The sequence below is a fragment of the Haliotis asinina genome, chromosome 3 (assembly GCF_037392515.1).
Source record: "Haliotis asinina isolate JCU_RB_2024 chromosome 3, JCU_Hal_asi_v2, whole genome shotgun sequence".
In the NCBI taxonomy this organism is placed as follows: Eukaryota; Metazoa; Mollusca; class Gastropoda; order Lepetellida; family Haliotidae; genus Haliotis; species Haliotis asinina.
In genome coordinates, this window is record NC_090282.1 from 88,168,615 (window position 1) to 88,240,703 (window position 72,089).

The 72,089-nt window shown below is 42.5% G+C and overlaps 1 protein-coding gene across 1 annotated transcript; it reads right to left on the reverse strand.

Moving 5' to 3' along the window:
• Positions 1-6,431: 6,431 nt before the first annotated feature.
• Positions 6,432-42,487, reverse strand: LOC137278708 (DDB1- and CUL4-associated factor 13-like). Its single transcript, XM_067811222.1, has 12 exons — positions 42,319-42,487; positions 38,516-38,715; positions 37,666-37,773; positions 37,429-37,515; positions 13,725-13,880; positions 12,729-12,806; positions 10,954-11,036; positions 9,437-9,504; positions 7,851-7,947; positions 7,631-7,766; positions 7,212-7,375; positions 6,432-7,028 (listed from the first exon to the last, which is right to left on the reverse strand). The coding sequence occupies exons 1-12, from the start codon at positions 42,386-42,388 to the stop codon at positions 6,941-6,943; spliced, it is 1,335 nt and encodes a 444-aa protein (XP_067667323.1). The 5' UTR covers positions 42,389-42,487; the 3' UTR covers positions 6,432-6,940.
• Between the last annotated feature and the right edge of the window lie 29,602 nt (positions 42,488-72,089).

Genomic DNA, 72,089 nt, shown 5'->3' on the forward strand with positions numbered 1-72,089 from the left:
ATCATGATTGACTGTTGTTGTAGGAATGTTTAGTAGTGTCGGAAGATAAGTATATCCATTGTGAATTCCACTATTTATTTAGATGTAAAGCATTGGCGAATGAATGTTCTTTACTTATTAGTGATTGTTTTTATAAAAGGCATAACATGTTAACATATTAACAGCTTCTTTTTTCAAGTTTTTACCTCCAAGAGATTTGTTTGCTTGGTCACTGCATGCAAAGACATTACATTTACATGAGTTGTAATGTTTTTTTACCTGACTTTGGATCTGGTGAAAGTTTTAAGGTTTAACTCCTTTTCTTCTCGTAGCATAAATATTCTTTTTCACTATCAGGCAGACAATGTTTATAGGGTTGTTATTTTTCCCTTTCAAACCAAATAATATATTTTCTAATGTTAATTCAGTTTGTCCTTTATCCAGTATCCTGCGCTATGAGGACAGTTCTGTCCACACTCCCTTTACAAAACTACACTCAAACAGTAGATGTCATGCAGACTCTCGTGCCTCTTTACAAAATGTGCAGAATGGTGATTCCCTAATTCCAATCTCATATAAATAAGTATTAATTGTTAAATATTCTGAGTAATCTTGTATTGGAAATATTTCAAATTTACACTTGTTTCATCTATTGGGCGTTAAATGTATAGATCCCAATAATTCTGGGGAAATCGTCGTCCTAATATTCCTTCTCAGTAAGACATTAAATATCATTTAATATCAATAACTAAAGTAATTTTATATGTCAGTATACCTCGTTTTCTTCTTTCGTACAGAAGAGTCCAGTTTTCAGATCATAGGGGTGATGCTCGTTTACCATTGCATAATCTGTGGTCAACAGACCTTGAAGTGTTGTTTTAAGAATGTAGGTGAATAGAGATGTAGGCGAATAGAGGGTTCATTTGCAGGAAGGCAAATTTTTTCACCTTTGTGTATAAACATTGGGTGAATTTTGTTTTCACCTTCACGCGAATAATTGTCCTTTCACAGTTAACATGACCAATAGGAGACTGAGCATTCTTCAAGCTGCCTCAACCAAGATGAAGGAATCATTTGAACAGGTTGGAAACTAAACTACTATTGAGTTATGATATTTTATTCAAGGTTACAGATCTTCATTTGTTCATATTTTGTACAAATTAAACTGCATACATATACACGCACACACTCACAGATTGCCATTTTTATAATATATCAGATATATATTATGTTATGTTACATTGATTAAAGTGAGTGAGTGAGTTTGGTTTTACGCCACACTTAGCAATGATGATCAACAACATGAGAATCGACCTGCACAATTGGGAACGATGATGTGTCAACCAAGTCAGCGAGTCTGACCACCCGATCCCATTAGTTGCCTCTTACGACAAGCATAGTCGCCTTAAATGGCAAGCATGGGTTGCTGGAGGCCTATTCTACACCGGGACCTTCGCTTGTCTACATTGATTAAAAATGGACAAAATATTCTTACTTATTAGACATACATACAGGTGACTAGATTAACCTTATAGATGGGAAATACTAAATGGACAATATTTTAGCCAACTACGCATTAACAATGTACAACTCACAATATTTAAGCATGTTTAAGGGCATATGATGCTCTGACAGAGTAGCCGAAGACAGCGAGATCTTGGGAATCCAGTCTGTTTTTCAGGTCATCCAGCTTTCTTTGCAGGCCAGATGCCGTTTCTCTGTTTGGTTGGAGGCGTTGCCCTGCCATGTACTAAACCAAGTGCACTTCTTTTGTCTTGTGTTCATCCAACATGAAGCGAATCAGCTCGAACACATTAAGATGGGCATTCCCAAAAAGTTTCTTAACTCACCCATGCCAACACTCCAAATTGTTGTTGGTTCTTGTGCCAAGGGTCAAACAATAGTTCTATGATGTCATTGGGAGACTATGTTCGATCCAGGTAGTGGTGACATGGTTGGCCAACTGGTCGTCTAGCTGTATATGATCTAGTGTTTGGAACCTTAAAGTTAAAGCTGCAAAACAACCCATTTTAGGAAATTTTAATTGCATTGTTATTATTCTATTGTTATTGTTGTGAAAAAAAGTTCACAAACATTTCACCAACTTGACAAGATGAGAACTGTTCACCAACATGTCAAGGTGGGTAAGGCGATAATCCTTCCCTAATCCGTTGTGCAAACAATGTAAAAACAACACCAATCATCAAAGACATCCTCTTTTCGTCTTTCTGTGAATAGCCGAAATTAAAATGTGAGTCTAAACTTGTGATGCGAAGTATATTTATCAGTGCCCATTTTCTTTCTTTGAGTGGAATTTATGAATTTTTTGGAAAGTATAGTATATAACAAACTTTATGGATAACCGCACCATTTATTTGTGACAGCGATGTTTCGGTACAGATTCTTGTACTGTTGTTAAGTTGTTGATCATTGGTGTGTTGCTGATACTTAGTCTGTATGATACATTACTTACTATGTTACAGCGGTACAAGTGACAGTATTAGATGACAGTGATGAACCAACTTTGATGTTGACTTGGAAACATGGTGTGTTGGGGATTACTAATTGCTTTATTCCTGTGAACAGATATGAAATTATCACGTATCCATTCTGCCAATTTCAGGGCCATGTCATGACTGAGGCTGGCTTTGTGGTGTGTTGGAGGAGTTGTTTATGGGAGTGTAAATGTGTATGTTCAGTACTTAGTAGAAGCCTATTCCACCACTAGATATGTTCAGAGCTTGTCTAAAATGTTTCTGTCAAGAAGTTCTGTTAGTGATCTTGACGTGCTGGCTTGGAAAGTCTTCTGATTCCACACTCCATAGTAAACCCAAGGCTGTCATAGATGGCATTTCACTCAAATAAATGTTAATCTTTTTCAGTCATCTGGTATTTCTTGGAGAACTGGTACTGAGTTAGAGCCCCACCGGCAGGCTCTGTACGTCTGCCATTTGTCTCTACAGAATCCAGGTTGTCACCCATCTAGGTTGATTTTTCTTTTTTAGCTGCAGTTAATGGAGGTTTTACCCTAGGGATTTCTCATTTTTTGTGAGAGGTGTATTTAGAAAAAGAACAGTGTAATCCAAAGACAAGCCATGAGACCTTAAACACATCTGACATTTTGTTTGGTTCTATTGTTCTCTAAAGGGATCTGAGATATGGCCTTATCGCTCAGCTTCTTCTGTAAGGGGTCTGGAGGGAGGGGGGTGCTCTACTTGGCCTTACACTGGGGCTCACCTTCTGTATGGGGGTCTTGAGGGAGGGGGTGCTGTACTTGGCCTTACACAGGGGCTCAGCTTCTTCTGTATAGGGGTCTGATATAGGGGTGCATCGCTGAGTGAACGTATGGGTTATATTGAGGAGAAATGCTTTTTGAAAGGGTGTGCTTATACGTGGGCACACTTCTTTCTGTACGTGTGATGCAATGATTAGAAATCTAGATATTGAATATATTACACAGATAGAAAGACTTGTTCCTGCTTTGATTGTGTGAAATATCAGAAAAAAATGTTTTCCAACATTGGAGTGACAGTATGTGTGTTACAAAAGAGGTATATTTAGAAAAAGAACAGTGTAATCCAAATACAAGCCATGAGACCTTAAACACATCTGACATTTTGTTTGGTTCTATTGTTCTCTAAAGGGATCTGAGATATGGCCTTATCGCTCAGCTTCTTCTGTAATGGGTCTGGAGGGAGGTGGGTGCTCTACTTGGCCTTACACTGGGGCTCACCTTCTGTATGGGTGTTGAGGGAGGGGGTGCTGTACTTGGCCTTACACTGGGGCTCACCTTCTGTATGGGGGTCTTGAGGGAGGGGGTGCTGTACTTGGCCTTACACAGGGGCTCAGCTTCTTCTGTATGGGGGTCTGATATAGGGGTGCAACGCTGAGTGAACGCATGGGTTATATTGAGGAGAAATGCTTTTTGAAAGGCTGTGCTTATACGTGGGCACACTTCTTTCTGTACGTGTGATGCAATGATTAGAAATGTAGATATTGAATATATTACACAGATAGAAACACTTGTTCCTGCTTTGATTGTGTAAAATATCAGAAAAAAATGTTTTCCAACATTGGAGTGACAGTATGTGTGTTACAAAAGTGAGCAATCACTCACTTTGAGTTTGTGTCTTGACCTTACACAGCTATAATAACAATATATACATTAGAAAAGCACATCACTTTATACCACTGAAATTATATTAAGAGGATACAAGCAGCCTATTGTAAGATCTGTGATTTGTTGATTTTGTCCATGATTCTGTGTCTAGATGTAGTGATACTATGTACATAACTTTGGCATCTCTATATAACCACTATTGTACATACTTATATATAATTGATTAATTATATATAATTAAAGAATGTACATGAAGTTTGTGTGTGTTATTTGTAATTTCTACTAATTGGAAGTTGGAGTGAAGGTGATGGATGGTGTGAAGGTGAGGTATAGTGTGAAGGTGATGGATGGTGTGAAGTTGATGGATGGTGTGAAGGTGAAGTATAGTGTGAAGGTGATGGATGGTGTGAAGTTGAGGTACGGAGTGAAGGTGATGGATGGTGTCAAGGTAATGGATAGTGTGAAAGTGGGGTATGGAGTGAAGGTGATTGATGGTGTGAAGGTAACTGTTGAAGCGACAGTTCGGTGAGTGAGAGATCAGGAGAGTGAGAGATTGGGTGAGGGGCTAGGTGTGGGAGCTTGACCAGGGTAAAGCTGGTATATGGGTGACTAGGTGGGCTTGGACATAGTCAGATTGACAAGGTGGGCTTGGTGAGTGAGGGAGTGAGTTTTACATGGCACTCAGCAGTATTCTAGCTATTTAGCAGCAGTCTGTAAATAATAGAGTCTTGTGATCAGTGCATTGATCTGTGCAATTGGTAACCGATGACGTGTCATCCAAGTCAGCTTGCCTGACCACCTGATCCCATTAGTTGCCTCTTACAACAAGCATGGTTGCCTTTCAGGGCAAGTATGGGTTGCTGAAGGCCCATTCTACCCAGACCTTCCCGAGTAGGGTGGGTTTGGTGGTTTGGCCAAGTTGAGTGATGGGATTGGTGGGGCTTTGGCAGGAGTGAGAGTGAGGGTGGACGAGTCGTATGGGCCAAGGTGAGTGTGAGGGATGGAGGTTGGTCAGGGTGAGAGTGAGGGTGGACGAGTCATATGGGTCCAGGTGAGTGAGGGATGGAGGTTGGTCAGGGTGAGTGTGAGGGATGGAGGTTGGTCAGGGTGAGTGTGAGCTTGGATGAGTCGTATGGGTCCAGGTGAGTGAGGGATGGAGGTTGGTCAGGGTGAGTGTGAGGGATGGAGGTTGGTCACAGTGAGAGTGAGGGATGGAGGTTGGTCAGGGTGAGTGAGTTTGGATGAATGGTATGGGTCCAGGTGAGTGAGGGATGGAGGTTGGTCAGGGTGAGAGTGACTGATGGAGGTTGGTGAGGGTGAGTGTGAGGGGATGGAGGTTGGTCAGGATGAGTGTGAGCTTGGATGAGTTGTATGGGTCCAGGTGAGTGTGAGGGATGGAGGCTGGTCAGAGTGAGTGTGAGCTTGGATGAGTTGTATGGGTCCAGGTGAGTGTGAGGGATGGAGGCTGGTCAGGGGTGAGTGTGAGGGATGGAGGTAGGTCAGGTTGAGTGTGAGGGATGGAGGTTGGTCATGGTGAGTGTGAGGGATGGAGGTTGGTCAGGATGATTGTGAGCTTGGATGAGTCGTATGGGTCCAGGTGAGTGTGAGGGATGGAGGTTGGACAGGGCGAGTGTGAGGGATGGAGGTGGGTCAGGGTGAGAGGGAGGGTGTACAAGTCGTATGGATCCAGGTGAGTGTGAGGGATGGAGGTTGGACAGGGCGAGTGTGAGGGATGGAGGTTGGTCAGGGTGAGAGGGAGGGTGTACAAGTCGTATGGGTCCAGGTGAGTGTGAGGGATGGAGGTTGGTCAGGGTGAGTGTGAGGGATGGAGGTTGGTCAGGGTGAGTGTGAGGGGATGGAGGTTGGTCAGGGTGAGAGTGAGGGATGGAGGTTTGGTCTGGGTGAATGTGGGCTTGAGTGTGGGCTTGGATGAGTCGTATAGGTCCAGGTGAGTGTGAGGGATGGAGGTTGGTCAGGGTCAATGTGAGGGATGGAGGTTGGTCAGGGTGAGAGTGAGGGATGGAGGTTGGTCAGGGTGAGAGTGAGAGTGTATGAGTCGTATGGGTCCAGGTGAGTGTGAGGGATGGAGGTTGGTCAGGGTGAGAGTGAGGGATGGTGGTTGGTCAGGGTGTTTGAGGAGCTATATAGGAAGCTGGGTTAGGTGTGGGCAAGAGGCTAACCTTGATGTGAGGGCTGGGTTTGGTGTGGGTGAGGAGTTGGATTTAGGAGCATGATGTGGGTTTGGTTTGATGAGCTGGGGCTCAACGAGAGTAAGGGTTTGGATAACACATACAAAATATCCTCATGATGAAGCAAAGACAGCTGTACAATATGAAATTATTGCATATTTATTTCTTTGAATGATTTTCATACAGCAAAGAGCATGTCAGTCAGGAGATGCCCTAACAGACAGCTTCAGATAGCTAATGCCATCACAGCATGCCCAACAACCTTGTGTGCCATCTGTAGACTGTGATCCTGAGCACACCCAACAACCTTGTGTGCCATCTGTAGACTGTGATCCTGAGCACACCCAACAACCTCTTGTGTCATCTGTAGAATGTGATCCTTGACACACCCAACATCCATGTGTGTCATCCTTTTAATGCTTTCCTGGGCACAACCATGGGATAGAATGTGACATGACACTGTACAACTATGAGTGGACACAGTCTTCTTCCTATGGTTAGTGTGTGATTGACAGTCATCCTCTCATACACATGGAAATATGCTATTTACAAAATGTCATTTCATCAAGATGTATTATCTTCCACTGCCTCAGTCCAGACCAGCACATTCAGTTCATCATAATGACATGGTCGGTGATGTTACATCCCAAGCTCACTCCACCTCCCCCACCACTTGCTTCTCCTTCTCCTTGATATCTGGGATGGCCCCTGGTTTACTGTGCGCTCGACGGTTGCTCTCTCTGAAAATACATGACAAACTTGTATACAAATGCATTAACACCCTGGGTTTGCCTTAAAAGATAAACACTTACTGCGTCCAGACTAAGAGTTGCAAAGTGATTACATAAGGCTGCATTAAAAGTGAAAAAGTACACAACAATAAGGTCACCATCAGCCTTGTCCTAATCAAATAAGCAGCTTACTTTCGCCTGTGTGAAGCTTTGATCAGTTTTATTTCCTTGGCACCATTGTAGACAAACTTCGGCACATGGCGATGCCGCGAAATCCGGCGGACTTGTGGATGGTGTCCAAACTTTTCCTTTAGCTTCCCACTGTAGTTGAAAGCAGTTTTCTCTCTTGGTTTGAGCTGTCAACAAACCAACACATGTCCAGGTGAGCTGAATACATACATATAGAGTTGAATCAGTACATGAAGGTTAATCATCTAGTGACGGCCCTAATGATCTAGTGACATACCTGATGATCTAGTGACAGACCTGATGATCTAGCGACAGCCCTGATGAGCTACTTACAGCGCTAGTGATCTAGTATTATCTCACATCATGGTCCTGATCCAGTGTCAAACACAATATTTATATCCTATGAAGAAAAGCAAACGCACCACACCCAGTTTCTCTGAAGCATTTGCTTTCCATACTCTGATGTTCATCTCGTCAGAGGCAGACAGGATGTACTTATTGTCGAACGACCATTCCACCAAACTGACACGCTGCATCCGCTTGGCATGGTAGATCTCTCTGTAACAACAAACATAAATAGACATAGGGTATGTGTCTGAGATACATGAGGTTAGAATGGAAGTACTTGACATATGGACTTACCTGCTGTGCCTTTGGTCGACAGGAAATATTCTGATACACTTGTCATAACCGGCTGACACGAACTCCCGTCCAGTAGGTGAATAGTCAACATCCATCACTAAAACAATATTCAAAGGCTTATGAACTTCAGATATTATCAGCAATGATATTAATTCTTGAAAAAAAACCCTGTAAACTTGGGTTGTCTTTCTTCCGTGTGGTTATTCCAAGTGCTATCTGTTGGAGTTGTCTGCCCTTGACATGTGCAAAGCCCTAATAATTTTTGCTGGGGTACCTTAACAGCAGCAGGGGTGAATACAGCTTTTCCAAAAAAGGAGGGGTGCACACTATTGAGAAAAGTGGGAGTGCGCACTTCATTTTCACCCAAGTTTCAACAGTCCTAGAACAAAATTTCAGCACGAAAGTGGGGTGTGCACAAAATCATATAAATGCATCATCATAATCAATGTCAGACGGAGATAGAGCTGGCATGTGATGAGTGAGGTCTACAGGGCTGAAGTCTTGGCAGCTAGGATACAGGCAGTAGATGCTACCAGCACAGGCTTAGACTTAGGCTCTGCACAAGCTTGTTTCTCTAGAATGAAAAAATTGTTGCTCCCTCCTTACTAACAATGTCTGTTTCATAGGTCTTTGATGAAAGTGCCAAAGGGTTTCAGGCTGAGCACTCAGTTTTAATGCTAAAATTGAGTCCTGCTGCATCAAGGGAAATAACTTTAAGATACCTGCTGAGTCAAGGGAAATAACTGTAACATATCTGCTGAGTCAAGGGAAAGAACTTTAACATACCTGCTGAGTCAAGGGAAATAACTTTAACATTTCTGCTGAGTCAAGGGAAAGAACTTTAACATACCTGCTGAGTCAAGGGAAATAACTGTAACATATCTGCTGAGTCAAGGGAAATAACTGTAACATACCTGCTGAGTCAAGGGAAATAACCGTAACATATCTGCTGAGTCAAGGGAAATAACTTTAACATATCTGCTGAGTCAAGGGAAATAACTGTAACATACCTGCTGAGTCAAGGGAAAGAACTGTAACACACCTGCTGAGTCAAGGGAAATAACTGTAACATACCTGCTGAGTCAAGGGAAAGAACTGTAACATATCTGCTGAGTCAAGGGAAAGAACTTTAACATACCTGCTGAGTCAAGGGAAATAACTTTAACATACCTGCTGAGTCAAGGGAAAGAACTTTAACATATCTGCTGAGTCAAGGGAAAGAACTTTAACATACCTGCTGAGTCAAGGGAAATAACTTTAACATACCTGCTGAGTCAAGGGAAAGAACTGTAACACACCTGCTGAGTCAAGGGAAAGAACTGTAACATACCTGCTGAGTCAAGGGAAAGAACTTTAACATATCTGCTGAGTCAAGGGAAAGAACTTTAACATACCTGCTGAGTCAAGGGAAATAACTGTAACATACCTGCTGAGTCAAGGGAAAGAACTGTAACATATCTGCTGAGTCAAGGGAAAGAACTTTAACATACCTGCTGAGTCAAGGGAAATAACTTTAACATACCTGCTGAGTCAAGGGAAAGAACTTTAACATACCTGCTGAGTCAAGGGAAATAACTTTAACATACCTGCTGAGATGTGGTCCATGTGAAAGTTGAGAGGCATTGAAAGTTTCCTAATATCAAATGTGTACAGGCTGCAAAACAGAGATAATACAGTCAGAACAACATACAGTTGTGTACATGTTGACACACAGGTATTATACAGTCAAAACAACACCATAAGTTGTGTACTGGTGACTATAGGCAAGTATAGTAATCATGCACACTTACAAGGATAGGGCTAGTGGTCACAGACAGTGACAAGGATGGGGCTAGTGGTCACAGACAGTGAAAAGGATGGGGCTAATGGTCACAGACAGTGACAAGGATGGGGCTAATGGTCACAGACAGTGACAAGGATGGGGCTAATGGTCACAGACAGTGACAAGGATAGGGCTAGTGGTCACAGACAGTGACAAAGATAGGGCTAATGGTCACAGACAGTGACAAGGATAGGGCCAATGGTCTCAGACAGTGACAAGGATAGGGCTAGTGGTCACAGACAGTGACAAGGATGGGGCTAGTGGTCACGGACAGTAACAAGGATAGGGCTAGTGGTCACAGACAGTGAAAAGGATGGGGTTAATGGTCTCAGACAGTGACAAGGACAGGGCTAATGGTCACAGACAGTAAGAAGGATAGGGTCAGTGGTCACAGACAGTGACAAAGATAGGGCTAATGGTCACAGACAGTGACAAGGATAGGGCCAATGGTCTCAGACAGTGGCAAGGATAGGGCTAGTGGTCACAGACAGTGACAAGGATGGGGCTAGTGGTCACAGACAATGACAAGGATAGGGCTAATGGTCACAGACAGTAAGAAGGATAGGGCTAGTGGTCACAGACAGTGACAAGGAAAGGGCTAGTGGTCACAGACAGTGGCAAGGATAGGGTTAGTGGTTACAGACAGTGACAAGGATGGGGTTAGTGGTCACAGACAGTGACAAGGATAGGGCTTGTGGTCACAGACAGTAACAAGGATAGGGTTAGTGGTCACAGACAGTAACAAGGATAGGGCTAGTGGTCACAGACAGTGGCAAGGATAGGGTTAGTGGTCACAGACAGTGACAAAGATAGGGCTAATGGTCACAGACAGTGACAAGGATAGGGCCAATGGTCTCAGACAGTGACAAGGACAGGGCTAGTGGTCACAGACAGTAACAAGGATAGGGTTAGTGGTCACAGACAGTGACAAGGATGGGGCTAGTGGTCACAGACAGTAAGAAGGATAGGGCTAATGGTCACAGACAGTAAGAAGGATAGGGCTAGTGGTCACAGACATTGACAAGGAAAGGGCTAATGGTCACAGACAGTGACAAGGATAGGGTTAGTGGCCACAGACAGTGGCAAGGATGGGACTAGTGGTCACAGACAGAGACAAGGATAGGGTTAGTGGTCACAGACAGTGATAACTATAGGGCTAATGGTCACAGACAGTGACAAGGATGGGGCTAGAGGTCACAGACAGTAACAGGGATAGGGTTAGTGGTCACAGACAGTGACAAGTAAAGAGTTTAGTGATTGGGGAATAGATTTGGGACTCACTTGTAATCCTCATTTGCCACAGTGAAGGTGAAAGCCTCCATTGGGTTCCAGGCGATGGCATTGGAACACATCTTCAGGATGACCTGTAGATAAGACGGAGGTGTACAATGGAGCTTGACTTCCCAGTACAATAAACTGTGTCACTGTCCAACCTCCCAGGACAGTGAAACATGTCAAGGCCCAACCTCCCCGTACATTAAACTGTGTCACTGCCTGACATTTCAGTAAAACAAACTATGTCACTGCCTGACTTCCCAGTACAATGGAACATATCACACCCTAAACTTCAAGAATAATGAACCATGTCACACCCTGACCTCCAGGTACAATGAATTATGACAATGCCTGACCTCCTTGTATAGTAAAGTATGTCACTTCCTGATTTCCCGGTACAATGAACTGTGTCACTGCCTGACCTTCCAATACAATGAAACATGTCACACCCTGACCTTCCAAAACAATGAAACATGTCACACCCTGACCTCCCAGAACAATGAATTATGACAATGCCTGACCTCCTTGTACAGTAACGTATGTCACTGCCTGACCTCCCGGTACAATGAACTGTGTCACTGCCTGACCTTCCAATACAATGAAACATGTCACAGCCTGACCTCCCAGAACAATGAACTATGACAATGCCTAACCTCCTCGTACAGTAAAGTATGTCACTGCCTGAACTCCCATGTACAATAAACTGTGTCACTGCCTGACCTCCCAATACAATGGAACATGTCACACCTTAAACTTCAAGAACAATGAACCATGTCACACCCTGACCTCCCAGAACAATGAACTATGACAATGCCTGACCTCCTTGTACAGTAAAGTATGTCACAGCCTGAGGTCCCGGTACAATAAACTGTGTCACTGCCTGACCTTCCAATACAATGAAACATGTCACACCCTGACCTCCCAGAACAATGAACTATGACAATGCCTGACCTCCTTGTACAGTAAAGTATGTCACTGCCTGACCTCCCATGTACAATGAACCGTGTCACAGCCTGACCTTCCAATAGAATGAAACATGTCACACCCTGACCTCCCAGAACAATGAACTATGACAATGCCTGACCTCCTTGTACAGTAAAGTATGTCACTGCCTGATCTCCCATGTACAAAAAACTGTGTCACTGCCTGACCTTCCAATACAATGGAACATGTCACACCTTTAACTTCAAGAACAATGAACCATGTCACAGTCTGATCTCCCGGTACAATGAATCATGACAATGCCTGACCTCCTTGTACAGTAAAGTATGTCACTGCCTGACCTCCCGGTACAATGAACTGTGTCACTGCCTGACCTTCCAATACAATGAAACATGTCACACCCTGACCTCCCAGAATAATGAACTATGACAATGCCTGACCTCCTTGTACAGTAAAGCATGTCACTGCCTGAATTCCCAGTACAATGAACTGTGTCACTGCCTGACCTTCCAATACAATGAAACATGTCACACCCTGACCTCCCAGAACAATGAACTATGACAATGTCTGAGCTCCTTGTACAATAAAGTATGTCACTGCTTGACCTCTCAGTACAATGAACTATGTGACATCCTGACCTTCCAATACACATGAAACCATGACCTCCCAGGATGTTGAACTATGTCAAATAGTGTCTAGGGGTATTTCAGAACTATGTTCTGAGAGGCCTCAAGTGCACTCTTAATGATCATCTTTATTATAGCACACATATCCTTTAAAGAGTGAGAAAATGCAAGATGGTCGGTACATAGCACAGAGGTTAATGTTGAAACACCCACCTTTCTGAGAGGAGATGATCCCCTCATGTCGTACAGCAAAACACTACGGTCCATGCCAGTTGCCCCCAGCAGATGGGTCTGTCAACACCAGAAATGGCACTGTTATATCATCACTGCTGGTTGTCAACACACCCACCTCTACTGACATCCACTGACACACCCACCTGAACAAAAAGAACCATTTCTACCAACAACCCACAACATATCCACCTCTGCTGACACACCAACCTCCACTAACAACCACTAACACCCAGCTCTACTGACAACCACCAACACATCCACCTCTATCAACAACTACCAATACATTCACCTTGGCTAACACAGCCACCTCAACAGACAACCACCAACACATCCACCTCAACAGACAACCACCAACACATCTCCCTTGCCTAACACAGCCACCTCTACCAACAATCACTAACACCCAGCTCTACTGACAACCACCAACACACGCACGTCAACTGACAACCACCAACACACGCACGTCAACTGACAACCACCAACACACGCACGTCAACTGACAACCACCAACACATCCACCTCTACTGACAACCACCATCACACGCACGTCAACTGACAACCACCAACACACGCACGTCAACTGACAACCACCAACACATCCAACTCTACCGACAACCATCAACACACCCACCTCAACTGACATAGTCACATCAACTGACAACCACCAACACATCCACCTCTACTGACAAGCATCAACACACGCACGTCAACTGACAACCACCAACACACGCATGTCAACTGACAACCACCAACACACGCACGTCAACTGACAACCACCAACACATCCACCTCTACTGACAACCACCAACACACGTACGTCAACTGACAACCACCAACACATCCAACTCTACCAACAACCATCAACACACCCACCTCAACTGACATAGCCACATCAACCGACAATCACCAACACACCCACCTCTACTGACAACCATCAACACACACACTTCTACTGACAACCATCCATACACCCACCTCCACTGGGTTAAACTTGACATGCTTGATGCTATCGATGCCCCAATTGAATGATCGGATAGGTTTTGACTTTGATTCATCCCAAATGTCGACCTGTTCTCCACTTGTTGCAAAAATATTTTCTGACCAGTGGTGATCCAGGCACTGGAACATTGTCTGTACAACAGGAAAATAGTCAGCATCTTAGAAAGTGTACCAGACCTGAAAGAATACAACATTTTCTCACTTCTATCTAGAATACTACATGATTTTGCTTCACAATCTTTTTGTATAGCCTGATGGACAAAAATATATGTTGCTTCAATCAAACTGTACAAATTTATGTACACATTATAGTGCCACAGTATCACTACATGTATACACTACAGATCCACTGTATCGCTACATGCCTACACTACAGATCCACTGTATCACTAAATGTATACATTACAGATCCACTGTATCCCTACATGCATACACTACAGTTTCACTGTATCACTACGTGTATACACTACAGATCCACTGTATCACTACATGCCTAAACTACAGATCCACTGTATCACTACATGTATACACTACAGATCCACTTTATCACTACATGTATACACTATAGTTCCACTGTATCACTACATGTATACACTATAGCTCCACTTTATCACTACATGCATACACTACAGATCCACTGTATCACTACGTGTATACACTACAGATCCACCTTATCACTACATGTATACACTACAGATCCACTGTATCACTACATGCATACACTACAGATCCTCTTTATCAGTACATGCATACACTATAGTTCCACTGTATCACTATATGTATACACTATAGCTCCACTGTATCACTACATGTATACACAGGTGTGCCTGTGTATGCATCCCGCACTCCCCCCGTACAACTGCCCCTTCCTATGTGCCCCCATGTCTATTGTGCCCCCTCCCCTCTGGACAAATGCCCCTTGGGTGGTTAACAGGCCCCTAGACAACTGTCCCCATCAAAACAAAAATGCACAAACTAAAAGTAATATACCATCGAAATGCATATACAAGGAATCTGTTCCGAAAATGTTGTATTTTCAAATATGAATAACTTGTCCACAAATATGGACTTTAGTACATGAAATCTTACACCAGTTTAGAAGAAGGCAATGTCTATACATATCTATGGATATTTTCATATGACGGAAAAGTTGAACGCGATGGTGACAACGGAGTACAACCCCGATGTTTGGTTTTCTGGCTCTCAGACCACTCTGTTTCAACTTGTTCCGTACAGTTTGAATGGATATCCTCTGAAGTCCGGGCACCCAGGCTGCTGTGTTCTCTCTCATCCATGGCATTACGATCATGCAACGGTAGTACCCGGATGTACTCGAGGTCTGCCTGTACCAGGACTGTCATTTGTTACACCTGTTTGGTTGCAACAAACTGTAAGCCATGACATCTTGCTCAGACTAACATTCAGATATATGGCAATAGAAGATCTCCAGCATGCATTCTGTCAATGGCGATGTTCCGTGTCACAGAGTCCAGACGTGATGTAGTGATTTGATCTTGAAACTCCTTCAAGACACTGTAAATTTCTGAAAGTAATCTGGATTTTTATTACCTGATAAAGAATGCTCTTTGTTGCTTAATTTCAAGTGGAAGGTGATTTCTGTTGCATTTTGGTGATGCCTTTTCAATCCTTTTAAGAAATCTCATCAAAGTCAACATTTTCAGGTCAGTGTTCCCTGTGGTTTTGAAAACTGCCAGTGGCTTATGCAGGCAGGATCTGAAAATTCTGGCTCAACCAGTTTTTATCTGGAGAGAAAGTAATCAGTATTAATAACGAAATACTGTCAATGAATGTGTTGCAGGGTGTGCTGTGTGTAGCTTGTTGTTTGAGAGTATGTTCATTAGACCTACATTAAATAGAATTATCCATTCGATGCCATGCTGATGCAATCAGAAAATGATTCCAAGTGGTCCAACTACGTTCAATAAACAAACCAATCATAAAAGTTGTCAAATGTACATATAAATTACTCTGTTCAGACACGATGTTTAATAAAGAAAGCGAGTATGAAGTATATTTGTCACAGGTCATAACGCAGCACAATACGTCCAATAGGTTCCATAATTTACATACTGATAGTGCTTTCTTGCTTATTGCGTTCAAAATAACATTATTTACCAGAAACGTTTGTCTGAATCTCAAAGTTTCTGTTTACGAGGACAACATTACTGTAATATGATTGGCTGCCTTGGGTCACATGCCTGATTTTGGCCAATCACAATCCCTACAGCAGACGTGTCAAAAAAGCGTCGATAGAAACCAATTTTTGATCCAATAAAATCACTTCTTACAACTGTAAAAATACTCTCGGCAAGGGTACAGTGATATAGTTGATAATCACAACTTTCGAAATATGTCCGCCATCAAGCGAATCACCACGCATGTTATTCATACGAGGCTTATAAAACGGAGGTATTTTCCACTATTGTGTCATGTTAGCGAGTGGAAAGCTTCAGATAACGGAAAATGGGCGACTGTATATACTATTTAAGATATCTTTTTATGATAATTTTCTGATTATGTAAATTTATTAAAATCTAAATATTTTAGATATTTAAATACTTACCTTACCATAGGTCTGGTGCATATTACCTCAAGCTTCACAAAACGAGATCAGACAGACTTTGATTCGCCATTCCCATGAATGTATTGTACAAATGTATTGTACGGAAGTGATGTGATCTCTGTACCCACGCAAGTGCGGGTCATCCAATATTCACTTTCACTGAAAACTTTGTCCTTGGAGCCCAGAGTGGGGAGGAGAGTCCAGCGTTGGGAGGGAGTTACCGCCCTATGGTAAAGTAAGTATCTAAATATCTAAAATATTTAGATTTTAATAAATTTTAACTTACCTTACCATAGGTCTTATGCATATGGTTTCGACAGATGGTCATCTACAGCCAAATCCCTCAGGTAATGACTGGCGAAGACTGTGGTCGACTTCCAAAAGCAGCCATCCATTATGGTAGGGACAGTACAATTCCTATGTAAAGACATGGTGGATAATGTCTATGTCTATGTAAAGACATAATCACATGCGGATTATTAGCTGAAAGGTGAGGGAGATTCACAGCGTCATAGGCAGCTAAAAATGGTCTGACAAAGCCAAAGCACCACCGTATTCTTGTTGACCTAACCTTTAGCCAAAGAAGAAAAGGGAATAAATAGCCTTTTCCTAGAGCGTCTTCTGGAGGCCGATCTTGTGATATACAACTTCAGTGCTCTGACTGGACAAAGAACTTCCTCCTCCACGTCATGATCGAAGAAAGAGGAGGAAGAGAGAACGTCCTGTCTGGCTGACCTGGAAGTTGATTCTTAGCAATGAAGTCCCATAATAAAGCCAAGATGTACATCGCATTAGTATAGCATTAAGTCCTGGCACCTTGGAAACTTGCATGTCACATTTCACTGCCAGAACTGAATTCAAGGCCGATAGGTATGTCCCAATAGTACTACCTTTAAGGAGTCTGGACTTTCGAAGATAGAGAAGAAACTCAGCTATCATCTGAGGAGAAACCTTTAGTGGATCTATAGACTTTAGACGACAAAACTTCTCAAAAGAAGATCATTTGTTGTCATTTGGAAATCTTGTTGACATCCGGTGAGCCAAAGCTATGACCTTAGCTACCCGTGAGGAATAGCCCTTTGCCTTTAAAGCTGTCTGAAGATGAACCAGGCGTGATGAAACTGACGAGGATCGGGGTGCAACTAATGACTATGAGGATGGCAGCCAATCCGGCAGGGGTAACAGGCTTCCGCTGGTGAGACCTCGCAGATCTGGGAACCACAGTCTGGTTGGCCACCAGGGCGTGACCAAAAGCAGATGGATTCTCTTTGTCTGTTTGAGTTTGGCATCAACTGCTGTAAAAAGAATTGGAGGCGGGAAGGCATAGGCGTCTAGCCCTTCCCACGATAGCGACATCACGTAGACTGCCCAAGCTTCTGACTCTCGGATGGGAGACATGAACAGAGGCAACTGCCAATTGGTGGTGAACAAGTCTATCAGGGGACGACCGTGGCTGTGCCATAACAACAGAAAGGCTTCCGGATGGAGCATCCATTCCGTTGGGGATGGCTTGGTGGGGCCTGACAAGGTGTCTGCAAGGACATTCCTGCACCCCGGAATATGCCAAGCCCTTACTACTATGTTGTCGTCTAGATGACTGGCTAGTTGGAACATCTGTTTCAATAACTGCTGTGACCTGGTTGTGCCTTGATTGTGAATCATCCAAACCACTGTGGAACTGTCGGATGAAATCAATAGAGTGGAATTCCTCAGAAGTCCAATGTTGTACCGCTAGGATCACTGCTTGGAGTTCTAGGTTGTTTATATGCCAGCCCTGTTGGCGCCTGACCACAGCCCTGAGGTGGTCTCACCGCTGAGATGGGCACCCCAGCCTTGAAGAGATGCATCAACGAATAACTCGTGGTCGTGAAGACAATCGGTCAACGAGACTCCGACGCAAACATTTGACTCGAGTGTCCACCAGTGGAGATAAGAATGAAGATGTAGAGGCAGAAGAATTCTGACCTTCAGATCGTTTGCTTGAATGTGAGGCAGCAGAAACCGTTGCAGTGGCCGAAGCATCAGATGTCCCCTGCATTTTAAGTCTTGAGCTCACATGAGAAGACCTAACAGAGACTCACACTCCCGAAGGGTCAAGGGATGAGCAAGGCCTCGACTTACAACTTTTAGCCATCCATCAACCAAACACTGACATATCTGACAGAATATCAAATAATATTTCCGACTGGTAGGCACCAGAAGATTCTTAAACAAATTATTTCCAATCATCTGCGTGTCCCTTTTATTGACAAACTGACCATTAGTATCCGAATGTCCATCCGCCTAATCATGTAGAATTATAAAGTCCTAGTTTATGTTACTTCAGAGAAATTGCCATTTCCTCGAGAAAAGTGAATCCATAAAATTTGATTACTTGGTCAATGCATTTTCCCAGTACATTGACCCTTCCTAACTTAACTTCAATTGTTCCTTATATTTCTATCAAATATTTTATAAACTTTTTAACTCAAAATGTCTTGGTTATACATGCCCCTCCTGTTGGAGAGCATGTCCCATGCGACTGATAAATGGCTTAAGTTCCAACATACACATATAAACATCATATCCATAGCAATAGCAAAGATTAAGATATACATAAATGATACAATATCAACAGAGTACCTATATATCTGAGGACCCGAAAACTCAAAATGCCAAAATACAAGTAAATGTCTCAGATAGGATCTGTCTTTGGTTGTACCTATCTGAGAAGCGAAACATTCATTTAATAATTAATAACCTTGAAACATTAACCCAATGAACATAGCTAATGCAGATGTGTTGTAAGGGCAGTATAAATCGAATAGCAGGTAAAAATTCTTGTTTGGACTCTTGAACATTTTCTCATTTTTCTTTTCACACAGACTGCAATAGTTTTACAACATCACTTTACACATTCTAATTATAAATTCACAAAGCATGCAACATTTAAATACAATATGGAATAATTAATACATGAGGACACTAGTATGTCTGAGTTCACTTACGTTATCATGAGTGAGTTTCTTTTCTAAGTCACATGTGCTGAAATCATTACAATGTTCTCCTGTTTTAAAGAAACTTAACAAGAATTTAACTTTATGTATTCTGTCTTTACTGTTACACAAGGTGATGGAGCTGAAAGTCTACCTGACTCATTAATAAGTACTGGATACAGTTCATGTCCATGTATCAGTGAAACGAACATGAATGAAATAATGTGTCCAATTAAGTGCCCATATAAAAGATATGAAGTTTATAATAGCTATAGCATGTCCCCTATCAGAGTCTAGTTATCAGTAGAGAGATGACCACTTGAGTGTAGGTAAATTATTATTTTCTCTTCCACTAATTTCACAACTCTCTAAGACTAAAAGAAAATACTCACAGGAATGACTTTACTTGATATGGTTAGATGGTCTTGTCACTGGATGTTGCAGTGAGCATCATTGTGACATAAACAGTACTGTCCTGACTGATGAAATATACCTTCGAAATTGTGTAGTGTTTAAGTATTCTTATCCTTTGGAAGTTTATAGTTTCATGAAATTCTGTTACCAATGTAAGATACTGTGGAGTTTGGTGCATAAAGATAACTCACTCCCCTTTGACTAAAGATAGTACCCCAGTGAAATTTATAGGTATGTAAGGAACATGTTGTCAATGGTATTTAGTTCTGTTGTCAACGGTGTATTGAAGTTCTGAAGCTGAAAGGTCCCATGAAACATCAACAATTGGAAAAAAAATCTTCTGATTTCAAATACTCTGTTCCTTCTCCTTATCCTGATGAGACAATATCTCTCCTAAGTAAATGAATATCCAACAATCCCAATTGGTCGTCACCAATATACCATACAACATATCACTCTCCCACAAGGGATGTTTACTACATCAAACAGACTGCAGAACAGTGCACATTGCTCGTACGGTGTCTGTTCATGAGAAAATAATATGCAGTACTCGTGGGTCAGTCAAATATTTTATCATAAAGGCCTTGTTAATATTTCATGTCCAACTGTTTTGTTCACTTACTCTGTTAGTCCCAGTCATAGGTAATCTTTCCTATGTTAGTCCCTTATTTTGGTCGATCAACCACTCTACTTATATTCAGTTGAATCCTCTGTACGTCTCATATACAACTGCCTCTGACCAGGCGAGAAAAAAATTGTCACCCATCGATGTAATTGGCCTCCGCTTACACTCCACGACCGATTTATAGGTCTTCACCCAGGCTACGAGACAGATCGACACTCCGTCCTTCGTCCCGAATGAATTCATCGTTAGTCTTTCGACTGTCCTCATCGTTCAGAAACCTGAGGTAGATGTTCATCTACCCCACACTAGAGAGTGTCAGTCATCTCTTGACTCTTTTGAGCTTTTATATATACCACGAATGCAGGCATGTCCCTCTGCTTCGTATTCATCAATTCTCATAAATGCAGGCATGTCCCTCTGCTTCATATACATCAATTCTCATAAACGCAGGAATGTCCCTCTGCTTCATATACATCAATACTCATAAACCAAGAAATCGGTGATGTAATCCGAGTAAAAAGCCATGGGGCCATGGAAATTCCAAATGGGAGGACCCTCCTTTGCTAATGAGAGCCATCAAACACAAATCTCAGGAACTTCCTGTGCCGATGGAAAATTGGTGCATGAAGATAAGCATCCTGGAGGTCCAGACTGGCTAGCCATGCTCCTGGTAGTAGTTTGGTCTGGATCTACTTCAGAGATATCATTCGGAAATAAAGTTCCAGAAGATAAAGTCTGTTGAATGCTGCCATGTTGTGGATCATGCGAATCTTGTCTGAGTCTTCCTTGGGTACTAGAAAGATGGGTGAGTAAAATCCCGGGGACTGGTGTGGATCTTGCACAATCACTATTGCCTGTTTGGTTAACAAAATCTGAATGTTTTCTGCTTTTCTGCTAACGCTTGACTGGGGCGTCGACGTCAGCGGAGGGGACACAGTGATTGGCAGCTTGTATCCAGTCCTCAGGATGTTGGTAACAAAGGGGTCTCCCAGGATTTTCCAGTTGGGCCAGAAGACCGTAGTCTCCCGCCCACAGGCGCAGGACGAATTGGCCCGACTTTGGAGGGGGGGAGGTCCCAGTCGTGGGAGTCCAAGTCTTCATCTGCCAGAGTAAGGGCGCTTGCCCCTACCTGTACCGGATGTTGTGGGAGGCTCACGGGCATGCTCCTGCTGTTTCCTCTGTCTGTCGGCTTCATTTCTCCCTCGTCCATGGCCTCTGGCAAAGGAAGTCTGAATAGCCTCTCTTCTCGGCACATAACAACGTTTGCCCCTGCCTCTGGATGCTGGCTTTCCATGAAAGGAGGACCCCAAGACCTCAAACTTGAAGAGAGACACTTCAGTATTGATGAACCCTGCATGCTGCCGATACACTTCCGGCATCTTGTCGCCAAACAAGAATCTAGATGTAAATAGGGCTCATACTAGTTGGCGTTTAAATTCTTCCTGCCAAGAACATTGCTCCAAGAATGCAAAGTTAAAGTCATGGCCAGTGCTGCACGTAGGTGCGCAAGTACATCATGAAGCAGTTTCCCCTGCCATTGAAAAAGCGTAGAAAAATGTTCGATCCTAGACGCATTTTGTTCTGTTAAATCCCATGCCGCCGCTGACGTGGCCGAAGCAAGGACTGATATAGGTTTTAACATCCGCTTTAGCTCCGTATCAATAGCCGCCAATTTGGAGTCTTGCACGTGATATGATGACTGAGGTGAACCTGATAAGCGTTTCAAGGCATCGTCCAGCATAGCACCAGTATCGGCAAAATCTAGGCTGTGCACTTTGTTGTCTGCCTTCCTTGATTTAGGAGCCTTAATTGTGGGATTAAGGGACAACTTAGAGAAGTTCGAGTCTAGGAGAGCAACTTGTGTCTTGCATTGGCAACCATGGGATGTGGTGGTATCAACAATTCTGGTGACAGTCTAATTCCTGATTAGCTGACGGCGATGGACAATCTGGAAGCCTGTCAGCAATCCACTCGCCAATCGCCGACTGTGGTAAATAGGTGCTGTCATCATCAGTATCACTTAATATATCCTCATCATGATGATCCGACGAGTCACAGACGCTGCTGATTCATGCGGAATTTCCAAGGCTGACGCTGAAGGAGGACATTGGTCTGGAGTATCCATCAACGAGGACCATGATCTCAAAGATGAAGATGGGGAAGACATCTTGCCGCCGATGCTGTGTGAAATGTTCCCTCTTAACAGCCAAGAAGGTCTTGAATTCAGAGGTAGACAACGGCACACAGTAGTGACAACGGGGATCCAAGGTGCAAACCGACGACACACAATCGGGACATCAGGTGTGAGGGTCCTTGGCCAATTTCAGGACATGGTGCAAAACTTGTGAGTCATGCACAAACATTGTAACATGCAAAAGGGGAAAATGTAAAAGTATTACGTTAACAAGAAGAACCTACACAAAAGTGTAGCAAAAACCACTCCTGCGTGAACAATAGGCATGCCCCATTACACAAAACAGCTGAGGGAGACAAACAAAAATGGCTGCTCCCACACTGCAAGTGCCACGTGCGAAAAAACCCGACAAATATTCCAGCCATAAAGAGAAAAACATGGCTGAAATAAGGAGTACATAAGACAAGAATGCCAAGAGACTAGCAAACTTCCCAAATACCTGTACAATCAAGGAAGACTGACATGGGAAACAACACGAGGTGGTCCAGGTAAGTGAAAAAAAACTTCATCTTTAGACTTGAAAACAGGGAATAAGAACCACACCTACCTCAGAAAAAAGTGATTAACTTTAATTCACCAAAGATAGGTGGTCTGAAAACAAACCAACGACACGTCCTCATTCAAGGATGCTTGAAGTAAAAGTGAATTTTGGATGGTCTGCACTTACGCGGGTACAGTGATCATGTCACTGCCATGGCTATACATTCGTCGATACATGAGGTAGCTATTAATGGGAATGGCGAATCAATGACTATTTGATCTCGTTTAGTGAAGCTTGACGTCATATGCATAAGACTTATGGTAAGGTAAGTTAAAATATGACAAAATGAAAGAGAAGGCCACAGGCGTTATGACATTTCACACTTGGAAAAAACATTGCAATATTTTTCCATACTCTTAACCACTGGATTAGATGTTTGAATTTTGCATCTTATTTGTTCCCAAAAAGAACCCTGTCAGTGTACGTTGTTCCTCTTTACTACTGGAAGCCATTTTTTTCATTACAAACGCAATGATTACCATGTGCTACAGCTATAAATATACTCAACAAAAAAAGTTAAGGACCACTCCTATTTTTGTAGAAAATGTAATGATGTTCTTGAGTTTGATGGCCCTGAATAGCCCCCATAGGTATCTGGCTCTCCACTAACTGGGTACGCATATGACATTGGTTGAGCGTCTCTTGACAAAATTTGATTTTCTTAACATCTTGACAAGCTAAAATGCCCAACAGAAGACATTTATCGACTGAAGAGGCAGCCGAAGCTATTGGTCTTGTGAATGCTGGTCTTTCGTACAGAGAAGTGGGCAGAAGACTCCACGTCAGCCACAGCGTGGTCAGCAGATTACGTGAACGGCATCAGCAGACTGGAACAGTGAAGGAAAGAGCCAGGAGTGGTCGTCCCCGCAAAACTATGGAACGCCAGGACCGTCAATTGGCAGTCATTGCCAAAAGAGACCGATTAAAATCAGCCAAATTGATTAATTCTGAGTTCAGAAACATCACTGGCATTCAATTGTCTGATCAAACCGTTAGAAATAGGCTCCACCATCACAACTTGCGTGCTCGTAGACCAGCTGTTCGTCCACCTTTGTCTGTGCATCACAGAAGAAATCGCCTAGAATTTTCAAGAATACACGTCAATATGGACAGGGCTTCTTTAGAGGAACATCTTGTTCACAGATGAATCCCGTTTTTGCCTGGATTTTCATGATGGTAGGAGGCGTGTTTGGAGGATGAAAAATGAGAGATTTGCTAACTGTAATGTGGTGGAACATGACAGGTTCGGAGGTGGGTCTATCATGGTTTGCGGGGGCATCTCTCTTGACGGTTCCACAGACCTGTATGTGATTAGGAACGGCAGTTTGAATGCTGTGAGATATCGGGATGAGATCTTGGATCCAACTGTCAGACCGTTTGCAGGTGCTGTTGGCAATGATTTCATACTGATGGATGATAATGCTCAACCTCACAGAGCAAGAATCATCAATGATTACCTTGCAAGGGAATCTATCGTCCGTATGGATTGGCCGGCATACTCAACCCGACCTTAGAACATGCTTTGGACATGCTTCATGCACGCATTTCGCAACTTCCGGTGTCTCAAACAACTCTCAACGAGCTTGCAGACACACTTGTTCAAGAATGGCAACGGATTCCCAACTCCTTCAGAATCTTGTCCTCAGCTTCACCAGACGCTGTCAAGCCGTGATCAATGCTCATGGTGGGCATACTCGATATTGACATGGTTTTTGTCCAGTTTCGTGCAGTACAGAGACATCTGTAGAAACGCTGCATAAACTTACTTGGCGTACTTATAAGCATAAGACAGACTCCTAAAGACTGATCTTAGGGAGAGGCATTCTGTCTGCTCATTAACCTGACATAAGATGATAACCTCTATTACAAACTGAAAGTAACAAGGAATCAAACTTACCATTTCACGTGACCTCTCTGTGCCTTGCGGCAGGGGTGCCAGGGCCAGGCTAGTACACAGTCTAACTCTACCATTCTGTGAGAAAGCTGTCGGGTGCCTATAAAAAATTGCCCCCCCCCCCCCCCCACCTCATTTTTTAAAAAAAATCCCGGAAGCCGAGACAGGCGACTGATATATTAGGTTCCATTCTCATGCATCGGCCAATTTGCTAGGGAAGGACTCAGACAGTCTATACCGGTAAAGCAAAAAATACCACCACCACCGCAAAAAATACCACCACCACAGGGATAAAAGATGGAAAGTATACAGTAAGACACCACCACCAGTCTACTTATTGCAGCTACAATGTCAAATGATCGTTCATCAATTGCGAGGGTAGCTCAATCAGCTAGGACACTCGTGCCCTGCCCACTGGTGAGAACTGACTGGCCAAACCAAGCACGCTTGCTTGACAGTCTTTCTAACTGGTAATGACGGATGAACGTGCTCGGTCGGCTCCAAATAGCTGCGGAGCAGATCTCCTCAATGGGCAAGGCAGACGCATATGCCTTAGACGTCGCCACAGCCCTAACCGAATAAGCTTTCAAACCCTCAGGGGGCGTACGACCTTTCGAGGTGTATCCCATACAAATGGCAGAGACAAGCCACCTAGATATGGTGTGCTTGTTCGCCGGAAGGCCAGCGTTGCAGCCACCATAACAGCAGAACAATTGATCATTCTTCCTAATGTCTTTTGTTTGTTTGATATAAGCCTTAAGCGTCTTACAGACATCTAAGACATGAGCACGTCGAAGAGAGGTACCTATCTCTCTTAGGACGGTAAGTATCTGGCAAACGAATGCTCACTCTGTCTTTGTGAAACACCGTTAATTCAGGGCTGACGGACATAGTGTGTATGTCGCCTACCCGCCTGCCAGAAGTTACCACCACAAGAAAAGCAGTCTTCCATGTCAACAGCTGGAGGGACAGAGCCAACAGACTGTGAAAAAGAGGAGCGGACAGCCAATCAAGAATGACTGGCAAGTCCCACGGGGGACTAATCCGCCAGACAGACGGACGGATTCTGTCCACGCCTGCAAGGAAGCGCTGAACTATAGGGTGCTGCCCCAATAATGCACCATCGACAGGAATATGGAAGGCAGAGATTGCCGTGGAGTAACCTCTAACTGTAGAAGCGGCCAGACCGGCTTCCAGTTTAGATTGTAAAAATTCCAACACAGATACTAGATCTGCAGAAAAGGGATCAAGAATCCCCCTGTCGACACACCAGCGCGCATAACAGGCCTCATATTGTATCCTCATATCTATCCTCATATTGAATGTTCGTCGAATCCCTCAGCGAAGCCAGAATTGTGTCTGCAACTGGTGCAGGAATTCCTCTCGCATGGAGGCGACTCCGGACAGCAGCCATGCCACCCACTGAATCCTGGGATTCGGGTGTGGCGCTCCGTTCTGGGATAGTAAGTCTGGTCGAAAGGGTAATAGAACAGGAGGCTGAGCTAGAAACCTGAGAATTACCGGAAACCAGCTTTGAGCCGACCAAAGCGGTGCCAGAAGTACAAGCAGCCGAGCCGGTTGTGCGGTCAGCTGCGAGAGGACTCATGAGATCAGAGGAACTGGTGGGAACGCCAACTGCACTCTGTCCGTCCAATCGAGCAGAAAGGCGTTGTTGGCTATTGCTCTCGGATCCGGTATCCTTGAGCAAAACACAGGAATCTGATTCGTCGCCCCAGAGGCAAACAGATCTACCTGGAACGACCCGAACAACTGGGAAATAATCCTGAATATCCCCCGATGCAGCATCCACTTGTGTGGGGCTAGTATACGTCTCGACAGCGCATCCGCACGGATGTTGTCTATGCCCGGGAGGTATACGTGGAGCACCCGAATGTCGAACTGATCGCACCACAGCAGAAACTGTGGGAGGCGTCCGTCTGAATAGAGAGGGAAGGTGTTGGTGTCTCTAAGGGGATCCCCCTGGACAGATTTCCAACTTCCGTCCACCACCGCAGGTGAGGAATCAACCAAGAGGGAGTCTCGAGAACAGTCTCGTAGCTCTCCGAATGGGACCACAACTGGGCTAACGCCTGTTGAATGGGTCGCATCCTCAACCTCGCATTCCAGACCACGTCCACTGTAGGTGCCATAGTGCCCAGCAAATGAAGCCAAGTTCCTGCTGTGGCCCTGGGGGACTCGAGAAACTAAAGGACAGTTCTCTGAACTTTGACGATGCGGTCTGGGGCTAGGGAAACAATCCCCTGTGCCGTATTGAACCATGCCCCCAAGAACACCAGATCCTGCGTGGGGGTCAGGTCTGATTTCTTGAGATTGATGATCCAGCCGAGCTTCAGCAAGATGTCCATCACTTGCTGTGTGGCATCGTGTGATAACAGGAGCCCGAGGGCCCTCAAAAGCCAATCGTCCAGGTACGGATGACAACACCTGCCCTGTGACCTGGCTAGCTGGGCCGGAATCAACATAAGTTTGGTGAACACCCTCGGTGCTGTGGAGATGCCGAAGGGCAGAACCCGAAACTGATAACACTTCCCGTCGAACAAAAACCGAAGGTATTTCTTGAACTCGGAGTGTATCGGAACATGGGCGTAAGCGTCCTTGAGATCGATTGACGTGAGCCAATCCCCTGTCTCCACGGAAGAGATCACTGACCGCAGTGTCTCCATCCTGAAGGACGGAACCTCTATGAGTTTGTTCAGCCCCTTGAGATTCAAGATAGGTCTGAACTCTCCGTCCTTTGGTGACAAGGAAGTACGTGGATTAAAACCTGTCTTCTCGTTGACCTACCGGAACCACCTCTATGGCTGCCTTGTCCAGTAACGACTGGACTTTGGCACGGAGGACCTCTGCTTCTTCCTGGGAGAACGGCACCGGCGTGTGCCGAATCCCTGAGAAGCGTGGAGGGTCTCGCTTCCACTGTGGCATATGGCCATCCCTGACTGTGGACAGGACCAAGGGATTTGAAGTGGCTGCCTGCCATTCCGAAAGGAATAGTGACAGCCTGCCGCCTACAGGGACTTCTGGTGCAAGGCAATGTATCCACACATTCGGCAGTTCTCCGCCTGCTTGTGCGGGGGACACCAAACGCTCTGGACAAATGTTTAACGGGAAGCCGGGGCAGGCTTCCCTTTGCCCTGAAAAGGCTGCTGTTGCTGCGGCTGCTGCAACGCAGGCCCCTTGCCTTTGCCTTTCGCCCTCTTGCTCCGTTTGTGCTGCAGGGGAGCAGTCCACTTAGCACCTTCCTTCGCCGGTGCCGAAGGGTAAGCCGAAGCAAGAGTGGGAGGCCGTTGGCGAGACGAGGAGGGTTGCTCTAGCAAGGGCTAAGAGTCCTTGAAAGTGCTAACAGCCTCCGTGGCCTCCCGCACAACCTGCAGTGCCCCAGGGAAGAGGGAAGATCCCAACCTGTAGGGCAGAGCTAGGAGTGCCTGCTGGGTAGCGGGGGAGTACCTGGCTACGGACAACCATAGCCATGGGCAGCACTAGGCTGCCTGCCCACTGTGGCACTAGGCGCGCTCACCGAGGTCGAGCCGCCGACACCGGGTGTTGATGCCCCACTTGCCCCACGGGGCGCAGGACGGCTGTCCAGAGGGAGGAATGTTCTCCGAGCCTGAGCCCAGGCCGCTGCCTCCCTCAAGTGAACCACCATGGCTGCTCAATGAAGATCGGGCGTCAAGTTCCTTAAGGAAACCCGACAGCGCCGAATCTATCATTGATTGGACCGAGGACATCTGTTGCTGAAACAAGGCATTAATTGAATCAACAGAAATTAATGGTGATTGAGAAGTAGCGGTTGGTGCAGAGGATACAGAGGCAGGAGAAGGGGAAGGGTCCCTAGACACCCTGGCCTTCTTAGGCGACCCCTCCGAAGAGGAAGCTGCGCCTTTCTTTTTGTGGGAACGCTTGGATGGAGGGTCCTGAGCCCAAATATTCCCCCCCGCCTTAAGTAGGTTGGAATAAAAAAAAAGTCAGCGCGTCTTGACTTTCTTGTTTGGGGGGTAAATCCCGCGCACACCTCACATGACTGGTCATCATGGTGACATTCAACCAGGCACCTTAGACAAACGTTGTGAAGGTCCTTGGCCGTAAATAGAGGATTTGCATGTTGAGCAGGATTTAAACTGCAAAGCAACAAATAACCCCTAGTGTTGTGTAATGAAACAATAAATGAAACAAAACACGCATGGGCGCAAAGCTAAATAACTAAAACTTCCCACGTAGTTAAGGTAAAAGCTAAGTGCCACTACACCATAATTTACAACAAATTTATACAAATTGTAGTAAATATGGAGATAATATGGAAATAGTATGAATAAAATACATAAAAAGTATAGCTGACTAAAGCTTACTTTTAAAAAGACCGCCCTGAAAACTTAAAAGTTTTGGCGGGAAAAAGGCTTGCCTTCCACCATTATGCTAGCTACGTGGCTACCAAGAGGGGCAGCAAAGAAGTTACAACATTTTGACAAGAAAACTGTAAAAAATGATTCCTAAGGCACCCATGCGTCTAATAAAGAAACCATACATACAGTTTGAGTCTCTGAGTTACTCATCTTAGTACTTGTCTTGTGTTTCTTAGAAGCAAGAATCTCTGAATCGCTGTAGCACGTCTTCACAGGCAGGCGACAGAAAAGGAAGTGTTTTGCTGGAGGCTATAGTCTGAACAGTTACCTGCTCTTGGCTGTCACGGGGCCAGGGGCCCTGTAGGGGTGGTCTCACAAGACAAAAACGATGTTTTTTGTTTTGTACATATTTTTATTGAAAAAATATAGTAACAACTGTCGCAAGAATTTAAAGAACATTTAAATGCTTATAAGTACCCCAAGGAGGATCTCTATGAAAAAGAATTTACCAGCGGCAGCTACTGATGACAGTTGAAAATACTGGATCATTAACAGTAATTACCAGAACGGGAACATTGCAGGTAAAGTCTATTATTTACTTGTGCAACTGAGGTTGGTGTGTTTGAACACATTCACGTAGAGGAAAAGCAGTCTGCAGTCCAGACAGCCTCCACAGTGAATTAAAACACCTGAAATCAACCTTCCAAGACCTTAACGAGTACCCTCCCTATCTTGTCAGCAACACCATCACCAAGACCCTGAAAGAAACTCCCATGTCAACTAAACCAGAACCTTCCCCCTTCAAAATTAACATACCACACCATAGCCAGATAAGTCACCGCATCAGCCGTCTCATCAAGAAAACAACAGGAATAGACGTCACCTTCCAAAGCGACACCAACCTGAAAACACTACTATCAGCTAATGGACGGACCAACAACACCTAAAAGCAACAATCGACCACTGGCTGTCACGTTAAAAAACACAAAACATCAGTGCAAAATTGGGATCAGAAGTCTGTTGTACGTGAACACATCATGCACAACCCCAATCACAAAATTGTTTGGGACAACACCAGGACATTAGTTAGGAACGCCAATGACTTCAAAAGACGGAAGCTCCTAGAAGCCATTGCAATCAAGCGGAACAAGCCCTCAATCAACAGAGACGGTGGTGGTTACCTACCCAATGGATGGAACCACCTTATTCCCAGTGACTAACCTTTATCCAAACATCTTTACCTGTAACTCGTTAACCTAATCAACATAAGCCTGCAAGCCAATCAGTTGAAGCCTGTACATAAGTTGAAGCCTGTACATCAATCAATCGAAGCCTGAACATCAATTAATAGAAACCTGTATATCTTGTTACCTACTGTTATCTGTCTGCTGTTATGTGTATATATACTACTGTTCTGAAGATTACGTTTTTTGTTCCTTGACATGCAAAATTTGGCTTGAAAACGCAACACAGTAAGTGTTCATAGACAAGAAACACCACATCAAAACACATCATCATGACAAAAAGCAGGATTCACGTGCTGCTTGCTGGACTGGGGTGAGCGGACCATGTGGGTTGTTCGGGATTGGTTGGGTTAGCTTGTGTGGCTCAGAGTTAGGTTTTGCCATTAGTGATTAGATTTTTTATACACTCTGTGGAGTTTAGCAGATATAATTCAAATCTGCATAGCCTGAAATATTCGTTCAGGTCATTAGTTTAGCAGAAGTCATTTAACATATAGGAAATTCTCATATTTAGTTTGAAAAGGAAGAGTCATTCACATTTAGTTTGCTGAGTTCAAGTTATATCATTTTTTATCGTCTTAGGTTATAAATGTTATCATCCTGAGTTGTTTTTGGAGAAAAATTTAGTTGTTCGTTTCAACATTTGGTAGCAGAGCGTGGTTGATTCTTTAGTTAGTTTCGAGTTTACAGTTTTGTCATTACATATTTTCTACAAAGTAGGCAATCGTTAGAAACATGTCACAGTTGAGTGATTTGGTTGATTTAGACAAGAAACTTGTCAGTTTGAAAAAGAAAAAGGCTGTGTCCACATCAGCTTTGACAAAATCTAAAAACAAGCTAGTCAGTTTGTTGGAGATTGAACCTTTGAACAAAAAGGTTGTTAGGGACACGGTTGATGAGGTTTCGTCTTTACAGGCCAAAGTAGTTGGTCTTATAGCTGACATGTGTCAGATTTACAAGGATTCAAATAATGATGACAGTTTTCGGAAGTTGTCAAATGAGTTAGATGAAGTTGAAGAGGAAATAGATGCTGTTATTCGGCAAGCCAACTCTTTTCTTCGAGATTGTTCTGATACCAACAAGAAGTAGTAAGTCTGGTTTGTCTAGGTTGTTCAAATCTGAGAAGCCAAAAGTTGATCATAGAAAAAAGGTAGAACATAATGTATCAATTGCAGACAAGCCAGTTAGATCCATCTCGGTTTTCTGATTGGTCAAAGTTATGCCGAATCATGGCATGGGTCTATCGGTTCATCAATAACGCCCGGAAACCTCATTCACTACGGAAAAAAGGTGAGCTTGAGGTTGAGGAGATGGATGATGTTGTAACACATCTCATTGTTGATACCCAGAGGAAAGGCTTTCCTGATGACTATGCTGCTTTGGCATCGAAAAGGAAGCTTGCAAGCTCTAGTAAAATTGCAGCACTAAAGCCTTTCCTAGATGAGGATGGGCTAATGAGATCAGCTGGATGTTTAGCTTATGCTGACCTCCCATATGATGCCAGATGTCCTGTAATACTTCCTCGAAAGTACATGGTAACAAGGCTCTTAGTCAAATGGTTTCATGAGAAGTGTCATCACATGGGCACAAACAGTACATTAGCAGCTCTGTCTGCTAAATACTGGATTCCTTCTGCCCGAGAGGAAATTAGAAGTTGGGAGAGAGAGTGTGCCGTATGTGTCCGTCGCAAAGCCAAACCATCTTCTCAAATCATGGCACCTTTTTTCCGTAGTGAATGAGGTTTCCGGGCTTTATTGATGAACCGATAGACCCATGCCATGATTCGGCATAACTTTGACCAATCAGAAAACCGAGATGGATCTAACTTGAAATCTACAAGTTGCATCCATCTCGGTTTTCTGATTGGTCAAAGCTATGTCGAATCATGGCATGGGTCTATCGGTTCATCAATAACACCCGGAAACCTCATTCACTACGGAAAAAAGGTGAGCTTGAGGTTGAGGAGATGGATGATGTTGTAACACATCTCATTGTTGATACCCAGAGGAAAGGCTTTCCTGCTGCAATTTTACTAGAGCTTGCAAGCTTCCTTTTCGATGCCAAATGTCCTGTAATACTTCCTCGGTAGTATAGTGGTCAGTATCCCCGCCTGTCACGCGGGAGACCCGGGTTCAGTTCCCGGCCGGGGAGCCAACTACATCCCTTTAGTTTTACACCACTTCACCTGAAGAAGAGACTAGAATCTGTCTTGAAACGTTGTGACCTTGTATAACAAAGAAGTTGAACCATAAAGCAATTTTAGTTTGAAGCTTGAAGATGGCTTAGCCAAGAAATCAAAAACAATAGAAAGGCTTGGAATGTAGGGACGTGCTATTCCATGGTGTTACAGAGCAAGTAGAAAGCTCCCACAAAGATTGCAGAAATACTGTATTAACTCTTCTCAACAAAATGTATCAGAAAAGGCATGGCTCGAAAGGGATATAGTGAGAGCCAATCATATATGTCAGGAGAGCTCAGCAACTGCTGAAAAACCTAGACCTATTATTGCTAAATTTGCTAGCACTGAGGATAAGATTCATGTCCTTAGCAAACATCAATATTTTAAAAGCAACAACATTGGTATATCAAATGAGCTTACTCAAAATCAGAGATCACTTATCGCTGACAAGCGAAGTCATGGTTTGCCTTCTACATAAATGGTAAACTGATCACAAGACCGATGAATGAAAATGAAACCACAAGCACCAGAACCAGTGTCCCGGTCTGCAGGAAAACGGCTGCACAGCCAAGACCACGGGCTACAAGAGTCCAAACCCACAAACGGCAGCAGTCGAGAGGCTGAAGCACAGACTCCATCTACTGGGACTCCTGAGGAATAGGGGTGTGGCCAAGCATCCTACCCCAACAGCTTATAGCATATCAGATGAGTACTCACTAACACATTTTTAGAGATTCTTTCTTGGAACATCAATGGCATAGCCTCTAAATCTGTGGATACAGATTTCATTTCCTACTTGATTAGGTTTCAAATAATGTTTCTGTATGAGACATTAAGTGACAGTATCATTGTTGTCCCTGAATTATCTGACTATACACAATACATAGCGAAGGCAATAAAAACTGCCAGATATAGGAGATTGTCGGGAGGTGTATCTGCTTTCATACATAACAGTATATCCAAATTCTGCACTTTACTGAAGCTGAATATTGATAATCTAATTGCCTTCCGTATTTCCAAACAGATATTGCAAAGTGAAAGAGATGTTATTTTGATAGGTCTCTCCGTACCATCCAAGGGGTCGACATACTAAACATCATGTGGGAAACCAACAAGTATAGAACTACTTGACCAGTGGTTTTCAGAAAACCTGGATATCCTCTTCGACTGTCATATAGTTATCACCAGTGACTTGAACTTCAGGGTTGGGTCAGTTGGGCAATGAAACACCTGACCCACAACCGAACTTTCTGGGAGATGTGTTCCCTTATGAAGAGGTAGTACCTCTTGACAAGAGACAATCTTGTGATAACTCTAACAATAGATCTGGTAGAAGGCTAATAGAACTGTGTTATACGTACAGGTTGTAGATCCTGAATGGTCGTGTGCAAGGAGATAAAGCTGGTGAGTTTATGTATATATCTAGCCAAGGCTCTTCGGTAACTGATTATTGCATTGTCAATGTTGAGGTCTGCGGTGTAATGTAACTCGCAGCATACTTTTAATGGTTTTATGGATAGGTATTGTAAAAGTAACAAGTACCACACCCGCAAAGCCTTGCATTGATTCCAAAGAAATAAATCAATGTAAAACGTAATTAGTGCAAACAGAGGAATTTATATAATGGTGTTTGTAGGCGCACAAACCTCTCGTATGAACGCAATAAAGTTGATGCATTAAAGCAAGCAACCAATAATCTAAAGGTATCTTGGCGTATCCTTTGAGGTATATCTCTCTTGCATCAAGCTCGTCCAAATATCAGTAATGATGCATGGTTTAACCACTTCAGAAGTCTGTTTACAACATATGATGTACCAGTGATTGACCACTTAAGGTCTATTGCAGAACCAGACTTAGATGAATTGATTCACTTATCCTTGACTTTCATATTACTTCGTCTGAAATTTGTGATGCTATCAAACATATAGATAATGGTAAGGCAGCCGGTACGGACAATATACTGATTGAAATGATCAAAACCACTTCCTCATACTTCATGCCTTTTCTCCAATCTCTTTTCAATAAACTATATGATTTGGAAGAATTTCCTATAAGCTGGACAAAGTCTATCATTGTCCCAATACGCAAAAAAGGCAATAGAAACAACAGGGGCAACAACTACAGGGGCATATCGTTGTTAAGCGTCTTGAACAAAATCTACACTAGTGTGCTCAATAATAGACTGAAAGTCTGGACTGAGCTAAAAGACAAAGTTCCAGAACCACATGTGGGCTTCTGATCTGGTTATTCAACCACAGATCACATATTCACTCTATATTCTATTGTCGGAAAATGCTTTATGAAAAAACAAAAAAAAGCTCTATGTCGCTTTCACTGATTTCAGAAAGGCGTTTGATTACGTGAAAAGAAATAAACTCTGGTTTTGCCTTAAACAGAAGGGGCTAGGGGGCAAAAAAAACTGTCAGCACTCAAAGCAATCTACAGGTCTATACAAGCTTGCTCAAATGCCATTCTTTAGTCACTACCGACTTATTTCATTGCCCAAAGGGAGTGCGCCAAGGATGCATCTTAAGTCTTTTATTATTTTCATTACTCATTGGTGATCTGTCAAAAGCTCTATATGAATGTGGCAGGCACGGCATGCAATTATTCCCTGATTTATATGAACTGTTTCTACTTTTATTTGCAGATGATGTCAGTGTTGTGTCAGAATCAATTATCAGCCTTCAAAATCAATTAAATATTCTTGAAACTTTTTCAGACAATTGGGGTTGACTGTTAATCTGGAGAAAACACAAATTATTGTGTTCAGAAAAGAGGGCATTCTTTCCAATAAGGACAAATGGTTTTATAACGGAAGCCAAATTGCCACTGTAATTAGTTACAAATATTTAGGTGTCGGGTTTTCAGGTAACTTAAATATGACATCTCAATGCATCTCAGACCTAGCAAGGCGAGGGAAGAGAGTATTGATGGAAATCATTGTGTAACTAAACAAGATTGGAGTGACTGACCCGAAGACATATTTTAAAATCTTTGATTCTCAGGTAATGCTGATATTCTGCCCTTTAGAGATTACTTGGCAAACTCTTAATCAAGTGAATCAACCGATTTCCCGACAATAGGGTGAGAATGAACATGAAGATGAGTCCCATATGGTAAGTTTCTTTCCATCCCACGGCTGGGGAAGGCATGAGGTCTGAAGTCCGCCATTCAATCAAAAACAGCCTCCATACCTAGGTGGGTCTCAGTTTGTGACTGGTCCAGAATCTCCACATCATCCGTAGTTTTTTTATAATCTGGAAAGAAATCTTTCTTGGAGCAAGGTGAGTCTAAAGGAGATCTGCTTCTGTCAGCATGCCTGGAGCCCTCATTGTCACTTGTCGAGGACCCATCAGAGGTAGTGGAAGGAGGTGGAGGAAGAGACGTAGACTGAATGACCACCTCAGGTGTTGAGGAGATGATGAAGACAAGACAGGAGGGACAGGAGACCTGGGTGTGTTGATGTGACTGGTTAAACATTGAGTTCATAGATGGGTAGATGGGTAGATGGGAAGATGGGAAGATGGGTAAATGGGTAGATGGGATATGTTGGCCCTCCAAGTCTTCCTTCTAAGTGGACACCATTTACCTGCAAAGTCTCTGTTGCATAAGTCTCTTCCTTTTTGCCACAATCAGATAAGTCTTGAAGAAGTCCAATAATAACATGCCATTATCCAAACACCTGGAGGGCTAAGTGCACTGAGAAATGCAATTAAAACACCGAGAAAAGGGGTCCTTGTGCAACTTGAGACCATGACACTTTAAACAATGAGGTCATGGCATAAAGCGTCGGGGCTAAAACACAAGCACAAAAAAACACTTAATAATCTGTGGTGAAGGAAAATACGTAGCAAAAGCATAGGGTATCAGAAACAAAGACGTTGCAAACATGACCCCGCCCAAACCACACTGGTTCAAGCAACCAGTAAATCATGTAGGACCTCAATTTTGACAGCACACACAACAAATCGCTGTCCAAAAACAGTTTATATATAAGAAAAAGACTTGCAGACACCCTTCCCCCCAAGCAAGAGGGAGGAACAAATGGAAGCAAGAGTCATCAGAAGATGACGTATCAAGCCGGGTCCCAACATATTTGAAACACAAATCATGTGACAGCTACTTGATGTTTTCTTAGATTAAGTTTGAATCGTTTCCATGGAAGTCATGAAAAATGCTATATATCTGTAAACGGCAAAAGGCACCACTTCAAGATCTGTCTCATATATCTGCCAAGGTCTGTTGAAAGATATGAAATGGTTTTCTCTGGAAGTGAAGCCCATCCCTCCATTTTGAGATTAAGTCCGAAACATATCACAAAAACCTGTAAGTACCAAAAGGCACCTCTTTAGGTTGTGACTAATGTATGTAACAAGTTTTGTAGAAAAATATTGAACGGTTTTTGAGTTCTGCTCTGGAAACGAAGTCCATTCTCCCATTTTGAGAGTAATTCCGAAACGTTTCGATTGAAACGAGGAAAATAATAAATCACAAAATCCTGTAAATAAAAAAAAGCACGACTTTTGGTTTTGATAGGGGGCACTTGTCCGGGGGACAGACAACCTGATACAGTATACACTATAGTTCCACTGTATCACTACATGCATACACTACAGTACAACTGTATTGCTACATGTGCACACTATGAATATCTAGTGACACTCCTCACCTTCCCCAAGATGATGTTGATTGGCTCCATGTCTATGTCACCTTCTGCTGTCATCCGCCACTGCTTGATAGTGCTGTCAGCCCCACACTGTCAACATACAGCAGTCAGTGCTGTAGTCATAAGTATTTGATCACAGCCACAAGAATGAGATGATGCACCCCTATACTGTAGGGTACGAATAATGTGTTGGAAGAAAAGAAGAATGACACAATGCTCTATATAACCATGGTTACATACTGTGAAGAAGTAAGGGTGCGAGTGATGACAGTCCAGTCCATGGACAAAGCCCTCATGTGCCTGAATGGCCGTCACACAGTCACGTTTGGCCAGGTTCCAAACCCGAACCTGAAGGAAACAGACACAAGCATTTTCAGTGGAACAAGAGTTTGAGATTTTGAATATTTGTAATTATTAGTATTACCTGTTGAAAGACCATCATCGTGTGCTAGTCTCAGTCTCTTCCTAGACATCTCAGTGTTACCAGTTGAAATAACATCATCGTGTGCTAGTATCAGTCTCTTCCTAGACATCTCAGTGTTACCAGTTGAAATAACATCATCGTGTGCTAGTCTCAGTCTCTTCCTAGACATCTCAGTGTTACCAGTTGAAATAACATCATCTTGTCCAAGTGTCAGTCTCTTGCTAGACATCTCAGTGTTATACTGCCCCCTTTGTAGTACTTGTCTCAAAGCTAGGAAATCAGGTAACTTGGTATATTGATGGTCCTGATTGTCACACCAGCATCTCACTATCTGGTCTGTTCACTGAGATACAATTCATTAATACTGTATTGTACAGATAGTGTATCCTATTATAAGATACAGTGTATCCAATTGTACAGTTCACGAGTATTGTATTGTACAGATATGGTGCATTCAGTCGTACAGTTCATGAGTTCTGTATTATACAGATAGTATATTCAATTGTTCAGATATGTGTATCCAATTGTACAGTTCTTATGTATTTCATTGTATTGTACAAATACAGTGTACTTAATTAAGCAGTTAATGAGTATTACATTGTACAGATCATGAGTATTGTATAGTGCATCTCTGTGTAAATATCATTTTAAGATTAAATTGATTACCTCTCCATCACAGGAGCCTGACAGAAGCAGAGAGATGCTGCTCGGATGTTTACACATAGTGGTGACACCATCACGATGACCATCCAGTGATCCAATAAACGGCTTGGCGAAAACACGCTCCAACTTGGTGGCATTTACAGCTCGGACATACTCACGTCCCGTTTCAAATGGGTGGAGGCTTGGGTCATAATTTCTTGGAACTAAAACATCAAACAATAATTCAATCAATGGTAACTGCATATAATTAGGATGAAAACTCCTGGAAACAAGGAGATGTTGGACCAGCACTTGAGAACATGTTTACGAGGAGTAAATGGTGCACGGCAATGAGGAAACCGATTTGGTTTGTGAAAGTAAGAGCAGATTTAGTCTAGTGCATGTGCAGTGCATAACAATGACTTTGATTCAAGGTGTAAGTTCACAAGCCTCGTTTATAAGACTCTTACGTGTTCAGTGTTGCAAATCGATAACTTGATCATGGACAACCTAGGGTCCCTTCGCTCACAATAACAAGCGCCAGTAGGCAGCACTCGTACAAGCCAAAACGGGTCAACTGTCACTTTGGTGCTCAACCATAACCACGAACTCTTGCTTGGTCTGCAAAGCTCATTGTAATGTTCTTTAAATTTTCAACAGAAGTCTCTTTAACTGCCAGCAAAAAGTAAGATTAGTGAGAACAATCCTATCTTTTGCAAGACGGTTGTCAGTTACTTAGTAACCCCAGATGGTTGGAGGAGGGTACCTGGACCTTTCAGATATCGCATTTAATGATACCATTTTGGGTCCAAAAGACATTTCTGTCCATTCCATTTCTGATTAAATTTACTCATGTGTAATATTTATGATAAAATTGATATTTTCTACTTATCCTGACTTATGCTAAATTGCTTATCTCCCATTCCATTTCAGTGGGTGCAAGGAAACTTGAATCCCTCTGTTCTAAAGAACAGTTAAAATTCACTGCCGCATCATGAGCTCTAATGAAACTCTCATGTGACCTAAGCCCAGCTCTCCTCACTCTGTCTGCACTGAAGCCTATGGTGCTGATTAGGGATGGCTGGGACAGCCCTTCAGATCATGAGTAAGGATAAGTATAATATATCAATATTATCATATGAATTACCTATTTGTCCTTAGTGACACTCATACTATACTGCTTACCAAATTCAGAGTAATAGGTGGTGGGTCAAGTCATTTAACATGATTCGTTGTGACTGTTAGATAAAAAATAGCGTCTGATCATATGCACCATGGGAATTCCTCTTACAGATTCTTCTACTGTGCCCAGAAACAGTGATGACAATCAGGAGACCACCTTCTCTTAAGGAAAGAGGGAAGTAAATTGTGTAGATTTCATGGACTTCAAGACAAATTAGTACATCTCAGTTTCCAGTTACCTAGAATGATTCATATAACTATGGTAAGGTCTAGTACTGAAATTGAGTCTCAAAGGGGCACTGATCCAGAGTGATTAATGTTTCCTGCCAATGGTCTTATTATGAAACCAAGTTGCAAGCTGGTCAGCACTTGTAATCGCTTTGAATCAGTGCTCCTTGAATTCACCCATCCACAATTAACTTATCTCGTAAGACAGTGGAACATGGACACTCTGCTAGCCAGCTGGCACCAGCAAGTCAGCGTGATAAGGGTCAGTTTGTTATTGTCTAGCTGGAATCAACAAGTCAGCGTGATAAGGGTGAGTTTCTTATTGTGTAGCTGGCATCAACAAGTCCGTGTGATAAGCGTGAGTTTCTTATTGTCTAGCTGTAATCAACAAGTAAGAGTGATAAGGGTCAGTTTCTTATTGTCTAGCTGGAATCAACAAGTAAGCGTGATAAGGGTCAGTTTTTTATTGTCTAGCTGGCATCAACAAGTCAGCGTGATAAGGGAGCACAGTCCTTCTGACAATCTGGGTATTGCAGAGGGCTGCAGTGTTGAGTCCACACTAAGAGTGGAGTACGTGAGAAGAAGAGGTTTGAAATTGATGCGATGCTTAACAGGAAGCCAGTGGAAGCCTTAGGATAGGTGAGATGTGTTCAGCTGGGTGAGATATGTACAGCTGGGCGTGTATGGGCGACTATTGCGCTGCTTTGTTCTGGATTCATTGAATGTGCAAGAGGAGAGTTTATCCAGACACTGTAGTGTAGACACTGCCATGATTTTATCAGTAGAGGAGAGTTGACAGCAGCTGGAAGATATGCCTGGATGCTTGGCCACTGGTCCTCTGGATTGGTCATGCCATTTTCCTTGCCGAAGAACTGGAGATCCTGTGGTGGCTGGACTAGTTCTGACTTCATGTGACTGACTATCCAGCCAAGCTGCGTCAGTAGATGGATTGTAAACTGAAGTTGACTGTAGAGATGTCCCTATTAGACTTCCATACTTCTTAAAATAATTCAGGTATTCCCCTACCAAGGCATGTGATTGTTTTTATTCATTGCGTCAGCTTGCAGACAAATGATGTTTGGAAAACTTTGAAGCCAAATAACTTTGTAGAATATGTTTGTAAAGACCGCATAAAAAGTGCAATGTGTGCTTGACATAAATTTCTATTGGTTTTTAATATTACCATGGTGTAATGTGTTTTCGATGATCGTGTACATTACTGTGCATCAGTAGATTATCAAAACTGTAATTCTGCAAATAAATATCACCTCACCTTTCATAAATTTATTGTTAGAATGTTCTGTTGTCTGTTGGTTTCCAGTGCAACGTACACTTCGTGTCTTGTCCACAAGCATGTGCACTAGAAGTGATGTACCACTGATGTGATGTTTGGGTTACTCATTATTGCATGGGGTAACACCCTTGCATGGAAGCGCATGTGATCCATTTTCCTCCACAGAAATCAACAAATACAACATATCGTTTTAATTAAATGCCAAGAAAACTGGGAATTTTTTTCTTGATTATTTTAATGGGGTTTTTTTGAGAAATTTGTTAAAAATAAACATACTTATAGGTAAGTTATTCAATCATTTGCACTTTCATTCTTCTTGTCTACATGGCATGCCATGGCAGGGACATTAAAACCTGTCACATCTGCACAGTATAATATCATTGCAGTAGTATTTTAAATGAATACTGATGTAACTTGCCTGGTACGAATACTGCAGCACGGAAAAAAATATATGTAAGAGATGACCAATTCGGTGTTCACTGTTTTTTCATGAAGTTGGCAACATTCCATTCACATAATGATTATGTTTGGCTTTTCACTTGAGCAGATGATGGTCCACTTGACGCTATGTCAGTGGTGATGATCACAGTTATGAAGGTTCTCAAAGTGCATTACGTTCTAGGGTAAAATTTTAGTACTTTGACAGAAATTATGCCACACCTTCCGTGAAAGCTGAACATTTCAAACATTTTGTGTTCCGACTGCGATGGAAGCTTCTGCACACGGTAAATGACTGTATTACGAAAATTGACGAAACCTTCAACATCTTTTATCCGGAACCGTGACGATCGACAGATGAATGTAAACAATCGGTAGATGGTGCCGTTTGATGAGCGGCTCGCGTGAAATTACGTCATTAATAATACCACGGAAACGGAATCATATGAAGGTAAAATATTTCAAGCGGGGGTTACATTCTGGAACTCTTACCCTCTGTGGTTTAAACGAACACATGTCCTTACAATAACTTCCCAGATATGCAGAATTCATTCTAATCGTTCACTACCATTCCATTGTCACTAGTAGTCTACAGTGTTGCATTCGAGGCTTGAGAATTTGCGGCAAATCGCTCGTTTACCTGTAGTTGCTGATACGACTGAAGCGAGTATCGGGAACTACATACCACGGTGTATATCCCTCTTTGTCTCTCTCAGATAGTCGTCCGGATTTCTACTGAGCAACTTCACTCTCATCTTGACTTCGGGATTTTCTTGAACTCACAACGGCGTGGTTACCTCAAGTAACAACATAACACATGGGTGCGGACATTTTGTAAAGGGAGGTAATAAGGCATCGCCAAAATAATAGCTCACCGCTAAAATAATGGGTGTAGTGAACTTTACTGTGCGCACTTTTTCCAATTTGTTTCGGATGGATATACTCGCACCAAAGGTATGCCAACCCTAACTTTTACCCATTAACCCTAAGTATCTAGAAGGGGGGTGGGTGAGTGGGTGCCCAAGGGCTAAGGATCTAAAAAGGGGATGCCCAAGGGCTAAGGATACAGCAGCGTGCACATTAGCAAGCGCTCAACAGTGCCCCTGTAACGCCCACGGTAAACTGCACTCTAGCCGTCACCCCATATCAGGTATGGGAACTAGTCAAATGGGCCGAAGGAGTGCCATTTCAAAAAGGCCTATGGAAAAAAGTCAAAAGGGTCGAGAAGAGAGTCAAATGGGCCGAGACAAAAAGTCAAAAGGGCCCTGTTCCTGGTCATATGGAGTGAACAGAAAATAAGTTTAGAGAAGGTTTTACGTTATATATTGACACACATATCGTAGAAACATAATGTCATCATACAAATTAATAAAATGGTGATGACATGGTAATAGCCAAGTTTCCATGTAATGGCAATGCATGTAGTTCTTAATTTACTTAATTAACACAAGTTCACGTAATTACAAAAGTTACGTAACAACAAAACAAAATCCCATACGTTTTTGTCACGACACGTGCGCTTCACGTGGATGTTTGCTTTTCGTGATGTATGGCAAGTGGTATCATGAAAACTTAGGTCAGTGTTGTACAAGTGCAGGGGATTCGGTAAGACGAGTTTGAATGTGGGACATATTCAGTTCTGTTAGTAACTATAATGTATATTGGGACATTTGAATATCTACCCACATAGCATTCATAGTTGGCCCAACATTGGCCCAACGTTTGCCAATGTTGGACCAGCGTGTGCCAACTTTGGGCCAAATATGAATTTATCTGGGTATACCCATCTCAATGTTCCGTTGGTGAGAACTGCATCTCAACTTTGCTGTTTGAAGCAACACCTTTTTCGCTAAGCGTCAACAGACAAATTACTGATAACAAATGAAGATATCATCCACAGCCGAATAATCATGGCTAAATCCGCCATATGATTCCGAAACCTTTTGATACGTGTCGTACCAAAATATAAATCGGGCATTCAGAACTGAAATATACATTTTACTAAAAATACTCAAGATCGTTATACCTCGATAAATAGGCGTGCTGTTAAGATGTCAGTTTTTTATGCAATAGGACTATGAATCCTATCGACAATGAATTGGGTAAAACACAACCATTAAATCAACACCCCACCCCGCCCACCCCCTAAAAACATGTAATAAATTTAAAACAGTAAGAAGTGGTAACAAAACATCACATAAATGCTTAAAATATCGCTTATAATCCTATTGTTCATGCTGAACAATGTTAAGCAGTATTGGATGGCCTTAACATGAGAATATATATATATATATATATTGGGAATCTACCACATTCACTGTGGAAAATCTTTATCAGACATATAAATGAACTTATTCTATGATATCCAAATGTAAGCCCCAGTTCCATACAGTATTATCGGGCTTACTTTAGCTAGTGTGTCTATTCCATGACATAGTTTGGCGAAGTAAACATCTAAAATAAGTTTAGAAAGATGTGATTTTTAGAGGTTCTTGCTTGACAGACCAGTTGTCTTTACCAGATATTCTTTTTAAATAATAGGCCTTATCTTTACCCTCAGATATGACAATACCTCTCTAATTCATCAGTTGTCTCTGTACACCATCAACAGTATTGGAAAACAATACGATATCATCAACAAATAGAAACAAGGACAGCTGCGTAATATCAGGATGCATCTGGATGACATGACTGTAACTTTAATGAATGGTAGTTGTCTATTCACTGCATAAAGAAACCAATAAGGACAATGACTTCAAATAGAGCCCTGTCTTTCTCCTAACTGGCTTCTACATGTTTTTGAGACATCGTTATTCTTTCTTGCACATACCTTTTCATTTTCATAAATACTGCACAATAGTTTTTTTTCATTTTTCTACTCAAACCACGCATTAGTAAAAGATTCCATAATTTATTTCGATTTATCAGGTCGAATGCTTTCGAGAAATCTACAATGAGATCTTAGAGTTTGATATGTTTAGTACTTAGATATTTTTGTGTTCAAATAAAAACGATTTTCAAAATGTTGAGTGTCCTTCTCTCCCGCTTGCTCTCCATTTATGGTGTCCGGAGAATCTCCTCCTAGATCTAGTCTTTTACTTGTGATATTGGGATAAGTGTTGCTATTGCCAATGTTTTTATGCTATATTTTTCTACATAATATTTGTCAACCTCAAGCAAATTTGTTTGCCATATGCGTTCAAGTCTCACGACCCTCATTTTGTTTGACTTTTTATCTTGGGAACCCTCCCCCACCCCCACCCCCAAAATGAAAAATCAGCAAAACTTACATCACAACAATCGCTTGTTAAAGTGACTCTCCCCTTTCATGTTTACTGAAAGAGCTTGTTTTTGGAGACACTAGCCAGATGACGTAATCATAAGCACATAACTGATTCTAATATTTTCACTGTTCATATATGACGCCAATGGTTTAGCTAAATAATGAACGGCCTCAAAAGTGTCAGCTCCCAATATATTGTAAACAATGCCAACTTGAATATCTGGACACAAAGTTTTGAAAGATAAAAATGGGGGTGCCCTTGTGAGAAATCTAAACATAAGCCCTGTTTAAATCTAAATCAAGCAATCCAGATGTTTGTCTGTTGATTATGACAGGCATTCATCCAGTACCATTCTGAACTTAGTTTATAAATATGGTAATATCCGAGGAAATGTTATTATTTAAAAGGCCCAAAATGACATGTTGTATTCTTTTCTGCGGTCATTTTAGAAATTATTACACCCCAATGTGTTGTGATGACTGATATCTCGTGAACCTCATTACCCACATATGTGAAACTATGCATATGGCTTCGCTAATGATACCTTCACTGGACATCGAGAATATTTTTAGGCTCGCTACTTTCTGATATCCCTTGACTGGACCTCGAGAATATTTTTAGGCTCGCTACTTTCTGATATCCCTTCAATGTGTTGTGATGACTCATATCTCGTGAACCTCATTACCCACATATGTGAAACTATGGATATGGCTTTGCTAATGATACCTTCACTGGACATCGAGAATAGATTTAGGCTCTCTACTTTCTGATATCCCTTCACTGGACATCGAGAATATTTTTAGGCTCGCTACTTTCTGATATCCCTTGACTGGACATCGAGAATAGACTTAGGCTCTCTACTTTCTGATATCCCTTGACTGGACATCGAGAATAGACTTAGGCTCTCTACTTTCTGATATCCCTTCACTGGACATCGAGAATAGACCTAGGCTCTCTACTTTCTGATATCCCTTGACTGGACATCGAGAATATTTTTAGGCTCGCTACTTTCTGATATCCCTTCACTGGACATCGAGAATAGACTTAGGCTCGCTACTTTCTGATATCCCTTCACTTGACATCGAGAATATTTTTAGGCTCGCTACTTTCTGATATCCCTTCACTGGACATCGAGAATGGACTTAGGCTCGCTACTTTCTGATATCCCTTCACTGGACATCGAGAATATTTTTAGGCTCGCTACTTTCTGATATCCCTTCACAGGACATCGAGAATGGACTTAGGCTCGCTACTTTCTGATATCCCTTCAATGTGTTGTGATGACTCATATCTCGTGAACCTCATTACCCACATATGTGAAACTATGGATATGGCTTCGCTAATGATACCTTCACTGGACATCGAGAATAGATTTAGGCTCTCTACTTTCTGATATCCCTTCACTGGACATCGAGAATAGACTTAGGCTCGCTACTTTCTGATGTCCCTTCACTTGACATCGAGAATATTTTTAGGCTCGCTACTTTCTGATATCCCTTCACTGGACATCGAGAATGGACTTAGGCTCGCTACTTTCTGATATCCCTTCACTGGACATCGAGAATATTTTTAGGCTCGCTACTTTCTGATATCCCTTCACAGGACATCGAGAATGGACTTAGGCTCGCTACTTTCTGATATCCCTTCAATGTGTTGTGATGACTCATATCTCGTGAACCTCATTACCCACATATGTGAAACTATGGATATGGCTTCGCTAATGATACCTTCACTGGACATCGAGAATAGATTTAGGCTCTCTACTTTCTGATATCCCTTCACTGGACATCGAGAATAGACTTAGGCTCGCTACTTTCTGATGTCCCTTCACTGGACATCGAGAATGGTCTTAGGCTCTCTACTTTCTGATATCCCTTGACTGGACATCGAGAATATTTTTAGGCTCGCTACTTTCTGATATCCCTTCACTGGACATCGAGAATATTTTTAGGCTCGCTACTTTCTGATATCCCTTCACTGGACATCGAGAATATTTTTAGGCTCGCTACTTTCTGATATCCCTTCACAGGACATCGAAAATAGACTTAGGCTCACTACTTTCTGATATGCCTTCACTGGACATCGAAAATAGACGTAGGCTCACTACTCTCTGATATCCCTGCGTGTATCACGCTGTTTAGAATGATGACAATTACCAGTACGTCAATTGATAAAAATTGTGGGATAATATCATTCTCGAGTTTAACATTAAATATTACTTCCAAACATGGTATCATAAAAATAGCGAATAGTATCCTAAGCACCAGTGGATTTGTTGCACTTGAGATGTTGAGTGTTTTGAAGGTTCTCATGCCTATTTACTGGGGAATCTAAAATCTGATCTATATGGCATGTTAGAATTGCTGCCTGGTACTCCATGAAAATAGTGGGGGTCAGAGTCATAATCTGGAAATGTAAACATATTTTCAAAGTATTTCACCATTCTTCATTTTGTATACTATTTTAGTCTTTTTCGGACTAAAACTCTTTAACTCCAACTGTTTTAAATGATTGATACTGTTTTCTAAACATTATTTTGTTTTCCATTCAATTTGTTTGCACGTACCTGTGTACTTGTTCCTAGTTTTGTGATACTCATCTACAGAGTGTCTATCCTCGTTTGTCTGAAATGCACCCGTCTTTCTTTAAACTTTCTCTATCAAATCATACAATGTAATGATGGAAATGCATGACATGATCAAACAGATAACACTAGCACCACGCACACCTGCACAAGTCGGAGATGAATGATCAGAGTCTGTTAGACAGCAGGTAGAAATCGTCACAAAGTTTCAACAACATGAATGAACATATGGCAGAGTCAATCCCACTTTTACCCTGTTCATTTATGAGTATGTAACATCCTGAGCGTGTGTCAGATCCCCAGCGACCGTTCATAATTAACAGGTTTAAAGCGGCGTACCACTCAAATAGAACTTTTCCGGAGTGATTAACGACTTTATCACGGGAGCGTCAGTCCGTGTTCAGCCCGTCAAACAATACAAAAATATTGTCATGTCCTAACATACCAGCAATGCTATCTTCAATGTTGTCAGGGTCCTCATCAATTCTCGCACTTAGATGATCTCATCTCCACTCATTATACACGCTTCATCCAAATCATGCAAAATGATTAATAATTGTTCAAACAACTACATCGTGATTCGAAACTTACTCTATTTTCGGTCATACCAATTTGAATCACTACAGTGCACATGTACGGATGATATCTTTATCCAACTTGAGAACTTCTTTTCAAACATTGTGAAAATAACATTATTGCCGTTCTTTTCACAAGTATTTCGAACGTTTATTTATGAAAATATGGCCACCAGTGAGCCTTCCTTTTACCGAAGAGTATTTTACTGCATTTATAGTTATGCAGTGATAATCCTGGAAACATGCGGGCATAATCAGTCACTAACCCATGTTACCGTCAGGGTCACGAGGTCGAAATGCTGGAGGTTCTGATGGATGGTTTATTCTGGTTCTGCCACCATCTACTACTGGTCGTTCCAAGTGTATCCCATGTTCGTTCAGAGGGCGGTTCCTGCCCCAATTTCTTTGTATCAGATTTAACGTCTCTAGTGTCCCGAGACATATCGTTTTTGAGTGATCGAAGCTCTCCTAAAATATCGTCGTTTATGTTTGTAAACTCTTCCTTCACAAAATATTTATTTTATGGGCAAGAGATCAACTCTATATCGCCATTTCGAGGAATATTCTTGAAACACTGCATGGTTGTAGTCAACAAAACAATTGTTTTTAGTACAATTCCTGTGACCAAGCGACGATAGCCCACGTCCATACTGTATCACTTAATTTGTTTAGGCGATTACGTGCCTGAGATTAGATGCCTGACTCGGAGCGTGGGCTCAAATCTCGCACGTGGACCAAAAAATAACACCACTAGACTCTTTACTTTTCTGAGCTAGCGTAGTCCCAAACATAACAAGCCAAACTGTTGCCAGTCATGCACAATGACACACAAATCCGGGAGTGACTACAAGCCTTTATATGATACACAGAGCTTGCCTCCTTCCTGGCGATGACTCAGTGCATGCCCGACGCTGATAACACCGACGTTAGTGACTGAGGAAAAGGCGACAGCTTTTAGATAGGAGGCGGGATGCCTCCCACGGCTTGAACCATCTAGACACTAACAGATGTATTCATGGGATAGCCCTAGGTATACTCTGAACTGCTGCCTTGAACCATCTAGACACTTACAGATGTATTCATGGAGTAGCCCCAGGTATACACTGAACTGCTGCCTTGAAGAATCTAGACACTAACAGAAGTGTTCATAGGGTAGTTCTAGATCTATATATAACTGCTACCTTGAAGCAAACTAGATACTAAAAGAAGTGTTCATGATATATACTATCCCCAAAAAGAAACGCATAGGCGATTAATTACCTATTGTGCTCAAACAATCTTCAAATTATATAACACAAGTGTTGATAACAAGATATTTCACAACTGCACAAGTAAACCGTTGATTGTACCTGAAAATGTTGAATTTGATGAGATTTCCTTCAAGGATTAGAAATTAAGGCATCGCCACAAAGCAACATAAATCACCTTCCAGTTGAAAGTGTGCAACCAAGAGCATACGCTATCTGGCAAAAAAACCTAGATTACTTTCAGAAATTGGCATTCGTTTTGAAGGAGTTTCCAGGTGAAATCACTACATCACGTCTTGACTCTGCGACACGGAACGTCGCCATTGAAAGAATGTACTAGTATGTTTAAGATCTTCTGTTGCCAGACATCTGAATGTTAGTCTGAGCAAGATAGCATGGCTTGCAGCTGGTTGCAACCAAACAGGTACAACAAATGATCGTCAGACCCCGCACAGGCAGACCTCGAGTTACCACTGCAGCCCAAGATCGGTACATCCGGGAACTATAGTTGCTTGATCGTACAGCCACAGCGGCCCCGTACTTCAGACAATGTATCCGGTCAAACTGTACGGAACAGGTTGAAACAGAGTGGTCTGAGAGCCAGGAAACCCGACGTCGGGGCTGTGCTACGTCGACACCATCGCCCTTATCGTCTCCGTTATCACAAAGTATCCGCTGAGTTGTATAGACATTACCACCTTTAAACTGGTGTAAAATTTCATGTACAAAATACCGCCTGTGACGCTAATGTCTCTGTCACCCCGTTTGTCACAGACCCGTGAAGGTCCCGGGGTAGAATAGGCCTTCAGCAACCCATGCTTGCCATAAAAGGTGACTCAGCTTGTCGTAAGAGGCGATCGGGTGGTCAGGCTCGCTGACTTGGTTGACACATGTCATCGGTTCCCAATTGCGCAGATCGATGTTCATGTTGTTGATCACTGGATTGTCTGGTCCAGACTCGATTATTTACAGTCCGCCACCATATAGCTGTAATGCTGCTGAGTGCGGCGTAAAACTAAACTCACTCACCCGTTTGTCACAAGCCCGTGAATGACACACCCATCTGTGACACCACCACCTGTAACGCTCATGCCTGTGACACCCCGTTTGTGACAAGCCCGTCAATGACACACCCGTCTGCGATACCCCAATCTGTGACTCTCCTGTCTGTGACACCCCGTCTGTAAGGAGCCCGTGAATGACACCCATCTGTGACACCATCGTCTGTGGCTCTAATGCTTGTGACAACCCGTTTGTGACAAGCCTGTGAATGACACACCCGTCTCATGCATGTGACAGCCCGTTTGTGACAAGCCCTCAATGACACACCCGTCTGCGATACCCAAGTCTGTGACACCACCACCTGTGAGGCTCATGCTTGTGACAACCCGTTTGTGACAAGCCCGTTAATGACATACCCGTCAATGACCCACCCGCTTGTGACGCTCATGCTTGTGACAACCCGTTTGTGACAAGCTCGTTAATGACATACCCGTCAATGACACACCCGTCTGTGACGCTCATGCTTGTGACAACCCGTTTGTGACAAGCCCGTTAATGACATACCCGTCAATGACCCACCCGTCTGTGACGCTCATGCTTGTGACAACCCGTTTGTGACAAGCTCGTTAATGACATACCCGTCAATGACCCACCCGTCTGTGACGCTCATGCTTGTGACAACCCGTTTGTGACAAGCCCGTTAATGACATACCCGTCAATGACCCACCCGTATGTGACGCTCATGCTTGTGACAACCCGTTTGTGACAAGCCCGTTAATGACATACCCGTCAATGACCCACCCGTCTGTGACGCTCATGCTTGTGACAACCCGTTTGTGACAAGCCCGTTAATGACATACCCGTCAATGACCCACCCGTATGTGACGCTCATGCTTGTGACAAGCCGTTTGTTACAAGCTCGTTAATGACATACCCGACATACCCGTCAGTGACCCACCCGTCTGGTTTCAGAAAAGACCTCAGTGCTGAGACGGCAGCACTCACAATTGTAGAAAGTATTGCATACTATACCGTCTACTGCGCTTTCACTGATAACGAGAAAGCATTTGACCGTGTTTGGCTTGACGGTCTGTTCTACAAACTCTACAATCTTGGAATTACTGGAAAACTCAGGCGGATATTGCGCCTGTCCTATAGCTCAATGCCGTCATGTGTAAGTTTTGATGGCTTTAAGTCCAATCATATTTCGCGCTAAGGCGTGGGCCAAGGCCGTGTTCTATCTGCGTGGCTATTTTCTCTCTCTATAAATTATCTACTGCATGACCTAAATAATACTGGCTGCGACCTGTGCCTTCCTTGGGGGAAATGCCCAGGAATACTACTAGCCGATGACACAACGTTGCTCACTAATAATCCAACAGATATCCAACGACTGTTGAAAGTGACTGAATTATATGCAAATAGGTGGCAGCTAAAATACAATGTTGGTAAAAGCTCTGCTCTGACCTTTGGACGCAGCAATACACCCCTACCCGCTAACCTGTATCTTGGAGAAACTAATCTCCCTATTAAATGGTCTGTGGTATATGCTGGCGTCCATATCAGCAGTGCTAAGTGCTCAACGGAGAGAACAAAACTTGTTTGTGAAAAGCTACGAAAATTGATAAATATGAACTATGACTCTGGCATCTACTTTGGGGTTTTAAATCCTCTAGCGGCCGTACGTATTTGGAATCGAGTGATTCTACCTTGTGGTCTGTATGGATGTACAGTTTGGGGCAAATTGCCCCCTAAGGAATATGAAATGCTAGAAATCGTACAACGTTATTTCTGTTAAAAAGTCCAAGGCTTTAACAAGTACATACTGAATGAAATTGTAAGAGATACAATCGGAATAACAACCCTTCAAGGATATATAGATCAACAAAGCCTCTTACTCCCTGGTAAACTCTGTAACGCTAACACAAGATGCAGCTTTAAACAAATGTTCCTACCCCGCCTAGGCCAATGCCATTGCAAAGAGTCTCTGATATGCGAGAATACGTTTGATATGATATCACCCGTTTTTAACATGTCACGGCTTGTTTCCAAATACAATCTGCTCAGTGGAATCCGTCACTACACTTGTGATTCTAAGTTTATGAAGAAAAATACTTGGTCGAAAGAAATATTGTCAAAGAAAAGGTAACTACATATGATCAAACACAGGTGGTAAATGTACCGCAGACCAGAGGCCCGTTCCACAAAGTTATCGTAGGCCTAAGATCTCGTACCTTTTCTCGTAAAATTGGTACCTCCTATGTTACAGTATAGGAGGCAGGGTTCCTGCGAGGAAACTTACGAGATCTGTGTGAAACGGACCCCAGGTTATCTCTCTCCAGATATCTTACAATAAGATCAGGAAGAGAACATCGACTTTGGGTACTCGCTTTAGAGCGACCTAAGAACTTCACTGACATTGTGAGAATTGTAAGACTAGGTGCAACTCCAATAGAATCAAAGGAGTGTGTATGTGGAACTGTTGCTTACGACATTATGAAGCATGTTTTTATGTCATGCCAACACAACTTAGTAGAAATTAATTTTCTGTTTGAGAGAAAATTTGACATCCTTGACCCAGGCATCTTTGTTAAAATGTGGACGGAAGATGATGACGTATTCCTGTCATTCCACTCTTGGAGGTATACTTGACCACTGCAAAGATGTACTAGACTGTATTTCCGTCATTCCTACTTGGAGGTATACCTGACCACTGTAAAGATGTACTAGACTGTATTTCCGTCATTCCTACTTGGAGGTATACCTAAACACTGTAAAGATGTACTAGACTGTATTTCGGTCATTCCTACTTGGAGGTATACCTGACCACTGTAAAGAAGTACTAGACTGTATCACTGTCATTCCTACTTGGAGGTATACCTGACCATTGTAAAGATGTACTAGACTGTATTCCCGTCATTCCTACTTGGAGGTATACCTGACCACTGTAAAGATGTACTAGACTGTATTTCCGTCATTCCTACTTGGAGGTATACCTGACCACTGTAAAGATGTACTAGACTGTATTCCCGTCATTCCTACTTGGAGGTATACCTGACCACTGTAAAGATGTTCTAGACTGTATTTCCGTCATTCCTACTTGGAGGTATACCTGACCACTGTAAAGATGTACTAGACTGTATTCCTGTCATTCCTACTTGGAGGTATACCTGACCACTGTAAAGATGCACTAGACTGTATTTCCGTCATTCCACTCTTGGAGGTATACCTGACCACTGTAAAGATGTACTAGACTGTATTCCCGTCATTCCAATCTTGGAGGTATACCTGACCACTGTAAAGATGTACTAGACTGTATTTCCGTCATTCCTACTTGGAGGTATACCTGACCACTGTAAAGATGTACTAGACTGTATTTCCGTCATTCCTACTTGGAGGTATACCTGACCACTGTAAAGATGTACTAGACTGTATTTCCGTCATTCCTACTTGGAGGTATACCTGACCACTATAAAGATGTACTAGACTGTATGCCGGTCATTCCTACTTGGAGGTATACCTGACCACTGTAAGATGTACTAGACTGTATTTCCGTCATTCCTACTTGGAGGTATACCTGACCACTGTAAAGATGTACTAGACTGTATTTCCGTCACTCCAATCATGGAGGTATACCTGACCACTGTAAAGATGTACTAGACTGTATTTCCGTCAGTCCTACTTGGAGGTATACCTGACCACTGTAAAGATGTACTAGACTGTATTTCCGTCAGTCCTACTTGGAGGTATACCTGACCACTGTAAAGATGTACTAGACTGTATTTCCGTCATTCCACTCTTGGAGGTATACCTGACCACTGTAAAGATGTACTAGACTGTATTCCCGTCATTCCTACTTGGAGGTATACCTGACCACTGTAAAGATGTACTAGACTGTATTTCCGTCATTCCTACTTGGAGGTATACCTGACCACTGTAAAGATGAAACAAAAGACTGTATTTCCGTCGTTCCACTCTTGGAGGTATACCTGACCACTGTAAAGATGTACTAGACTGTATTTCCGTCATTCCTACTTGCAGGTATACCTGACCACTGTAAAGATGTACTAGACTGTATTCCCGTCATTCCTACTTGGAGGTATACCTGACCACCGTAAAGATGTACTAGACTGTATTTCCGTCATTCCTACTTGTAGGTGTACCTGACCACTGTAAAGATGCACTAGACTGTATTCCCGTCATTCCTACTTGGAGGTATACCTGACCACTGTAAAGATGTACTAGACTGTATTCCCGTCATTCCTACTTGGAGGTATACCTGACCACTGTAAAGATGTAGTAGACTGTATTTCCGTCATTCCACTCCTGGAGGTATACCTGACCACTGTAAAGATGTACTAGACTGTATTCCTGTCATTCCTACTTGGAGGTATACCTGACCACTGTAAAGATTTACTAGACTGCATTTCCGTCATTCCACTCTTGGAGGTATACCTGACCACTGGAAAGATGTACTAGACTGTATTCCCGTCATTCCTACTTGGAGGTATACCTGACCATTGTAAAGATGTACTAGACTGTATTCCCGTCATTCCTACTTGGAGGTATACCTGACCACTGTAAAGATGTACTAGACTGTATTTCCGTCATTCCTACTTGGAGGCATACCTGACCAATGTAAAGATGTACTAGACTGTATTCCCGTTATTCCTACTTGGAGGTATACCTGACCACTGTAAAGATGTACTAGACTGAATTTCCGTCATTCCTACTTGGAGGTATACCTGACCACTGTAAAGATGTACTAGACTGTATTCCCGTCATTCCTACTTGGAGGTATACCTGACCACTGTAAAGATGTACTAGACTGTATTTCCGTCATTCCTACTTGGAGGTATACCTGACCACTGTAAAGATGTACTAGACTGTATTTCCGTCATTCCTACTTGGAGGCATACCTGACCACTGTAAAGATGTATTAGACTGTATTCCTGTCATTCCTACTTGGAGGTATACCTGACCACTGTAAAGATGTACTAGACTGTATTTCCGTCATTCCTACTTGGAGGTATACCTGACCACTGTAAAGATGTACTAGACTGTATTCCCGTCATTCCTACTTGGAGGTATACCTGACCACCGTAAAGATGTACTAGACTGTATTTCCGTCATTCCTACTTGGAGGTATACCTGACCACTGTAAAGATGCACTACACTGTATTCCCGTCATTCCTACTTGGAGGTATACCTGACCACTGTAAAGATGTACTAGACTGTATTCCCGTCATTCCTACTTGGAGGTATACCTGACCACTGTAAAGATGTAGTAGACTGTATTTCCGTCATTCCACTCCTGGAGGTATACCTGACCACTGTAAAGATGTACTAGACTGTATTCCTGTCATTCCTACTTGGAGGTATACCTGACCACTGTAAAGATTTACTAGACTGTATTTCCGTCATTCCACTCTTGGAGGTATACCTGACCACTGTAAAGATGTACTAGACTGTATTTCCGTCATTCCAATCTTGGAGGTATACCTGACCACTGTAAAGATGTACTAGACTGTATTTCCGTCATTCCTACTTGGAGGTATACCTGACCACTGTAAAGATGTACTAGACTGTATTCCCGTCATTCCTTCTTGGAGGTATACCTGACCACTGTAAAGATGTACTAGACTGTATTTCCGTCATTCCACTCCTGGAGGTATACCTGACCACTGTAAAGATGTACTAGACTGTATTTCCGTCATTCCTACTTGGAGGTATACCTGACCACTGTAAAGATGTACTAGACTGTATTTCCGTCATTCCACTCCTGGAGGTATACCTGACCACTGTAAAGATGTACTAGACTGTATTTCCGTCATTCCACTCCTAGAGGTATACCTGACCACTGTAAAGATGTACTAGACTGTATTTCCGTCATTCCACTCCTGGAGGTATACCTGACCACTGTAAAGATGTAATAGACTGTATTTCCGTCATTCCTACTTGGAGGTATACCTGACCACTGTAAAGATGTACTAGACTGTATTTCCGTCATTCCTACTTGGAGGTATACCTGACCACTGGAAAGATGTACTAGACTGTATTCCCGTCATTCCTACTTGGAGGTATACCTGACCACTGTAAAGATGTACTAGACTGTATTCCCGTCATTCCTACTTGGAGGTATACCTGACCACTGTAAAGATGTACTAGACTGTATTCCCGTTATTCCTACTTGGAGGTATACCTGACCACTGTAAAGATGTACTAGACTGTATTCCCGTTATTCCTACTTGGAGGTATACCTGACCACTGTAAAGATGTACTAGACTGAATTTCCGTCATTCCTACTTGGAGGTATACCTGACCACTGTAAAGATGTACTAGACTGTATTCCCGTCATTCCTACTTGGAGGTATACCTGACCACTGTAAAGATGTACTAGACTGTATTTCCGTCATTCCTACTTGGAGGTATACCTGACCACTGTAAAGATGTACTAGACTGTATTTCCGTCATTCCTACTTGGAGGTATACCTGACCACTGTAAAGATGTATTAGACTGTATTCCTGTCATTCCTACTTGGAGGTATACCTGACCACTGTAAAGATGTACTAGACTGTATTTCCGTCATTCCTACTTGGAGGTATACCTGACCACTGTAAAGATGTACTAGACTGTATTCCCGTCATTCCTACTTGGAGGTATACCTGACCACCGTAAAGATGTACTAGACTGTATTTCCGTCATTCCTACTTGGAGGTATACCTGACCACTGTAAAGATGTAGTAGACTGTATTCCCGTCATTCCTACTTGGAGGTATACCTGACCACTGTAAAGATGTAGTAGACTGTATTTCCGTCATTCCACTCCTGGAGGTATACCTGACCACTGTAAAGATGTACTAGACTGTATTCCTGTCAATCCTACTTGGAGGTATACCTGACCACTGTAAAGATTTACTAGACTGTATTTCCGTCATTCCACTCTTGGAGGTATACCTGACCACTGTAAAGATGTACTAGACTGTATTTCCGTCATTCCAATCTTGGAGGTATACCTGACCACTGTAAAGATGTACTAGACTGTATTTCCGTCATTCCTACTTGGAGGTATACCTGACCACTGTAAAGATGTACTAGACTGTATTCCCGTCATTCCTACTTGGAGGTATACCTGACCACCGTAAAGATGTACTAGACTGTATTCCCGTCATTCCTACTTGGAGGTATACCTGACCACTGTAAAGATGTACTAGACTGTATTCCCGTCATTCCTACTTGGAGGTATACCTGACCACTGTAAAGATGTAGTAGACTGTATTTCCGTCATTCCACTCCTGGAGGTATACCTGACCACTGTAAAGATGTACTAGACTGTATTCCTGTCAATCCTACTTGGAGGTATACCTGACCACTGTAAAGATTTACTAGACTGTATTTCCGTCATTCCACTCTTGGAGGTATACCTGACCACTGTAAAGATGTACTAGACTGTATTTCCGTCATTCCAATCTTGGAGGTATACCTGACCACTGTAAAGATGTACTAGACTGTATTTCCGTCATTCCTACTTGGAGGTATACCTGACCACTGTAAAGATGTACTAGACTGTATTCCCGTCATTCCTACTTGGAGGTACACCTGACCACTGTAAAGATGTACTAGACTGTATTCCCGTCATTCCTACTTGGAGGTATACCTGACCACTGTAAAGATGTACTAGACTGTATTTCCGTCATTCCACTCCTGGAGGTATACCTGACCACTGTAAAGATGTACTAGACTGTATTTCCGTCATTCCTACTTGGAGGTATACCTGACCACTGTAAAGATGTACTAGACTGTATTTCCGTCATTCCACTCCTGGAGGTATACCTGACCACTGTAAAGATGTACTAGACTGTATTTCCGTCATTCCTACTTGGAGGTATACCTGACCACTGGAAAGATGTACTAGACTGTATTCCCGTCATTCCTACTTGGAGGTATACCTGACCATTGTAAAGATGTACTAGACTGTATTCCCGTCATTCCTACTTGGAGGTATACCTGACCACTGTAAAGATGTACTAGACTGTATTTCCGTCATTCCTACTTGGAGGCATACCTGACCATTGTAAAGATGTACTAGACTGTATTCCCGTTATTCCTACTTGGAGGTATACCTGACCACTGTAAAGATGTACTAGACTGAATTTCCGTCATTCCTACTTGGAGGTATACCTGACCACTGTAAAGATGTACTAAACTGTATTCCCGTCATTCCTACTTGGAGGTATACCTGACCACTGTAAAGATGTACTAGACTGTATTTCCGTCATTCCTACTTGGAGGTATACCTGACCACTGTAAAGATGTACTAGACTGTATTTCCTTCATTCCTACTTGGAGGTATACCTGACCACTGTAAAGATGTACTAGACTGTATTTTTGTCATTCCTACTTGGAGGTATACCTGACCACTGTAAAGATGTACTAGACTGTATTTCCGTCATTCCTACTTGGAGGTATACCTGACCACTGTAAAGATGTACTAGACTGTATTCCTGTCATTCCTACTTGGAGGTATACCTGACCACTGTAAAGATGTACTAGACTGTATTCCCGTCATTCCTACTTGGAGGTATACCGGACCACTGTAAAGATGTACTAGACTGTATTTCCGTCAGTCCTACTTGGAGGTATACCTGACCACTGTAAAGATGTACTAGACTGTATTTCCGTCATTCCTACTTGGAGGTATACCTGACCACTGTAAAGATGTACTAGACTGTATTCCCGTCATTCCTACTTGAAGGTATACCTGACCACTGTAAAGATGTATTAGACTGTATTTCCGTCATTCCTACTTGGAGGTATACCTGACCACTGTAAAGATGTACTAGACTGTATTTCCATCATTCCTACTTGGAGGTATACCTGACCACTGTAGAGATGTACTAGACTGTTTTTCCGTCATTCCTACTTGGAGGTATACCTGACCACTGTAAAGATGTACTAGACTGTATTTCCTTCATTCCTACTTGGAGGTATACCTGACCACTGTAAAGATGTACTAGACTGTATTCCTGTCATTCCTACTTGGAGGTATACCTGACCACTGTAAAGATGTACTAGACTGTATTTCCGTCATTCCTACTTGGAGGTATACCTGACCACTGTAAAGATGTACTAGATTGTATTCCTGTCATTCCTACTTGGAGGTATACCTGACCATTGTAAAGATGTACTAGACTGTATTCCCGTCATTCCTACTTGGAGGTATACCGGACCACTGTAAAGATGTACTAGACTGTATTTCCGTCAGTCCTACTTGGAGGTATACCTGACCACTGTAAAGATGTACTAGACTGTTTTTCCGTCATTCCTACTTGGAGGTATACCTGACCACTGTAAAGATGTACTAGACTGTATTTCCTTCATTCCTACTTGGAGGTATACCTGACCACTGTAAAGATGTACTAGACTGTATTCCTGTCATTCCTACTTGGAGGTATACCTGACCACTGTAAAGATGTACTAGACTGTATTTCCGTCATTCCTACTTGGAGGTATACCTGACCACTGTAAAGATGTACTAGACTGTATTCCTGTCATTCCTACTTGGAGGTATACCTGACCATTGTAAAGATGTACTAGACTGTATTCCCGTCATTCCTACTTGGAGGTATACCGGACCACTGTAAAGATGTACTAGACTGTATTTCCGTCAGTCCTACTCGGAGGTATACCTGACCACTGTAAAGATGTACTAGACTGTATTTCCGTCATTCCTACTTGGAGGTATACCTGACCACTGTAAAGATGTACTAGACTGTATTCCTGTCATTCCTACTTGGAGGTATACCTGACCACTGTAGAGATGTACTAGACTGTTTTTCCGTCATTCCTACTTGGAGGTATACCTGACCACTGTAAAGATGTACTAGACTGTATTTCCTTCATTCCTACTTGGAGGTATACCTGACCACTGTAAAGATGTACTAGACTGTATTCCTGTCATTCCTACTTGGAGGTATACCTGACCACTGTAAAGATGTACTAGACTGTATTTCCGTCATTCCTACTTGGAGGTATACCTGACCACTGTAAAGATGTACTAGATTGTATTCCTGTCATTCCTACTTGGAGGTATACCTGACCATTGTAAAGATGTACTAGACTGTATTCCCGTCATTCCTACTTGGAGGTATACCGGACCACTGTAAAGATGTACTAGACTGTATTTCCGTCAGTCCTACTTGGAGGTATACCTGACCACTGTAAAGATGTACTAGACTGTTTTTCCGTCATTCCTACTTGGAGGTATACCTGACCACTGTAAAGATGTACTAGACTGTATTTCCTTCATTCCTACTTGGAGGTATACCTGACCACTGTAAAGATGTACTAGACTGTATTCCTGTCATTCCTACTTGGAGGTATACCTGACCACTGTAAAGATGTACTAGACTGTATTTCCGTCATTCCTACTTGGAGGTATACCTGACCACTGTAAAGATGTACTAGACTGTATTCCTGTCATTCCTACTTGGAGGTATACCTGACCATTGTAAAGATGTACTAGACTGTATTCCCGTCATTCCTACTTGGAGGTATACCGGACCACTGTAAAGATGTACTAGACTGTATTTCCGTCAGTCCTACTCGGAGGTATACCTGACCACTGTAAAGATGTACTAGACTGTATTTCCGTCATTCCTACTTGGAGGTATACCTGACCATTGTAAAGATGTACTAGACTGTATTCCCGTCATTCCTACTTGAAGGTATACCTGACCACTGTAAAGATGTATTAGACTGTATTTCCGTCATTCCTACTTGGAGGTATACCTGACCACTGTAAAGATGTACTAGACTGTATTTCCATCATTCCTACTTGGAGGTATACCTGACCACTGTAAAGATGTACTAGACTGTATTTCCGTCATTCCTACTTGGAGGTATACCTGACCACTGTAAAGATGTACTAGACTGTTTTTCCGTCATTCCTACTTGGAGGTATACCTGACCACTGTAAAGATCTACTAGACTGTATTCCCGTCATTCCTACTTGGAGGTATACCTGACCACTGTAAAGATGTATTAGACTGTATTTCCGTCATTCCTACTTGGAGGTATACCTGACCACTGTAAAGATGTACTAGACTGTATTCCTGTCATTCCTACTTGGAGGTATACCTGACCACTGTAAAGATGTACTAGACTGTATTTCCGTCATTCCTACTTGGAGGTATACCTGACCACTGTAAAGATGTACTAGACTGTATTTCCGTCATTCCTGCTTGCAGGTATACCTGACCACTGTAAAGATGTACTAGACTGTATTTCCGTCATTCCTACTTGGAGGTATACTTGACCACTGTAAAGATGTACTAGACTGTATTCCCGTCATTCCACTCTTGGAGGTATACCTGACCACTGTAAAGATGTACTAGACTGTATTTCCGTCACTCCAATCTTGGAGGTATACCTGACCACTGTAAAGATGTACTAGACTGTATTTCCGTCATTCCACTCTTGGAGGTATACCTGACCACTGTAAAGATGTACTAGACTGTATTCCCGTCATTCCTACTTGGAGGTATACCTGACCACTGTAAAGATGTACTAGACTGTATTCCTGTCATTCCTACTTGGAGGTATACCTGACCACTGTAAAGATGTACTAGACTGTATTTCCGTCATTCCTACTTGGAGGTATACCTGACCACTGTAAAGATGTACTAGACTGTATTCCTGTCATTCCTACTTGGAGGTATACCTGACCACTGTAAAGATGTACTAGACTGTATTCCCGTCATTCCTACTTGGAGGTATACCGGACCACTGTAAAGATGTACTAGACTGTATTTCCGTCAGTCCTACTTGGAGGTATACCTGACCACTGTAAAGATGTACTAGACTGTATTTCCGTCATTCCTACTTGGAGGTATACCTGACCACTGTAAAGATGTACTAGACTGTATTCCCGTCATTCCTACTTGAAGGTATACCTGACCACTGTAAAGATGTATTAGACTGTATTTCCGTCATTCCTACTTGGAGGTATACTTGACCACTGTAAAGATGTACTAGACTGTATTTCCATCATTCCTACTTGGAGGTATACCTGACCACTGTAAAGATGTACTAGACTGTATTTCCGTCATTCCTACTTGGAGGTATACCTGACCACTGTAAAGATGTACTAGACTGTTTTTCCGTCATTCCTACTTGGAGGTATACCTGACCACTGTAAAGATGTACTAGACTGTATTTCCGTCAGTCCTACTTGGAGGTATACCTGACCACTGTAAAGATGTACTAGACTGTATTTCCGTCATTCCTACTTGGAGGTATACCTGACCACTGTAAAGATGTACTAGACCGTTTTTCCGTCATTCCTACTTGGAGGTATACCTGACCACTGTAAAGATGTACTAGACTGTATTCCCGTCATTCCTACTTGGAGGTATACCTGACCACTGTAAAGATGTATTAGACTGTATTTCCGTCATTCCTACTTGGAGGTATACCTGACCACTGTAAAGATGTACTAGACTGTATTCCTGTCATTCCTACTTGGAGGTATACCTGACCACTGTAAAGATGTACTAGAGTGTATTTCCGTCATTCCAATCTTGGAGGTATACCTGACCACTGGAAAGATGTACTAGACTGTATTTCCGTCATTCCTACTTCGAGGTATACCTGACCACTGTAAAGATGTACTAGACTGTATTTCCGTCAGTCCTACTTGGAGGTATACCTGACCACTATAAAGATGTACTAGACTGTATTTCCGTCATTCCTACTTGGAGGTATACGTGACCACTGTAAAGATGTACTAGACTGTATTTCCGTCATTCCTACTTTGAGGTATACCTGACCACTGTAAAGATGTACTAGACTGTATTCCCGTGATTCCTACTTGGAGGTATACCTGACCACCGTAAAGATGTACTAGACTGTATTTCCGTCATTCCTACTTGGAGGTGTACCTGACCACTGTAAAGATGTACTAGACTGTATTCCCGTCATTCCACTCTTAGAGGTATACCTGACCACTGTAAAGATGTACTAGACTGTATTTCCGTCATTCCTACTTGGAGGTATACCTGACCACTGTAAAGATGTACTAGACTGTATTCCCGTCATTCCTACTTGGAGGTGTACCTGACCACCGTAAAGATGTACTAGACTGTATTTCCGTCATTCCTACTTGGAGGTATACCTGACGACTGTAAAGATGCACTAGACTGTATTTCCGTCATTCCACTCTTGGAGGTATACCTGACCACTGTAAAGATGTACTAGACTGTATTTCCGTCATTCCTACTTGGAGGTATACCTGACCACTGTAAAGATGTACTAGACTGTATTCCCGTCATTCCTACTTGGAGGTATACCTGACCATTGTAAAGATGTACTAGACTGTATTCCCGTCATTCCTACTTGGAGGTATACCTGACCACTGTAAAGATGTACTAGACTGTATTTCCGTCATTCCTACTTGGAGGTATAGCTGACCACTGTATAGATGTACTAGATTTTATTCCCGTCATTCCTACTTGTAGGTATACCTGACCACTGTAAAGATGTACTAGACTGTATTTCCGTCATTCCTACTTGGAGGTATACCTGACCACTGTAAAGATGTACTAGACTGTATTCCCGTCATTCCTACTTGGAGGTATACCTGACCACTGTAAAGATGTACTAGACTGTATTTCCGTCATTCCTACTTGGAGGTATACCTGACCACTGTAAAGATGTACTAGACTGTATTTCTGTCATTCCTACTTGGAGGTATACCTGACCACTGTAAAGATGTACTAGACTGTATTTCCGTCATTCCTACTTGGAGGTATACCTGACCACTGTAAAGATGTACTAGACTGTATTTCCGTTATTCCTACTTGGAGGTATACCTGACCACTGTAAAGATGTACTAGACTGTATTCCTGTCATTCCTACTTGGAGGTATCCCTGACCATTGTAAAGATGTACTAGACTGTATTCCCGTCATTCCTACTTGGAGGTACACCTGACCAGTGTATAGATGTACTAGATTGTATTTCCGTTATTTCTACTTGGGGGTATACCTGACCACTGTAAAGATGTACTAGACTGTACTTCCGTCATTCCTACTTGGAGGTATATCTGACCATTGTAAAGATGTACTAGACTGTATTTTCGTCATTCCTACTTGGAGGTATACCTGACCACTGTAAAGATGTTCTAGACTGTATTTCCGTCATTCCTACTTGGAGGTATACCTGACCACTGTAAAGATGTACTAGACTGTATTTCCGTCATTCCTACTTGGAGGTATACCTGACCACTGTAAAGATGTACTAGACTGTGTTTCCGTCATTCCACTCTTGGAGGTATACCTGACCATTGTAAAGATGTACTAGACTGTATTACCGTGATTCCAATCTTGGAGGTACACCTGACCACTGTAAAGATGTACTAGATTGTATTCCCGTCATTCCTACTTGGAGCTATACCTGACCACTGTAAAGATGTACTAGACTGTATTTCCGTCATTCCTACTTGGAGGTATACCTGACCACTGTAAAGATGTACTAGACTGTATCTCCGTCATTCCTACTTGGAGGTGTACCTGACCATTGTAAAGATGTACTAGACTGTATTTCCGTCATTCCTACTTGGAGGTATACCTGACAATTGTAAAGATGTACTAGACTGTATTCCCGTCATTCCTACTTGGAGGTATACCTGACCACTGTAAAAATGTACTAGACTGTATTCCTGTCATTCCTACTTGGAGGTATACCTGACCACTGTAAAGATGTACTAGACTGTATTCCCGTCATTCCTACTTGGAGGTATACCTGACCACTGTAAAGATGTACTAGACTGTATTTCCGTCATTCCTACTTGGAGGTATACCTGACCACTGTAAAGATGTACTAGACTGTGTTTCCGTCATTCCACTCTTGGAGGTATACCTGACCATTGTAAAGATGTACTAGACTGTATTACCGTGATTCCAATCTTGGAGGTACACCTGACCACTTTAAAGATGTACTAGACTGTATCTCCGTCATTCCTACTTGGAGGTGTACCTGACCATTGTAAAGATGTACTAGACTGTATTTCCGTCATTCCTACTTGGAGGTATACCTGACAATTGTAAAGATGTACTAGACTGTATTCCCGTCATTCCTACTTGGAGGTATACCTGACCACTGTAAAAATGTACTAGACTGTATTCCTGTCATTCCTACTTGGAGGTATACCTGACCACTGTAAAGATGTACTAGACTGTATTCCCGTCATTCCTACTTGGAGGTATACCTGACCACTGTAAAGATGTACTAGACTGTATTTCCGTCATTCCTACTTGAAGGTATACCTGACCACTGTAAAGATGTACTAGACTGTATTCCTGTCATTCCTACTTGGAGGTATACCTGACCACTGTAAAGATGTACTAGACTGTATTTCCGTCATTCCTACTTGGAGGTATACCTGACCACTGTAAAGATGTACTAGACTGTATTTCCGTTATTCCTACTTGGAGGTATACCTGACCACTGTAAAAATGTACTAGACTGTATTTCCGTCATTCCTACTTGGAGGTATACCTGACCACTGTAAAGATGTACTAGACTGTATTTCCGTCATTCCTACTTGGAGGTATACCTGACCACTGTAAAGATGTACTAGACTGTGTTTCCGTCATTCCACTCTTGGAGGTATACCTGACCATTGTAAAGATGTACTAGACTGTATTACCGTGATTCCAATCTTGGAGGTACACCTGACCACTTTAAAGATGTACTAGACTGTATCTCCGTCATTCCTACTTGGAGGTGTACCTGACCATTGTAAAGATGTACTAGACTGTATTTCCGTCATTCCTACTTGGAGGTATACCTGACAATTGTAAAGATGTACTAGACTGTATTCCCGTCATTCCTACTTGGAGGTATACCTGACCACTGTAAAAATGTACTAGACTGTATTCCTGTCATTCCTACTTGGAGGTATACCTGACCACTGTAAAGATGTACTAGACTGTATTCCCGTCATTCCTACTTGGAGGTATACCTGACCACTGTAAAGATGTACTAGACTGTATTTCCGTCATTCCTACTTGAAGGTATACCTGACCACTGTAAAGATGTACTAAACTGTATTCCTGTCATTCCTACTTGGAGGTATACCTGACCACTGTAAAGATGTACTAGACTGTATTTCCGTCATTCCTACTTGGAGGTATACCTGACCACTGTAAAGATGTACTAGACTGTATTTCCGTCATTCCTACTTGGAGGTATACCTGACCACTGTAAAAATGTACTAGACTGTATTTCCGTCATTCCTACTTGGAGGTATACCTGACCACCGTAAAGATGTACTAGATTGTATTTCCGTCATTCCTACTTGGAGGTGTACCTGACCACTGTAAAGATGTACTAGACTGTATTCCCGTCATTTCACTCTTAGAGGTATACCTGACCACTGTAAAGATGTACTAGACTGTATTTCCGTCATTCCTACTTGGAGGTATACCTGACCACTGTAAAGATGTACTAGACTGTATTCCCGTCATTCCTACTTGGAGGTGTACCTGACCACCGTAAAGATGTACTAGACTGTACTTCCGTCATTCCTACTTGGAGGTATATCTGACCATTGTAAAGATGTACTAGACTGTATTTTCGTCATTCCTACTTGGAGGTATACCTGACCACTGTAAAGATGTTCTAGACTGTATTTCCGTCATTCCTACTTGGAGGTGTACCTGACCACTGTAAAGATGTACTAGACTGTATTCCCGTCATTCCTACTTGGAGGTGTACCTGACCACCGTAAAGATGTACTAGACTGTACTTCCGTCATTCCTACTTGGAGGTATATCTGACCATTGTAAAGATGTACTAGACTGTATTTTCGTCATTCCTACTTGGAGGTATACCTGACCACTGTAAAGATGTTCTAGACTGTATTTCCGTCATTCCTACTTGGAGGTATACCTGACCACTGTAAAGATGTACTAGACTGTATTTCCGTCATTCCTACTTGGAGGTATACCTGACCACTGTAAAGATGTACTAGACTGTGTTTCCGTCATTCCACTCTTGGAGGTATACCTGACCATTGTAAAGATGTACTAGACTGTATTACCGTGATTCCAATCTTGGAGGTACACCTGACCACTTTAAAGATGTACTAGACTGTATCTCCGTCATTCCTACTTGGAGGTGTACCTGACCATTGTAAAGATGTACTAGACTGTATTTCCGTCATTCCTACTTGGAGGTATACCTGACAATTGTAAAGATGTACTAGACTGTATTCCCGTCATTCCTACTTGGAGGTATACCTGACCACTGTAAAAATGTACTAGACTGTATTCCTGTCATTCCTACTTGGAGGTATACCTGACCACTGTAAAGATGTACTAGACTGTATTCCCGTCATTCCTACTTGGAGGTATACCTGACCACTGTAAAGATGTACTAGACTGTATTTCCGTCATTCCTACTTGAAGGTATACCTGACCACTGTAAAGATGTACTAGACTGTATTCCTGTCATTCCTACTTGGAGGTATACCTGACCACTGTAAAGATGTACTAGACTGTATTTCCGTCATTCCTACTTGGAGGTATACCTGACCACTGTAAAGATGTACTAGACTGTATTTCCGTCATTCCTACTTGGAGGTATACCTGACCACTGTAAAAATGTACTAGACTGTATTTCCGTCATTCCTACTTGGAGGTATACCTGACCACCGTAAAGATGTACTAGATTGTATTTCCGTCATTCCTACTTGGAGGTGTACCTGACCACTGTAAAGATGTACTAGACTGTATTCCCGTCATTCCACTCTTAGAGGTATACCTGACCACTGTAAAGATGTACTAGACTGTATTTCCGTCATTCCTACTTGGAGGTATACCTGACCACTGTAAAGATGTACTAGACTGTATTCCCGTCATTCCTACTTGGAGGTGTACCTGACCACCGTAAAGATGTACTAGACTGTATTTCCGTCATTCCTACTTGGAGGTATACCTGACGACTGTAAAGATGCACTAGACTGTATTTCCGTCATTCCACTCTTGGAGGTATACCTGACCACTGTAAAGATGTACTAGACTGTATTTCCGTCATTCCTACTTGGAGGTATACCTGACCACTGTAAAGATGTACTAGACTGTATTCCCGTCATTCCTACTTGGAGGTATACGTGACCATTGTAAAGATGTACTAGACTGTATTCCCGTCATTCCTACTTGGAGGTATACCTGACCACTGTAAAGATGTACTAGACTGTATTTCCGTTATTCCTACTTGGAGGTATACCTGACCACTGTATAGATGTACTAGATTGTATTCCCGTCATTCCTACTTGGAGGTATACCTGACCACTGTAAAGATGTAGTAGACTGTATTTCCGTCATTCCTACTTGGAGGTATACCTGACCACTGTAAAGATGTACTAGACTGTATTCCCGTCATTCCTACTTGGAGGTATACCTGACCACTGTAAAGATGTACTAGACTGTATTTCCGTCATTCCTACTTGGAGGTATACCTGACCACTGTAAAGATGTACTAGACTGTATTTCTGTCATTCCTACTTGGAGGTATACCTGACCACTGTAAAGATGTACTAGACTGTATTTCCGTCATTCCTACTTGGAGGTATACCTGACCACTGTAAAGATGTACTAGACTGTATTTCCGTCATTCCTACTTGGAGGTATACCTGACCACTGTAAAGATGTACTAGACTGTATTCCTGTCATTTCTACTTGGAGGTATACCTGACCATTGTAAAGATGTACTAGACTGTATTCCCGTCATTCCTACTTGGAGGTACACCTGACCAGTGTAAAGATGTACTAGATTGTATTTCCGTTATTTCTACTTGGGGGTATACCTGAATACTGTAAAGATGTACTAGACTGTATTTCCGTCATTCCTACTTGGAGGTATATCTGACCATTGTAAAGATGTATTAGACTGTATTTCCGTCATTCCTACTTGGAGGTATACCTGACCACTGTAAAGATGTACTAGACTGTATTCCCGTCATTCCTACTTGGAGGTATACCTGACCACTGTAAAGATGTTCTAGACTGTATTTCCGTCATTCCTACTTGGAGGTATACCTGACCACTGTAAAGATGTACTAGACTGTATTTCCGTCATTCCTACTTGGAGGTATACCTGACCACTGTAAAGATGTACTAGACTGTGTTTCCGTCATTCCACTCTTGGAGGTATACCTGACCATTGTAAAGATGTACTAGACTGTATTACCGTGATTCCAATCTTGGAGGTACACCTGACCACTGTAAAGATGTACTAGACTGTATTTCCGTCATTCCTACTTGGAGGTATACCTGACCATTGTAAAGATGTACTAGACTGTATCTCCGTCATTCCTACTTGGAGGTATACCTGACCATTGTAAAGATGTACTAGACTGTATTCCCGTCATTCCTACTTGGAGGTATACCTGACCACTGTAAAAATGTACTAGACTGTATTCCTGTCATTCCTACTTGGAGGTATACCTGACCATTGTAAAGATGTACTAGACTGTATTCCCGTCATTCCTACTTGGAGGTATACCTGACCACTGTAAAGATGTACTAGACTGTATTTCCGTCATTCCTACTTGAAGGTATACCTGACCACTGTAAAGATGTACTAGACTGTATTTCTGTCATTCCTACTTGGAGGTATACCTGACCACTGTAAAGATGTACTAGACTGTATTTCCGTCATTCCTACTTGGAGGTATACCTGACCACTGTAAAGATGTACTAGACTGTATTTCCGTCATTCCTACTTGGAGGTATACCTGACCACTGTAAAAATGTACTAGACTGTATTTCCGTCATTCCTACTTGGAGGTATACCTGACCACTGTAAAGATGTACTAGACTGTATTTCCGTCATTCCTACTTGGAGGTATAATACCTGACCATTGTAAAGATGTACTAGACTGTATTTCCGTCATTCCAATCTTGGAGGTATACCTGACCACTGTAAAGATGTACTAGACTGTATTTCCGTCATTCCTACTTGGAGGTATACCTGACCACCGTAAAGATGTACTAGACTGTATTCCCGTCATTCCTACTTGGAGGTATACCTGACCACTGTAAAGATGCACTAGACTGTATTTCCGTCATTCCACTCTTGGAGGTATACCTGACCACTGCAAAGATGTACTAGACTGTATTTCCGTTATTCCAATCATGGAGGTATACCTGACCACTGTAAAGATGTACTGGACTGTATTTCCGTCATTCCTACTTGGAGGTATACCTGACCACTGTAAAGATGTACTAGACTGTATTTCCGTCATTCCTACTTGGAGGTATACCTGATCACTGTAAAGATGTACTAGACTGTATTTCCGTCATTCTTAGTTGGAGGTATACCTGACCACTGTAAAGATGTACTAGACTGTATTTCCGTCATTCCTACTTGGAGGTATATCTGACCACTGTAAAGATGCACTGGACTGTATTTCCGTCATTCCAATCTTGGAGGTATACCTGACCACTGTAAAGATGTACTAGACTGTATTTCTGTCATTCCTACTTGGAGGTATACCTGACCACTGTAAAGATGTACTAGACTGTATTCCCGTCATTCCTACTTGGAGGTATACCTGACCACTGTAAAGATGTACTAGACTGTATTTCCGTCATTCCTACTTGGAGGTATACCTGACCACTGTAAAGATGTACTAGACTGTATTCCTGTCATTCCTACTTGGAGGTATACCTGACCACTGTAAAGATGTACTAGACTGTATTCCCGTCATTCCTACTTTGAGGTATAACTGACCACTGTAAAGATGTACTAGACTGTATTTCCGTCAGTCCTACTTGGAGGTATACCTGACCACTGTAAAGATGTACTAGACTGTATTGCCGTCATTCCACTCTTGGACGTATACCTGACCACTGTAAAGATGTACTAGACTGTATTTCCGTCATTCCTACTTGGAGGTATACCTGACCACTGTAAAGATGTACTAGACTGTATTCCCGTCATTCCTACTTGGAGGTGTACCTGACCACCGTAAAGTTGTACTAGACTGTATTTCCGTCATTCCTACTTGGAGGTATACCTGACCACTGTAAAGATGTACTAGACTGTTTTTCCGTCATTCCTACTTGGAGGTATACCTGACCACTGTAAAGATGTACTAGACTGTATTCCCGTCAATCCTACTTGAAGGTATACCTGACCATTGTAAAGATGTACTAGACTGTATTCCCGTCATTCCTACTTGGAGGTATACCTGACCACTGTAAAGATGTACTAGACTGTATTTCCGTCATTCCTACTTGGAGGTATACCTGACCATTGTAAAGATGTACTAGATTGTATTCAAGTCATTCCTACTTGGAGGTATACCTGATCACTGTAAAGATGTACTAGACTGTATTTCCGTCATTCCTACTTGGAGGTATACCTGACCACTGTAAAGATGTACTAGACTGTATTTCCGTCATTCCTACTTGGAGTTATACCTGACCACTGTAAAGATGTACTAGACTGTTTTCCTGTCATTCCTACTTGGAGGTATACCTGACCACTGTAAAGATGTACTAGACTGTATTTCCGTCATTCCTACTTGGAGGTATACCTGACCACTGTAAAGATGTACTAGACTGTATTCCCGTCATTCCTACTTGGAGGTACACCTGACCAGTGTAAAGATGTACTAGACTGTATTTCCGTCATTCCTACTTGGAGGTATACCTGACCATTGTAAAGATGTACTAGATTGTATTCAAGTCATT

Bases quoted from the DNA above. Each gene is read 5' to 3' on its own strand.
- LOC137278708 (XM_067811222.1), bottom strand. From the start codon at position 42,388: ATGAGAGTGAAGTTGCTCAGTAGAAATCCGGACGACTATCTGAGAGAG. The intron at 12,807-13,724 runs GTGGGTGTATGG...TGGTGTTGACAG, and splicing joins TCAAGTTTAACCCAGTGGAG to ACCCATCTGCTGGGGGCAAC. The intron at 7,767-7,850 runs GTAAGTCCATAT...TTGTTGTTACAG, and splicing joins GTCGACCAAAGGCACAGCAG to AGAGATCTACCATGCCAAGC.